This window comes from Bufo bufo, chromosome 8, assembly GCF_905171765.1.
Source record: "Bufo bufo chromosome 8, aBufBuf1.1, whole genome shotgun sequence".
In the NCBI taxonomy this organism is placed as follows: domain Eukaryota; kingdom Metazoa; phylum Chordata; class Amphibia; order Anura; family Bufonidae; genus Bufo; species Bufo bufo.
In genome coordinates, this window is record NC_053396.1 from 38,175,751 (window position 1) to 38,247,839 (window position 72,089).

The 72,089-nt window shown below is 44.1% G+C and overlaps 1 protein-coding gene across 1 annotated transcript; it reads left to right on the forward strand.

Moving 5' to 3' along the window:
- The first annotated feature begins 41,245 nt into the window (after positions 1 to 41,245).
- Positions 41,246 to 51,151, forward strand: LOC120978042 (tigger transposable element-derived protein 1-like). The gene is made up of 3 exons (XM_040406281.1): positions 41,246 to 41,318; positions 41,481 to 42,979; positions 50,915 to 51,151. Exons 1-3 carry the CDS (start codon positions 41,246 to 41,248, stop codon positions 51,149 to 51,151), a joined length of 1,809 nt encoding a protein of 602 aa, XP_040262215.1.
- The last annotated feature ends 20,938 nt before the right edge of the window (positions 51,152 to 72,089 follow it).

Sequence of the window (72,089 nt, forward strand, 5' to 3'; positions counted from 1 at the left end):
GACAGCAATAAGCCGGTTGTAGAGACAGAGTCTGAGCAGGGAGCGCGCCAGTGGCAGCGGCAGACTGAGCATGCGCTGCTCTTATTAGGAAAAGCAGCGCATGTGCAGTTAAAATAAAGCCATGGATGAGCTTTCTCTAAAGCTCCTCCATGTCGCGTGTAGCCATGGACGAACTGGCTGCACGCAGAATGGGGCTGAGGGGGCAGGGCTCATTATAAAAACATTAACATTTGGATTTTTTTTTATAAAGTATATTAGGAAATTCTTTTTTACCATACCTCCCACTATATAGTGGAAAGTACTTATATAGTGTCCAACCCCTTTAAGTTTTATTGCCCTAGTGCAGTAGATCCATGACTTGCACTAGAGACTGCGAAAAATAAGTTTTCCCATCTCAGACAATGGGGGCATATCGCTAGGATATAGCAACCCCATAGGATGGGGGAAGTCTTTAGCGTGGATTTTTCTGAAGGCATCCTAAACTAATACTGAATTGCATCGGAAACCGAATAAAGACATAGGAATAAAGACGTCATAGAGGCTCTGAACCTACTGATGGCAGGGTCAAAGGTAAGGCATTCACTGCACAGCTCTATGGAACATGGAGCCATTACAGAAATAATAGGCAATATATAATCTTGATTTGCATGTCGATGTACTTGGCTACAGCAGCCTTGTCTCATAGTAGGCAATTCTTTTGATTCCATTCATCACCCTAGCAATCTAATAATAAGAATTTCTCACTGAATTATTAACTCTCTGTTACATCCATCTAGACTTCATCTCCCAAATGTTTAATCCGGAGGCATCATCCTAGGGCCACTCCTCTATCTCCAGCCTTACCTCACAATCAGTGACCTAGCTGTGTCCTTGGGCACAGTGAACAGATGCAGCTCTGTGTGTGCGTGCTGCAGAGCAGTGGGAGATATACTCAGTGCTGCTCGTGCTAAGGATTTCTACGCAGTACGGCAGAAGACTGCTGTTTGAAGCGGCGGTGCTTGCACTGAAAAAACGCTACCTATAAAACAGAGAGACCAAGCAAATTTCTTCTGTAATGATTGCAGCAGTGACTGACTTACCTGATAATAAACATGTCCTCCTAAAATCAGAAATCCAGCCATAACTAAAAGTCATTGAGTCATCCTTTTCTATCAGATTGCTAAAGGTTCTATTTTGCTGTATCTTAGTTACAGTATATCTGTGTTGTGGAAAGCCTGGTGACAGCCAACATACAGTGGGGAAAATAACTGTTTGATACACTGGCGATTTTGCAAGTTTTCCCACCTACAAAGAAGAAGAGGTCTGTAATTTTTATCGTACACTTTAACTGTAAGAGACAGAATCTAAAAAAAAAATCCAGAAAATCAATTGTATGATTTTTAAATAATTCATTAGCATTTTATTGCATGAAATAAGTATTTGATACAATAGAAAAACAGAACTTAAAGGGGTTGCCTCATCATATACAATGGGGGCATATCGCTAGGATATGCCCCATTGTCTTAAGCCCCTTTCACACGAGCGAGTATTCCGCGTGGGTGCAATGCGTGATGCGAATACATTGCGCCCGCACTGAATCCAGACCCATTCATTTCAATGGGGCTGTGTACATGAGCGTTGGTTTTCACGCATCACTTGTGCGTTGCGTGAAAATCGCAGCATGTTCTATATGCTGCGTTTTTCATGTAACGCTGGCCCCATAGAAACAAGTGAGGATGCGATGTGTTTTTCACGGATGGTTGCTAAGAGATGTTGTTTGTATACCTTCAGTTTTTTATCACATGCGTGCAAATCGCATTGCACCCACTCGATAAAAACTGGGTGAGCAGGGGGACCTTGCATTCCCTGCAGGATTTTAATCCATGACGCCGGCAATCTTTGAGTCTGTAGTCCCAGCTCTCTTCAGGTCATTGACCAGGTCCTCCCATGTAGTTCTGGGCTGATTCCTGACCTTTCTCAGAATCATCCTTACCCCACAAGGTGAGGTCTTGCATGGAGCCCCAGACCGAGGAAGATTCACAGTCATCTTGTATTTCTTCCATTTTCTAATAATTGCGCCAACAGTTGTTGTCTTCTCACCAAGCTGCTTGCCTATTGTCCTTTAGCCCATCTCAGCCTTTTGCAGGTCTACAATTTTGCCCCTGGTGTCCTTAGACAGCTCTTTGGTCTTGGCCATGGTTGACAGGTTAGAGTGTGATTGATTGAGTGTGTGGACAGGTGTCTTTCATATAGGTAACAAGTTCAAACAGGTGAAATTAATACAGGTAATGAGTGCAGAGTAGAAGGGCTTATTAACCCCTTAGTCACCACCCATACGTGTTTTTACTGACGTAAACAAAGGGGGTTTTAGCTAAACGGCTGGCTTTAATCAATCATTACATGTACTTAAAATGGTGTATTAAAAACTATAACTTGTCCTGCAAAAAATAAGACCTCCTACAAGTACATTTATGAAAAAACAAAAAAGTTCTAGCTCTTGGAATGCAATTTTTAAAAAATGTGCTTGGTCACTAAGGGGTTAAAGAAAAACTAACAGGTCTATAAGAAATACTTATTTCATGCAATAAAATGCATTAATTATTTAAAACTCATACAATGTGATTTTCAGAATTTTTTCTTAGATTCTGTCTCTCACAGTTGAAGTGTACCTACGATAAAAATTACAGACTTCTCCATTCTTTGTAGGTGGGAAAACTGGCAAAGTCGCCAGTGTATCAAATACTTATTTTCCCCACTGTATCTGCTATTTACAGCTCTCATCGAGGCTGTCATTCAGCTTTCTTTATCTCTTTAACCACTTCCCGACTGCTCATTGACTATTAACATCCTTGGGCGGTGGGTTTATCTCTGAATGAACGTTCTGGAATGTCCATTCAGAGATCACAGCTGCACGCTAATCGTGCAGCTGCCGAGGGTGGGGCCCGCTGTCAGTGACATCAGGGCACCCCAGGGAGAAGGCAGGGACCATTCCTGGGTGTCCCTGCCTTCTAGGTTACTGTATACACAGCGCTCAACGAGCACTGTGTATACAGGTCAGGAAGCGCTATGCTGGTCATGTGACCGCCAAGGACGGGGGAGTGCAGGAGCTGTCGGGTCTTCCACAGACCTCGATTAACCCTGCACTGAGGCAGTATAGTGCTGTACAGTCTCTCTGGGGGGTGTATTTCCCCTGTAACTGGGGCTACTATGTCAGCCCCAGTTACAGGATAAATCAATAGTGAAAATAATGAAGTTAAAAGTCCCCCAGAGGTCTTGTATGACCTTATGGTAGACACAATTTAAAAAGAAAATCCCCCCCCCCCCCAAATCCGTTATTTAAAAAAAAAATTAAAAAAATTGAAGAAAAAAAATAAAATAGACATATTTGGTATCACCACGTCCACAATGACCGGCTCCATAATAATATCATATTATCTACCCCATCAGATGAACGCCGTAAAAAACATAAATAAATAAACATTGCGCCAAAACAGATTTTTTAGTGAGATCACCCCCCAAAAAACATAATGTTAATCAATCAAAAAGTCGTATGTAGACCAAAATAGTAGCAATAAAAACGTCACCTCGTCCCACAAAAAACAAGCCCTCACACAAGACTATAACCAGAAAAATGCCCAAAATATGGCTCTAAGAAAATAGCAACACAAAAAACATGATTTTTTTTCTAAAAATATTTTTATTGTGTAAAATATAAAAAATAAAAAAAGCTAGACATACTGTATTTGGTATCGTTGTGTCCATAGTGACCGGATCTATAAAAATCATATGATCTATCCCATCAAGTGACCGGTGAAAAAAAAAATATAGAAAAAGGACACCAAACTGTTTATTTTGTGGCTTCACCTCCCAAAAATGAGATAAAAAGCAACCAGAAAGTCAAATGTACCCCAAAATGGTGCCAATAAAAACTACAGTTTGTCTCACACAAAATAAACACTCACGCAGCTCATTCAACAAAGTTATTGCTATTAAATCCATGACAGAAAATTCCATGTTAGAAAATCCAGTGTCACGGATCAGCGGATGTGAACCCACTGTGCCACTGACTAGCAATACTCTGGAGGAGAGTAAACTAAGCAACTACCTGGATTTCACTAGGGCCTCTGATGGTTGAGGATAGGCTTGACCGTCGGAAGTTGCCAGGGGCTACTCCAGAGCGTAAACCAGTCAGTGGCAGCTGGTCCAGGCAGACCAGGAGGGACCTGCAAAGGTACCGACAGTACAGACGTGGTTAGACAGGCAGGGTCATTACCAGGAGCAACAAGACAGGAACAGGAGGAAGAGGCAGAGACGTAGTCAGAACAAGCAATGGGTCAGGGCAGGCGGCACAGGAACAAGGTCAGACAATCCGGGTTGGCAACAGGAGAGGCGATGCAAGCAGGCAGGGATCAGACGAGGTAGGAACGAAGTCCAGGAACGAAGTATGAAGTCAGGAACACGAGTGGTAGCAAGCTCTTTAGCACAAGATTAGGACCTTGACTCTGAGGCATCTGGGTAAAGGGCTGAGCCACTTAAATACCTGCAGGAGAGCCAGGGTAGGTTCACGCGATCACATGACATGACTCAGCCCCACCCAGAGAGTGATGTGCACTGCCACATCAGCGGCCGAGTACAAGCAGTGTCCAGGTTAAATGGAAGTTGTGGAGCGGAATCCACATAGGTAATACCAACCACACAGGCAGAGTCCAGAGCTGCAACAGAGGCTGGAAGCAGAGATCACAGATGAGCACGGCACCCGGGACCACGGTGATGAGTGAGGGAACAGCGCCACACAGAGGTCGCTGTTACATCCAGATGCCGCACCTTCCCTTCTGAGCCCTGATCCCCAAATAACAGTTTACAACCACAATTGGGGTGTTACTGTATTCAGGAGAAAGTGGGTAGCAAATTGGGGGGGGATATTCTCCTGTTATCTTTTGTGAAAAAGAAAGTTTGGGCCTAAAGCACCATATTCTTGTAAAAAAATAATGTAATTTTTCATTTTCACACCCAAGTATTAAAAATTCTATGAAACAGCTGTTGAGTGAAGTGCTCGCTACACTCCTTAAAAATTCCTTGGGTGGTGTAGTTTACAAAATGTGGTCACTTTTTGGGGGTTTTCACTGTGGGGTTACCTCAGGGCCTCTTCAAATGCAACATGGTGCCGAAAGACCATTCCAGAAAAATCTGCCCTCCAAAAACCATATGGCGCTCCTTGCCTTCTGTGCCCTGTCATGTGCCCAAACAGCGTTATACGACCACATATGGGGTGTTTCTGCAAATTGTAGAATCAGGGTAATAAATATTAAGGTTGGAAAATCTGCTAAAAAAGTGACATTTTGAAATTTCACCTCTATTTTGCTTTAATTCCTTCGGAATACCTGAAGGGTTAAAAACATTTCTAAAACCAGTTTTGAATAGTTTGAGGGGCGTAATTTCTAAAATGGGGTCATTTATGGGTTGGTTCTATTATATAAGCCCCACAAAGTGACTTCAGAACTGAACTGGTCCTTAAAAAGTGGGTTTTAAAAAATTGCTTCTAAAATTCGAAGCTTTCTAACGTCCTAAAAAAATAAAATGACATTTACAAAATGATGCCAACATAAAGTAGACATATGGGGAATGTTAAGCAATAAATATTTTATTAGGTATCACCTTCTGTTTTACAAGCAGAGAAATTTTAATTTTGAAAATTGTGAATTTTTGGTAAATTTGGGATTTTTTCATACATAAAAGATAAAATATATTGACTCAAATTTATGATCATGAAATACAATGTTTCACGAGAAAACAATCTCAGAATGGCTTAGATAAGTTAAAGCGTTCCAAAGTTATTACCACATAAAGTGACACGTCAGATTTTCAAAATTAGGCGTAGTCAGGAAGGGGGTAAATGGCTCGGTCTGGAAGTGGTTAAATGGCAAATTGTTTTTAGCATGTTAACTTTTGTTTAATTATATCTGTTTCAAGTGAGGCCACATTCAGATCTCCGGCATCCCGGACAGACTGCCGGAGTTCCCCAGATCCGGACGCTTTCTGGCAAAATGTTGGCTTTCGGCTGTACAAAAACCATTGCATTTGTCCGGCCGACAGCCAGCACTCATGGTGATAAGCAGCCAGATTCCCTGGGTGCGCGGCACTTTCTGGATATGCAGGATCCGGAGATCCCCGGCAGGATCCGGGATGCCGCAGATGTAAACATATCCTAAATTATATTGGCTGTCCAGGGTATAATTTTTACAAGAAGGAAAAATACGCCCAATACGCGTATCCAATACAATTCATCCAATGCGCCCTTACCTCCAGTCTGCAGATCAGATGGTCCACGCTAGTCTTTGTATACTTACTGGCAGCTCATCACCTGCTTTATCACAATGTGGCAATTATATCCAATCATTGACAGCGGTTAAGGTGTACATATAGACAAGACCAATAATTGGCTGCAACATCAAGACAGATCATCAATATCTGATTAGTGGGGGTCTGACTTCCGGCACATCACCTGTTTGAAGAGACTGCGGTGCTCCGGTGAACGATGCGGCCCCTTTATAGGGCAGCGACATCACGTTCATCGGTCACATGGCCTAGGTGCAGTTCAATCCCATTCAAGTAAATGGTCTGGGCTGCAATACGAAGCATAGCCACTATACAATGCATGGCGCTATGCTTGGTAAGCTGTGACCACTTGTATGATATGTTCCATATCGATTCCCATATAATCATGTTTTCTATATCTACCATGCTTTTTGCTACCCCTGGTCTTTCGCTTTCTACAGTGCGCTTATATTTAGCTTTCTGAACAATCATGTTTTTTTTGCCACAATAAGTATATAAATTATGTCTCACGGATCCTATGAATTTACATATATGTATTTACCAGCCTTTGGACACCACCTTACTTTGCTGCTAGAACTATATGAAATTATGCCCTTTTTTTGCTTGTAGATTATTTATTGTTAGATTATTATTTTGATACTTAACTTCATGCTCTGCCATCTGAAAACGATCCTATCAGAACAATTATTTTATTCTATATTATTCCAGATAACATGACCGCTGATGAAGGTCCATGTGTAATGGGGCGCCGAAGGCGCACTCGGTCTCCCATCAGCTGCAGACATGCTGCTTAGCTTCGTGAGCAAGGATCTGTGTTTGGCCTCGTTCCCAGGGCGGTCTTGCTAGCTGGGAGGCTCCCTGCTCCTAGGTCTGCCTTGAGCGCCGAGCTGATCACTCGGTGCTCGACTTGTTTATCTGTCGGTCATGTGACGCTGGCCACGTCACATGACCCCCACTCCCCACTATAAATACAGGAGGCCTGCTGGCTACAGGTTGCCTGTGATTTTCGTCCTATATGCTGTGTACTTTATTGTTATTAAGCTACCTCTGGAATTGAACCTCGATTCGCCTCTTGACACCTCTTCTGCCTGCTCCCTGTACCTTGACGCTACCTCTCGGATTTTGACCTCGGCTTGTTTACGGATTTGTCTTTGCCTCTTCCCTTGTTCTCACGTGACCTCCTGGACTGACCTCGGCTAGTTGACTCGCCTCGCCTTCCGTTTTTGTTCTACCTCTTGTCCACTTATTGTAACTTCTCAGTGGCTGTCCTTTTCCTTGCTGTCTCTTTCTCTCTGCTTGCATTTAGTAGGTTAGGGACTGTCGCCCAGTTGCGCTCCGTCACCTAGGGCGGGTGGTGCAAGTAGGCAGGGACAGGGGACCGGGTGGCAGCTCAGGGGGGTGCACCTCCGCTCTATCTTGATTCCCGTGACTCTACCTGTGACACCATGTGACCGAAACGTCCGGTCAGAAATATTCTGCTATTGATTGATATATACCAATGGGCAAATGGATGATGCAGATAATAAGAAATAAAGCTATACTTTAATTGCTAAATTTCAACCTGAGTGCCTCAATATTTTATTACTTGGATGACGGCCTAAACAGCCCTTGATTGGCACCAAGGACACATTCTTGAATTGAGTGCGGTTCCTCACTTTACTACAGATGCTTGGTAAGCTGTGAGGAGGCCACAGTATACACCGAAGGACTGTGGCCTTTGCAAACAGCTGATAAGTGGCTGTGCCAGGTGTCGGACCCCCAGCAATCAGATATCGATGGCCTATCCTGAGGATAGATCATCAGTATTCTTCTGGAAAACCCCTTTAAAGAAATGCAATCGTGATGTAAAAAAGTATGTGATGTAAAAAAGTCATATCTTTTATTACATGTTTTTCACAATTATTATTACAGCTTTTATTTAAACTTCAGCTGTGGCTTTTACAATTATATGTATAATAAGTCAGTGGGTATTTCTCACCTGCAAGAGTGGTAGCTAGACGTTCCTTCACCTGGGACAAAGATTCAGTTTGCAGCCCTAGCCCAGTATCTATATCCCTTGGCCAAAGCAGAATAGCAAACCCCTTCGCTACCCAAAGCATTGTTCCCACCAGTTTTAGGCTACTTTCACATATGCTGTAAAGGTATCCGGTAGAGAAACAGACTGCCGGCACGGACCATATGTGGCATAGCCTGATAGGACCGTGCACCACTTGACCTCATTAACTATAATGGGATATGGCAGGGATTCAGCCGTCATGAGCGCCAGGTTTCAGATGGACAAATACCAGTCTGTCTGAAACCCAGCGTTCATGCCGGAAACCGTCCGGATCCCCGCGGAATCCCATTATAGTAAATGACCTCCAGCAGTGAATGACAGTATCTGGCTAGGCTTGATCCAGCAAACTCCAGCAGGCTGTTCCTCTGCCAGATACCTTTACCGCAGATGTGAAACTAGCCTCATTCTTGCAACAAATCTTTTACCTGTCATCTTACGGTGCTCCTTTTAACCAGTTCAAGCCCAGTGATACATAGGGCTTTATTTTTAGTTCATGTTTATTTTAGTATTTTTTTTATTATCTTTAATAACCAGAAAAAAAAAATTTTAAAAAGAGAGAAAATAGTCTGTTTTCTACATTTTTGTATTTATTTTTCTTTTGTTAATAGCACTAAATGCAAATAAAATAATTTTCTACTTATGTCCCTTTACATAATGGTCAATATTATATGGGATGTATCAGTTATGGTCGCTGGAAACAGGGGCAGAAGCTGCAGTGCAGCATGTGCCCCCCATAAAGGACACTCAGACTCTAAGAAACAAGATTCTCTGACCTGATGAACACAAGATTGAACTTTTTGCCCTCAATTCTAAACATCATGTCTGGAGGCAACCAGGCACTGCACATCACCTGCTCAATACCATATCTACAGTGAAGCATGGTCATGGCAGCATTGTGCTATGGGATGTTTTTCAGTGGCAGGGACAGGGAGACTGGTCTTGGTTGGAGGAAAGGTAAATGGAGCAAAGTACAGAGATATTCTTAATGAAAACCTGATCCAGTGTGCTCTGGACCTCAGACTGAGCCGAAGGTTTACCTTCCAACAATACAATGACCTTAATCACACAGCCAAGACAACATAGGAGTGGCTTAGAGACAACTCTGCTTGAATGTCCTTGAGTAGCCCGGCCAGAGCCCTGACTTGAATCCAATCGAACATCTCAAGAGAGACCTGAAAATAGCTGTCCACTGATATCCTTATCCAACCTGACAGAGCTTGAGAGGATCTGCAGAGAAGAATGGCATAAAATCCCCAAATCCAGGTGTGCAAATCTTGTGGCATCATATCCAAAAAGACTGGAGTCTGAAATTATTGCCAAAGGTGCTTCAATTAAGTCCTGGGTCAAGTGGCTTACCTACATATGTCAATACAGGATTTCAGTTTTTCCTTTTTAATAAATTAGCAAATATTTCAAACGTTTCTGTTTTTGATTTGTCCTTATGGGGTACTGAGTACAGAATGATGGGCAAAAACTTGTGAAAAAAGTGAAAAGGTCTGAAGACTTTCCAAATGCATTGCATATACATGGTATTGATATACAGGCAACTTAACTTCATTCAAGTGAATGCTATAAATCTGCTATCCCCTGCGCAACGGCCCCTTCAAAAAGCTGATTGTGAGGGTGCCAAGAGTTGGACCGCTCCACTGTCTGATATTGATAGCCTGTCCTGAGGATAGGCCATCAATATGCTCATCATGGAAAAGCCCTTTAACCCCTTAGTGACCTGCCTGTTTTGGGCATTACTGACCAAGCGTTTTTCTTCCTTTTTTCATCGAAGCGTTCCAAGAGCTGCAACTTTTTTATTTTTCTGTCTATATAGCTTTATGAGGGCTTGTTTTTTGCAGGAAAAGTTATAGTTTTTAATAGTGCCGTTTTGGGGTACACATAACTTTCTGATTAACTTTTATTAATTCTTTCTGGGAGGAATATGGGAAAAACAGCAACACTGCCACTGCGTTTTTACAATATAAATTTTATGGCGTTCATTTTTGGGTATAAATAACATAATATCTTTATTCTCTGGGTCCATACAATTATGGTAATACCAAATACATATGGGTTTTTCTTATGTTTTTCTACTTTTTTACAATAAAACCCCTTTTTAAAAAAGTCCCATAACTTTTTTATTTTTCTTTCTATAGAGTTGTGTGAGGGCTTGATTTTTTGTGGGAAAATTTTATTTTTCATTGGTATCATTTTGGAGTAAATTACGCTTTTTGATCACTAAGAATAGATGATCAATTCTGTCTCTCTTTTTTTTTTTTTTTACGCCGTTCACCATAGGGGATAATTTACGTGGTATTTATGTAGCTAATCCGTGGATTTTCACAAGTCCCATTCAGTTGAATAGTACATTCACAAAACTTTCTATCAAGTTCAATGGGCTGTTCATGTAATGCTCTATAATGCCAGTTACTCCAGAGGGAGAAGCTCATTGTACTTTACTCGAGCTAATTAATAGATGTCTGTGATTTTGCTAACTATTTGACTGGTGAATCACAAGCTTCTGATAACATAGGAACAATGGCAGATCTCTTAACAAGCATCGTTCTCAGAGGTTCATATTTGAAAAGATCTTTTTATTATGTATATAAATGACGCCAACCCACATGGATAGTCAAGACAAACTGTACTAGAACTGGAATCTGTAAGTGCATGACATAAATGCAAATGCACTAGAGGCAAAAACAATTAAAGAATATGCTGCATAACCCTTTCATGAACCGGGGTGTCTTGTGCCTTCAGCAGTGGAAATGCTGCATTCTAGAAGTGATTTTTTATTTTATTTCTTAGTATACTTACATTTTTTCTTCTTTTTTTCAGTGGAACTAATAGGATTATCTTATTATTTAAAATTACGTTATCAGTCAATCTTATAACATTCAGAAACAGGAGAAAAATACATTTTTCTAATTTTTTATGTTCTATTTTAAAGGCAGTTCGTTCAATTAATATTTTTTACAGTCACAATGAATTATCCCATGTATAGCAAGGTGAAATGTGAGGTGAGGTGTATGACATCGTTATAACACCAAAAACAAAGTGGGTCATTTACTAATGTGTCTAAATTAGGCATATTTCAGGCGCAGAAAGCGGCACAACTAACTGTGACTTCGCCCCACTCACACCAGGTCTACAATTGTGGACGCGGCGCGGGCGGGGATGGGGAGGGATCGGCAGGCACATCTCATCCACTATTTTCTACGCCTGTTTTAGGCGTAGAAAATGTTATAAATGTAAGACAGCTAGGAAGCAATCTTACATCTTACATTTAGAACTGGTGCTGGATACCCCAAAGTTATGGAAAGGTCGGCGCCTCTTCATAACTTCGGCGGATCCACCACCAGTTTAGGGCTTCATTAAGCCCGGGCGTCTAAAACGTCGGTCTTAATAAATGTGCCCCAAAGTTTTGGTTTTAAACTGATCTCCCTCCCCTAGCTTTAGATACAGCATTGGTACAAATATTGTTTTTTTCAGGACCAGTGAAAGGTCCTCTTTAATGCTGGTTGTAGCTGTTCACTCTGCTGTCTGTCTTCTGAAGGATTTACTTGAGGCACAATAAAGTCAATCTCTCTGCAGAACATCTAGCGCGATCAGGAGCTCTGCAGTGTGCTTCCTCTTCTTTCAGCCTCTCAACAGGAACCAGCCCACTCATAACAAGAGGGGAGGAACAGGGTGCTAAGCCCAGTTCCTTGCCAACCTTTTCCACCATATCCTCACTGGCAGATACAGCCAAATATGAACAATATAAAATATATTACATAACGATACAAATGATATACAGTACAATAAAATTGCAGGTACCCCCAAGTCTGGGGCACTGCACACAGGGGCGGACTGGGAACTTAAAGTGGCCCTGGAAAAAATACTAAAAGTGGCCCCATTTTGTAGTTGGGTGCAAATTGATGGAAGGCAGGGCCAGCAATACCATATTGTGACACATTATGCCACCCCAACAGAGCCAAATACCACAGTACAAATACAGCAGCACAAATTACGTCCCCAGAAACTTCCACTGTCCAGCCATGAGGAGGGCCGAGGCAGCTCCCTGGGCATCGGCCAACTGGGAAATTTCCCTGTAAGGTCAATGGCCAATCCGCCCCTGACTGCACGTAGACCCTACTAGCTGATTGATGTAGCTTCTTATACTGGTGATACTATGCTTTGTAATAATTTCTAGTAACTTAGTAATGCTAATTTTTTCATAATCATACATAAACATGCTGTGTATAACTTACTGTATGATTAGTAAGGATAAAGAGATGTACATAAAGAGCATAGGGACCATTTATGGGACACCACAGGATTTACGTGCACTTGCACAGATTGTATGAGTGCTCTGTATTTGTGGACTACGCTGATGGAGAAAAAGAGCCTTTCGTCTGAATCTGAAGTCTAAATAAAATACAATAAAGAGGTTTCATAAAGCAGGAGCTCAGCCTGGAACTGAATATAATATGTCTTATCTGTGAAAATATTCCCAGCAAATAAAAACTATTTATGACCAGTTAAACCTGATTGTTATACCGCTCAGAGTATAAGGAGCGGCTGGTATGTGATTCAGACTCCTTACCCATATTTACCATGCGCTCACCTACATTACAACACGTTTAGGGACTTGTCACTTGTCATCTTGACCCACTGGGTGTGAACCCTAATTTATATGCATCTACTACTGTCATCTAGTCACCAAACCAGTTTTATACACGAACGGGCAGTAAAAACAAGTGTAAAAGCAGGGTATTGTCTCACTACGTTACTCATGTGTGAGAAATGTATTGAGATATACATGTTATGGTTCTCCACAGGCAGCGTGATGACATATTGTACGTGGACACATAACCACAACAGCCAAAAACTAGCCACCCCAATGGTGCGGTATACACCCTGACAGCGTCCCTGCTGCCAGCAACTGGGTGCCATGGTCATATGTCCATGGTCAGCACATCATAAACAAGATGGCATGGAATTTAAGTGGCATAGTAGGTATGTTTCAATTTATGTTGGCTTATTTTGGGGGTTGGAGACCCTCTGTAATAAAAGGCTGTCCTATATAAAATAATAAATGTACAATTCGTTTAATGCGGCAAGGACAGCACTGTTGCTAACTGATCCATGAATGCTATACAAAAAGATCTGATTCAGCTGTTTCCTGTCGGTTCAGGATATATCATATGTATATGTTGCCTTAGACAAATTGATTACACAAAGCTATATCCATGTGATAAACAATATGGATATAGCTATATATTATTTATAGAGATGTGCGAATTTCAGGTTATGAAATTCGTTCACGCTTCATTTACTGGTAAAAGGTGAATTGTGCTATGGATTCCGTTACCACGGACCATAACGCAATTCTATGACGGAATGCATTACGGAATGCCTTTAGAGGCGTTCCATTATTCGTTCCATCATAATAGAAGTCTATGGGCAGCAAAACGGATCCGTCCTGTTTCCGTTACGCAGGGGAGTCCTCTCCTGCATAACGGAAATGGGACGGATCCGTTTTGCAGCCCATAGACTTCTATTATGACAGAATGGATAACGGAATGCCTCTTAAGGTATTTGCAACATCCGACAGCGGCAAAAAAAATATTCGTGATGCCAGTTGCAGTGAAGCAACAACGGGACAAAGTACCTTTAAGAAATGGTGTTGGTGGTGGTACCCAGGTGTAGGAATGGCCGATTGGTATAGGGTGGCCTACAATGTCCCTTACTGTTTTGTATGTGTCATGGTGCTCCTACCTGGATACGCTAGACCCCAGGCGTTGTCTTCCGAAGCAGCAAATAAGGGGGGTAGTTAACTTGGGGATGAAGAAAAAATTGAGTCCAGACCTTGTGATGAAGTTCAATAACAGATTTACTTGGCATACACGCTTCTCCAAATGGGTTACAGACTTTGTCTTGGTTCCAGCAGGCTTTAGCGTTAGGTCCCGAGCTACTTGAGAAACCTTGGAGCGGTGCTCGGGCTCAGACATGTCTTCACGTAGGACATGTTGGCTAATCTCTCAATTTTAACACCAGTTTGAGGGCTTAGTAAGACCTTAGTTTGTTTTTGTTATATTATATATACAGTTTATCACATCCACACATTTGCTATCCTGTGTAGGACGTCCATTGTGGTACTTGTGGTCCGCTGCAGGCATCCTCCATTGTATGCATTTTTGCTGGGGATTGCCATTAGCAGCGGACCACAAGTGCAGGATCTGCCCCCCCCCCCCCGGTATAGATGCACCACTGCATATGGGGTTGAGCACTTCCTGCTTTTTAATACCACGCCAATTTGTAGTTTGTATTTTGAATTTTTTGGAGGTGTAGAAACTCCTAGTCTGAACGTGCCTTTATTTCCATCTACAGGCAGCATTCTGGTGCACATGTGAGGCCTGGGCTATATCAGCCAGTCTTGGGTGGGGCTCAGAGCTCTCTGCCTCTTCCCATTGTATGCATGGTCACATGCTGGAGGTTACTGGGAGATTGCTTTGAGTCAGACCTTGCGCTCCTGTAATTCGCCCACTGGCTCCTGGTATTGCCCACATGGCCCAGGTAGGTTTAGCGTTAGGTCCCGAGCTACTTGAGAAACCTTGGCGCGGTGCTCGGGCTCAGACATGTCCTCACGTAGGACATGTTGGCTAATCTCTCAATTTTAACACCAGTTTGAGGGCTTAGTGAGACCGCACAGTGCACCTGTATTTGTTTTTGTTATATTATATCTCCAGCAGGCTTTAGCATTAAAACTCTGGCAAGCAAACTCATCTCTGCTATGTACATCTGCTGCTCTCTGGCTCTGCTTTACTAACATGGTAGCTGTATAACTTAAGGGTACTTTCACACTTGCGTTTTTCTTTTCCAGCACTGAGTTCCATCAAAAGGGCTCAATGCCGAAAAAGAACTGATCAGTTATATCACCATGCATGCTGAATGGAGAGTAATCCGTTCAGGATGCATCAGGATGTCTTCAGTTCAGCCTTTTTGACTGATCAGGACAGAGATAAAACCGCAGCATGCTACGGTTTTATCTCCGGACCAAAAAACGGAAGACTTGCCTGAATGCCGGCATTTTTTCCATAGGAATATATTCAAAATACCAGAATGCCGGACCCGTGCTTCCAGTCTGCGCATGTGCAGACCAAAAAAAAGGTGAAAAAAATTAATGCCGGATGACAACAGAAAGACGGATCCGGCATTTCAATGCATTTTTCTGACTGATCAGGCATTTTTAAGACTGATCAGGATCCTGATCATTCTTACAAATGCCATCAGTTGGCATACGTTTTGCCGGATCTGGCAGGCAGTTCCGGCGACAGAACTGCTTGCCGGATCACTCTGCCGCAAGTGTGAAAGTAGCCTTAGCTTCCTCTGGATGCTTCAACTTCTCTTTGTATGGTCTGTCTCTTAATTATGCCAGGGAACTCTCCTCCTGGCTCCTGAGGCTCTAAGCTGTGGCCTCCACATCTAGCAGATCTGACGGTGATCTAGCTGGCTTGGCTTCGCCTTGGCACGTCCAGCAGAGACGTGCCCAGCACTTGCTTCCTTCCCCTAGCAGGGGGTAAGCTAGACTGCTCTAGAAACTGGTCCCCACCCTTCCTGCAGGAAGTGGGATTCGCCCACTCCTCCACAGAGGGGGTGTTAGAATGGAATGGAAATCTCCGTTCTATGTAACTGTAGCTCTGCCATATTTGCTGCTACCTGCTGGTGAACCTGGCACATTACATTTGAAAATAACAGTTGCAAAATAGGATATGCGCCATGTTTGGACCTGGAATAGATACACATGATGACATGAGGTTAACCAGTAAAGACAGTAGCGGGGTAGAGAAGTGGTAATGCCACTCTGGGGCGTTACACATTCCATCATAGAATTGCGTTATGGTCCTTGGTAACGGAATCCATAACGTGGTTCACCTTTTACCAGTAAACGAAGCGTGGACGAATTTCTAAATTCACTCATCTCTAATTATTTATTTTATGCACTTATATAGCGCTACTATATTCCGCAGCACTTTACAGACATTAGCATCAAGCTGTCCCCCAATCAGGTTCAACATATAAGTTCCCTATCAGTATGTCTTTGGAGATGTGGGAGGAAACCACACTCCAAAGACATACTGAGAACATACAAACTACATGCAGATGTTGTCCTTGGTCAGATTTGAACCCAGGACTCCAGCACTACAGGGCACCAGTGCTAACCACTGAGCCAGTGTATATAGACAGAGTTTTGGGACACCTACAGGAGCTTTTATGACATCCCATTCCGAATCCATAGACATTGGTCCCTTCTTTGCAGCTAAAACCACTTCCACTCTTCTGGGAAGGTTTTCAACAACATTTTGAAGCCTGTCTATGAGAATTCTCACCCATTCATATGGAACAGCATTTGTAAGGTCAGACACTGATGTTGGATGACAGGGCCTAGCTCACAATCTCTGTTATAGTTCATCCCAAAGGTGTTTGATAGTGTCAGGACTCTGTGCAGGCCAGTCAAGTTCTTCCACAGCAAACTCCCCCAACCATGCCTTTATGGATCTTGCTTTGTGCACAGTCATGCTGGAACAGAAAAGGGCCTTCCACAAACTTAACAGTTGGCACAGTACAGTCATGTAGCAACGCTACTCGGTAACTTTATGTGGTGGAGTTGCTGTGGCTCCGACAGCAAATGCCACTCACGGCTGATGGTGAAATTTCTAGGAGGGAAGAAATTTCACGAACCCACCTGTTGCATCTTATTACAGGACTATGCTGGAATTCAGCGAGCTCTTTAGAACAAGCCATTCTTTTACAAATGTTTGTAAAGCAGACTGTATGGCTAGGTGCTGGATTTTATACACCTGTGGCAATGGGGCTGAATGAAACACCTGAATTCAATGATTAAAAAAAGTGTTTTCTTGACATAGTGTATAGATAGATAGAAAGATGGATAATTTTCTATATTTCTGCATAAAATTGACCTAAAACTACATCACACTTTCACATAAGTCCTAAAAGTAGATAAAGATAACCAAAACAAACAAATGTGTCATAAATATTATTATGAGTCAAAATATTATAAAATTATTTATTTATGAAAATGATCACGTGTCTGTGAGAGGCAAAACTATGTAAACCTTTGAGATTAGAAGATAATTTAAAGGGGAATATATAATTAGGTGTGTTCTTTCAAAGAGATGGGTGACTTGTTTAGTTTAATGGACAGAGATCTACTTAAAGGGGTTCTGCAGTTTGTTTAAACTGATCATCAGCATCTGACCGGCGGGGGTCCGACACCTGGGACCCCCGCCAATCAGCTGTTTGAGAAGGCAGCGGTGCTCCAGCAGCCTTCTCACTAGTATCAACTGGCCTGGGCGCAGCTAAGCTCAGTTCACTTGAATGGAGCTTAGCCCCACCCAGGCCAGTTAATACTAGTCGTGATGTCACTGGGCCAGCGGTAAACAGTGAGAAGGCCGCAGCGCTGCTGCCTTCTCAAACAGCTGATTGGCGGGGGTCCCGGGTGTCCAGAGGATAGATCATCAGTTTAAACAAACTGCAGAACCCATTTAAGTCTAAGCTTCACAACACATGTTTGTGGAAATGTATCATTACATGAACAAAGGATATTTCTGAGGACCTCAGAAGTATAGTTGTTGATGCTCACCAGGATGGAAAATGTTACAAAACCATCTCTTAAGAGTTTGGACTCCATCAATCCACAGTCAGACACACTGTGTACAAATAAAGAAAACAATGCGCTGTAGATGGGTCAGACCAGAATAGAATGTTTTGGTTGAAATGGGAATTATATTATGAGATAGAAATATACTGCATTCCAGCATAAAAACCTCATCCCATCTGTAAAACATAGTGGTAGTATCATGGTTTGGGCCTGTTTGTGATTTTGACGCATCTGGGTGTCACGGATGGTGTACAGGAAACAAGACAATACAATATAAACAATGACTCACTGGATCCACAACTAAGGAACAAAAGGGAGACCCCTGCATGAGACCTGCCGCTCTCCCTTATTGCTCAGCCTATGCGACCACCCCAAAGGTGGATGGGCGCATATCCACGTACCTCGACTATCTTACACCTGAAGACCCTACAATAGTGAGGGGATATGACCACCTGCTCCTTACACAGACACGGAGGGAGTCAGGGTCACCTGGATCCAGAAAACAGAAAATCATAAATACATAAACAGCACTTATTTCGCAGAGGACTGGGGACTGTGGACTGAGAACTAGGAACAGCATGCACACACACTCCAGGAAGTAGTATAAGCCGCACACTACTGCATATTGGGGAGGAACTTAAAGGGAAGCAATCAGTCCAACTGCATGACAGCTGAGATAGACTAACGAGATGAGGAACTTAACCAAAACAAAGAAACTCAAGGAGGAGGATCTGGAAAGCTCCTGTCAGAGCTTCTCAACTGTCTGGTTGTGACACTGGGCCAGGATGGCTTGCCATCATTGATGGAAAAATGAATTCTGAATTTTACCAGCATACACCAGGAAAACATTAGGACATTTGTCCATGAGCTGAATCTCAGGAGAACATGAGTCATGCAGCAAGAGAATAACCCTAAGCACACAAGGCGTTCTACCAAAGGATTTTTAGCGAAAAATAAAGTTTTGGATTGGCCAAGTCTAATATTTTTGACTTTGATTTGTTTGATTTGGTTAGCTTCATCTACTTTTAGGAATTGTGTAAAAATCTGATGTAGTTTCAGGTCAAATTTATGCATATAAAGAAAATTCTCAAGGGTTCGCAAACTTTTCAGCACCACTATATGAATAAGTGATTTTATTGTAGATTAAAGGGATGTTAACTCTATGAAAATAGCATTTCCAGAAATAAAACAGCACTACTTTCTCAATTCCATAGTCCATAAGTGTTGGGTCCTAGCTCTTGAGTCCCTTATAAACAAGAGAAAAGTACTGCAGCACTCTGTGTCATATTTTGTTCTTTGTTGGGGAAAATTAGTATAACTTGTGACATAAAGCGAATTTCCAGTTAACTGGAGAACGAACACAGCACTTACCTTGTGCCCTCCTTTTCATCTTTTCACCTGCAGACCAACCAATTCCTGGGCTCCTCTTCTGCCAACCAAGATGACCACCCTGCTGACTGCCTTATACATACTGAGCATTTGGTAGTCCAAGACACTTCCTGCTGCCCTTGGAGTGGCAAGGAGTGCTTACGTGAACAGTGTTGGCCAATCCAAGATCAGGGAGTGTCTTGAGATACTGATGGACTGTGTGCACCAGATAGTCTAAAAAGCAGTGTGGCCTTCTTGGATGGCAGAAAAGAGCCCAATAATTAGTGGATCTGCAATTTAAAAAGATTAAAAGGTGGTCCCCATGTAAGTGTTTTGTTTGTTCACCCATTGATGTGATTTTCTGTGCTTAAAGGGAATGTGTCATCAGAAAATTACCTATTGTTTAAATCACGTTTTTCTCACTGAGTAGAACCACCACTGGACTCCAATGTCTAGAGAGAGCAGATATTTCAATCAATAGGTTACGAGTTATGAAGAATTTGTTCCATAGGCGTGCACACGGGGTGTGCCGGGTGTGCCTGGGCACACCCTAATAGTCACCTCCGTGCTCACTGCCCCCCGCTGATTCCCCTGTCTGTTATGCTGGCTTCCGCCGCCCGCCGCACTGTAATTTAATTTACAATACCTGGCTGTGGGCGGGCGGTGCCTAGTATTCACATAGGGGGTGGAGTCCTTGACCCAGCGGAGGCAGAGAGGGAGCCGTACGGTGCGTGCTGTGCGGCGCAGGCTGAGTTGACGTGACATGACGTAACGTCACGTCACGCTGCATCTGTGTGTACCTAGTGTGCCTGCAAGTTGGTGAGGTGAGGTGGGGGTGAGGGCTGAGGGCATATAAAAAAAGAACTATGTACCTTTGTAACTCCCTGTCCCACAGTGCTACGCCTCCTCTGTTGTCCCCTGTATTACCCTGATACCCCTCAGTTATATAATATATCTGAGGGGTATCAGGGTATATTATACAGGGGGTAATATAACTAGGGGTATCAGGGTACATGAGGGGTAAAATAACTGAGGAGGGCTAGGCTACTATCAGACATTATACAGGGGTAATATAACTTATCTTACCCCTTACCCCTGTATTATGTCCCTGATAGCCCTCCTCAGTTATATTACCCCTGTATAATGTACCCTGATACCCCTCAGTTATATAATATAACTGAGGGGTATCAGGTTAAATTATACAGGGCGGGGTAATATGACTAAGGGGTATCAGTGTATATTATTATACAGGGTAATATAACTAAGGGGTATCAAGGGACATTATTATACAGGGATAATATAACTAAGGGGTATCAGGGGACATTATTATACAGGGGTAACATAACTGAGGAGGGCTATCAGGGGACATTATACAGGGGTAATATAACTTATATCACCCCTGTATAATGTCCTTGATAGCCCTCCTCAGTTATATTACCCCTGTATAATGTACCCTGATACTCCTTGGTTATATTACCCCCTGTATAATATCCCCTGATAGCCCTCCTCAGTCATGTGTCATCCACAGATGCCCCCATAACAGTGTGTCACCCACAGATGCCCCCATAACAGTGTGTCACCCACAGATGCCCCCATAACAGTGTGTCACCCACAGATGCCCCCATAACAGTGTGTCACCCACAGATGCCCCCATAACAGTGTGTCACCCACAGATGCCCCCATAACAGTGTGTCACCCACAGATGCCCCCATAACAGTGTGTCACCCACAGATGCCCCCATAACAGTGTGTCACCCACAGATGCCCCCATAACAGTGTGTCACCCACAGATGCCCCCATAACAGTGTCACCCACAGATGCCCCCATAACAGTGTGTCACCCACAGATGCCCCATAACAGTGTGTCACCCACAGATGCCCCTATAACAGTGTGTCACCCACAGATGCCCCCATCACAGTGTGTCACCCACAGATGCCCCCATAACAGTGTGTCACCCACAGATGCCCCCATAACAGTGTGTCACCCACAGATGCCCCCATAACAGTGTGTCACCCACAGATGCCCCCATAACAGTGTGTCACCCACAGATGCCCCCATAACAGTGTCACCCACAGATGCCCCCATAACAGTGTGTCACCCACAGATGCCCCATAACAGTGTGTCACCCACAGATGCCCCTATAACAGTGTGTCACCCACAGATGCCCCCATCACAGTGTGTCACCCACAGATGCCCCCATAACAGTGTGTCACCCACAGATGCCCCCATAACAGTGTGTCACCCACAGATGCCCCCATAACAGTGTGTCACCCACAGATGCCCCCATAACACTGTGTCACCCACAGATCCCCATAACAGTGCACCTGCGCACTGAGGAGAGACTGAAAGCAGGAGAAGATCCGCGGAAGCAAGCAGAGGACGGCACAGCAGGCGACTGAATAGCTTCTTTTGTAAGTAAATTATTTTATTATAGTGCTGAAACTGCTAAACTCTAAAGAAAAGTTTTGGAGAGTGTTTATCTCTTTCTCAGGTCTGAAGCAATACCGAGGAAGAAAGGAAAACTCTTGAAAGCTTGTCTTTTAAGTATTAGGATAGTACAATAAAAAGGTATCCCTGCATACCTCAATACTCTCGTATTTTGTAATCTTATTTATATATACTTATTTCGTTTTTTTCAGTAGTATGATTAAGTGGTGAAAATTATTAGTGCCCACCCATTTTTGACTGTGGTATCTTCTGTGCCCCCCCCCCCCTATATATTGTTCCTAGGCGCAGAGGCGGAGTCATGCCAACGCTAGGGTGAGGCCCGGCCTGTGTGTATGTAATATATATATATATATATATATATATATATATATTGTATATTCACTCACCTAAAGAATTATTAGGAACACCTGTTCTATTTCTGATTGATGCAATTATCTAGTCAACCAATCACATGGCAGTTGCTTCGATGCATTTAGGGGTGTGGTCCTGGTCAAGACAATCTCCTGAACTCCAAACTGAATGTCAGAATGGGAAAGAAAGGTGATTTTAGCAATTTTGAGCGTGGCATGGTTGTTGGTGCCAGACGGGCCGGTCTGAGTATTTCACAATCTGCTCAGTTACTGGGATTTTCACGCACAACCAGTTCTAGGGTTTACAAAGAATGGTGTGAAAAGGGAAAAACATCCAGTATGCGGCAGTCCTGTGGGCAAAAATGGCTTGTGGATGCTAGAGGTCAGAGGAGAATGGGCCGACTGATTCAAGCTGATAGAAGAGCAACGTTGACTGAAATAACCACTCGTTACAACCGAGGTATGCAGCAAAGCATTTGTGAAGCCACAACACGCACAACCTTGAGGCGGATGGGCTACAACAGCAGAAGACCGCACCGGGTACCACTCATCTCCACTACAAATAGGAAAAAGAGGCTACAATTTGCACGAGCTCACCAAAATTGGACTGTTGAAGACTGGAAAAATGTTGCCTGGTCTGAGTCTCGATTTCTGTTGAGACATTTAAATGGTAGAGTCCGAATTTGGCGTAAACAGAATGAGAACATGTATCCATCCTCTGATGGCTACTTCCAGCAGGATAATGCACCATGTCACAAAGCTCGAATCATTTCAAATTGGTTTCTTGAACATGACAATGAGTTCACTGTACTAAAATGGCCCCCACAGTCACCAGATCTCAACCCAATAGAGCATCTTTGGGATGTGGTGGAACGGGAGCTTCGTGCCCTGGATGTGCATCCCTCAAATCTCCATCAACTGCAAGATGCTATCCTATCAATATGGGCCAACATTTCTAAAGAATGCTATCAGCACCTTGTTGAATCAATGCCACGTAGAATTAAGGCAGTTCTGAAGGCAAAAGGGGGTCCAACACCGTATTAGTATGGTGTTTCTAATAATTCTTTAGGTGAGTGTATATATACATACACATGTGCGCGGGGCGTGTGTGTATGTGCTTTAGGGTGCACACCCTAATGCAATAGGCTGCGCACGCCTATGATTTGTTCCCACATAACTATATATTAATATGCTCAGCTCCTGCTCTGGAATACTGTATGCTGTCTGTAGATCAGACATCACATTCAACATGACAGGTTCCCTTTAACCAGTAGAGGACCCGCGCTGTATCTGTACAGTTCTGGTGGATGTGACTTAAGGACCAGCGCCGTACATGTACGCCAGACTGAATGACCAGATGCAGGAGCTGCGCCCGCCCAATCTGCGGCACGGACCCGGCAGTCACTGACAGCCAGGCCCCTGCTGCATGCAGAGGGTTTGCGGAGGGAACAGATGCCCTCCGCTTACCCATTGGGTCCCCGCGCTGCTTTGACGGGGACCCGATGGCAGAGAAGGCAGCCCGATGCCTTCCATAGGCATCGGGGCATGCCTTCTATGGAAGCCTGTGAGATCCAGCCCCTTAGGCTGGGTCTCACAGGCAGGCTGTCAGCGTAAAAGCTGACAGGCAATGCATTACAATACAGGATGTATTGTAATGCATTGCAGAGGGGATCAGACCCCAGAAGTTAAAGGGAACCTGTCACCATGATTTTGCGCATAGAGCTGGGGACATGGGCTGCTAGATGGCCACTAGCACATCTGCAGTACCCAGGTCCCATAGCTCTCCGCGCTTTTATTGTGTTAAAAAACAGTTTTGAGTGATATGCTAATTACCTGATATGAGTCCTGTAGCCGGAGATGAGTCAAGCGTCAAGGGGCCCAGCACCGCCCCGCGTCCTCCGAATCTCCTCCTTGCCGGCTGACGTCACAGAGCTGGAGCGCCGAAATGTCGCGATGCGCGAGCTAGCGCATGCGCAGTGTCGGCATCATGTTCATTCCCTGTGCTGGCATCAGCACAGGGAACGAACTACGCATGAGCTAGCTCGCGCATCGCAAGATTTCGGCGCTCCAGCTCTGTGACGTCAGCCGGCAAGGAGGAGAATCGGAGGACGCGGGGCGGTGCTGGGCTCCTTGACGCTTGACTCATCTCCGGCTACAGGACTCATATCAGGTAATTTGCATATCACTCAAAACTGTTTTTTAACACAATAAAAGCGCGGAGAGCTATGGGACCTGGGTACTGCAGATGTGCTAGTGGCCATCTAGCAGCCCATGTCCCCAGCTCTATGCGCAAAATCATGGTGACAGGTTCCCTTTAAAGTCCCAGAGTGGGACAAAAATAAAAAGTAAAAAAAAACTGTTTTTCATAATAAAAATAAATAAAGTTTCAAGTAAAAAAAAAACCTTTCCCAAAATAAAACACATAAAATTGTTAAAAAAAATTAATGGAAAAACAGACATATTGGGTATTGCCGCATCCGTAACGACTGGCTCTATAAAAATATCACATGATCCACCCCCTCACCTGAACACCGTAGAAAGAAATAAAATAAAAACTGTGCTAAAACAACCATTTTTGTCACCTTACATCACAAAAACTGCAACACCAAGCAATCAAAAAGGTGCATGCCCCCCAAAATAGTACCAATCAAATCATCACCTCATCCCGCAAAAAATGAGACCCTACATAAAACAATTGGGCAAAAAAACTTAAAAAAACTATGGCTCTCAGAATATGGAGACACTAAAACATGTTTTTTTTTGTTTCAAAAATGCTTTTATTGTGCAATACTTAAATAAATAAAAAAAAGTACATATTGCCACGTCCATAACGACGTGCTGTATAAAAATATCACATGATGTAACCTTTCAGGTGAACACCGTATATTATGTAAGCCCCACCGTATATTATGTAAGCCCCACAGTGACTTCATAACTGAACTGGTCCTTAAAAAAGTGGCTTTTGGAAAATTTCAAAAAAAATGTCAAGATTTGCTTCTAAACCTCTAAGCCTTCTAACATCCCCAAAAAATAAAATGGCATTCACAAAATGATCAAAACATAAAGTAGACATATAGGAAATGTAAAGTAATTATTATATGAGGTATCACTATCTGTTTTAAAAGCAGAGAAATATAAATTTGGAAAGTTGCACATTTTTCCAATTTTTTTGGTAAATTTTAAATAAAATAAAAAATACAAATGAAAAATATTAACTGAAATTTACTGCTATCATGAAGTACAATGTGTCACGAGAAAATAATCTCAGAATGGCTTGGATAAGTAAAAGCGTTCCAAAGATATGGATCCAACATTAGATATAGGGGATATTAACCACCTCAGCCCCCCTAGCTTAAAGGGCTTCTGTCACCCCCACTAAACCGTTTTTTTTTTTTGTTTACTAATAATCCCTATACTGCGAGCTCTGCATACATAAGTTAAATAATCATTTTGGTTCAGTAGAATTTGATAAAAAGCTTTTTTTATAATATGTAAATTACCTTGCTACCAGCAAGTAGGGCGGCTACTTGCTGGTAGCAGCCGCATCCTCCGATCCTAATGACGCCCCCTCCGCATTGTGATTGACAGGAATCGTTCTCTGCTGGCCCTGCCTGTTTTCATTCAATATCTGGCGCCTGCGCTGGGTGTAGATGTGACGTCATCGGCGCAGGCGCCTTGAGGATGGAGCGGCCGAGCGAGTGGCCGCCTCTCAGTGCGCCTGCGCAGATTGAAGATAGGTACGGCCGCGGCGCAGGCGCCAGATATTGAATGAAAACCGGCAGGGCCAGCAGAGAACCGCAAAATGCGGAAAGCACATTGCCAGTGTCTGTGTTTTGCGGATCCGCGGTGTCCGTGTTTTGCGGATCCGCAAAACACATACGGACGTCTGAATGGAGCCTTACAGGGGGGTGATCAATGACAGGGGGGTGATCAGGGGTTAATAAGGGGTTAATAAGTGACAGGGGGGGTGTAGTGTAGTGGTGTTTGGTGCTACTTACAGAGCTGCCAGGACCAGGTAGCAGGTATATCAGACGCTGTTAACAAAACAGCGTGTGATATACCCTTCAGGGGTTAAAAAAATCGCATCTACAGCCTGCCAGCAAATGATCACCGCTGGCAGGCTGTAGATCAGTTTGTTTCCCTTCCGATCCTGTGAACGCAAGCTCCTGTGTGTGTGCGCGCGTTCACAGGAAATCTCGCGTCTCGCGAGATGACGCGCCGATGCGTCAAGGAGGAACAAACCGACCGCCCGCAGGACGCATCCCTGCGTTAGGCGGTCGGGAGATGGTTAAGACCAGTGTCTTAAAGGGATTCTGTCACCAGGTTTTACCCCTGTCAGTTAAAAATATGCTGATGTTCAGGGCGTCTTCACGATTCCTAATGTGGGCTTATAAATGTCATCTGTGGGCTTATTTAGCTAAAAAACAGCTTTTACTAACCTGTCAGTCAAACAAATAAGGTGCCCAAGGGGATGTTAATGGATGCAAGGTGCCGCCCGCACCCGCCGCCGTTCGTGCCCAGCGCCGCCTTTATAGACTTCTGCGCCGCCTCCTAATCCTCTGTGCCGCCTATCGCTCTCCCTCCCTCCCCCCTCCTTCTGCTGTAAGATCTCGCGCATACAGGGGTTGAGCGAAGTGCCGGCACATGCGCACTTCGCTGTAAGAAGCCAAATGGAGAAGTCCGCACCGGCGCATCAGGCAGAGCCCTGTGCGCAAGCGCGAGATCTTACAGCAGAAGGAGGGGGAGGGAGAGCAAGAGGCGGCATAGAGGATTAGGAGGCGGCGCAGAAGTCCGGAAAGGCAGCGAATTACCCCCCAAGTGTGTGTAGTAAAGTAAATGGAGATGTCACTCTATGTGGAAATAAATGTAAGACAGCTTCCTTACTAAAACAGGTGTAGAAAATGATGAATGAGACGGCCTGCCGACCCGTCCCCTTCCTCACCCACTTTTTTAGACCTGGTGTGAGTGGGGAAAAGTTGTAGATTGCAGCGCAAATAACCTTTGCACCGCAAACTGTGCCACAAATACGCCTAATATAGGTGTATTTCTGGATAGTAAATTACCTCATATACAGTCAGGTCCATAAATATTGGGACATTGACACAATTCTAACATTTTTGGCTCCATACACCACCACAATGGATTTGAAATGAAACAAAGATGTGCTTTAACTGCAGACTGTCAGCTTTAATTTAAGGGTATTTACATCCAAAACAGGTGAACGGTGTAGGAATTACAGCAGTTTTCATATGTGCCTCCCACTTGTTAAGGAACCAAAAGTAATGGGACAATTGGCTTCTCAGCTGTTCCATGGCCAGTTGTGTGTTATTCCCTCATTATCCCAATTACAATAAGCAGATAAAAGGTCCAGAGTTCATTTCAAGTGTGCTATTTGCATTTGGAATCTGTTGCTGTCAACTCTCAAGATGAGATCCAAAGAGCTGTCACTATCAGTGAAGCAAGCCATCATTAGGCTGAAAAAACAAAACAAACCCATCAGAGAGATAGCAAAAACATTAGGCGTGGCCAAAACAACTGTTTGGAACATTCTGAAAAAGAAGGAATGCATCGGTGAGCTCAGCAACACCAAAAGACCCGGGAAAATAACTGTGGTGGATGACCGAAGAATTCTTTCCCTGGTGAAGAAAACACCCTTCACAACATTTGGCCAGATCAAGAACACTCTCCAGGAGGTAGGTGTATGTGTGTCAAAGTCAACAATCAAGAGAAGACTTCACCAGAGTGAATACAGAGGGTTCACCACAAGATGTAAACCATTTGTGAGCCTCAAAAACAGGAAGGCCAGATTAGAGTTTGCCAAACAACATCTAAAAAAGCCTTCACAGTTCTAGAACAACATCCTATGGACAGATGAGACCAATATCAACTTGTACCAGAGTGATGGGAAGAGAAGAGTATGGAGAAGGAAAGTAACTGCTCATGATCCTAAGCATACCACCTCATCAGTGAAGCATGGTGGTGGTAGTGTCATGGCATGGGCATGTATGGCTGCCAATGGAACTGGTTCTCTTGTATTTATTGATGATGTGACTGCTGACAAAAGCAGCAGGATGAATTCTGAAGTGTTATGGGCAATATTATCTGCTCATATTCAGCCAAATGCTTCAGAACTCATTGGACGGTGCTTCACAGTGCAAATGGACAATGACCCAAAGCATACTGCAAAAGCAACCAAAGAGTTTTTTAAGGGAAAGAAGTGGAATGTTATGCAATGGCCAAGTCAATCACCTGACCTGAATCCGATTGAGCATGCATTTCACTTGCTGAAGACAAAACTGAAGGGAAAATGCCCCAAGAACAAACAGGAACTAAAGACAGTTGCAGTAGAGGCCTGGCAGAGCATCACCAGGGATGAAACCCAGCGTCTGGTGATGTCTATGCGTTCCAGACTTTAGGCTGTAATTGACTGCAAAGGATTTGAAATCGAGTATTAAAAAGTGAAATTTTGATGTATGATTATTATTTTGTCCCATTACTTTTGGTTCCTTAACAAGTGGGAGGCACATATGCAAACTGTTGTAATTCCTACACCGTTCACCCTCAAATTAAAGCTGTCAGTCTGCAGTTAAAACACATTTTGTTCATTTTATTTCAAATCCATTGTGGTGGTGTATAGAGCCATAAATGTTAGAATTGTGTCGATGTTTCAATATTTATGGACCTGACTGTATATAGTCTTGTCGGAAAAAGTCAGCTAAACTTGTAATTTATACATTTATATATCTGCTTTTTCTGAACTTAAGACCAGCCCCATGCACAACTATCAGTGACTAGTAGCTAAAGTGCATTTGGAAAGTAATACAGAGGATTGCAGATTCATAGCATTCACATGAATGAAATTAAGCTGAAATACCCTGTATAAAGAGTACAGACCAAAAGTTTGGACACACCTTCTCATTCAAAGAGTTTTCTTTAGTTTCATGACTATGAAAATTGTAGATTCACACTGAAGGCATCAAAACTATGAATTAACACATGTGGAATTATATACATAACAAACAAGTGTGAAACAACTGAAAATATGTCATATTCTAGGTTCTTCAAAGTAGCCACCTACTGCTTTGCACACTCTTGGCATTCTCTTGATGAGCTTCAAGAGGTAGTCCCCTGAAATGGTTTTCACTTCACAGGTGTGCCCTGCCAGGTTTAATAAGTGGGATTTCTTGCCTTATAAATGGGGTTGGGACCATCAGTTGCGTTGAGGAGAAGTCAGGTGGATACACAGCTGATAGTCCTACTGAATAGACTGTTAGAATTTGTATTATGGCAAGAAAAAAGCAGCTAAGTAAAGAAAAACGAGTGGCCATCATTACTTTAAGAAATGAAGGTCAGTCAGTCAGCCGAAAAATTGGGAAAACTTTGAAAGTAAGGGCTATTTGACCATGAAGGAGAGTGATGGGGTGCTGCGCCAGATGACCTGGCCTCCACAGTCACCGGACCTGAACCCAATCGAGATGGTTTGGGGTGAGCTGGACCGCAGAGTGAAGGCAAAAGGGCCAACAAGTGCTAAGCATCTCTGGGAACTCCTTCAGGGGACTACCTCTTGAAGCTCATCAAGAGAACGCCAAGAGTGTGCAAAGAGTGTGCAAAGCAGTAATCAAAGCAAAAGGTGGCTACTTTGAAGAACCTAGAATATGACATATTTTCAGTTGTTTCACACTTGTTTGTTAGGTATATAATTCCACATGTGTTAATTCATAGTTTTGATGCCTTCATAGTCATGAAAATAAAGAAAACTCTTTGAATGAGAAGGTGTGTCCAAACTTTTGGTCTGTACTGTACATCAGTATATACAATGCTTTTGGAAAGTCTTCTGACCCATTTACATGTTTCACATTTTGTCAAAAATTTTCCCCATCATTCTGCACTTAGCACACCAAAATGACAAACTGAAAAAAAAAATTGGAAATCTTTGCTAATTTATTGAAAATCAAAAACTAAAATCTTGTATTGACTAATATTCAGACCCTTTACTCAGGACTTAGCTGAAGCATGTTTGGCAGTGATTACAGCCCTCAGTCTTCTTGAATATGATGTCACGAGGTTCACACTCCTGGATTTGGGGATTTTCTGCCATTCTTCTCTGCAGATCCTCTGAAGTTCTGTCAGGTTGAATGGGGACTGTTGGTGGACAGACACTTTCAGGTCTCTCCAGAGATGTTCAATAGGGTTCAAGTCAGAGCTCTGGCTGAGTCACTCAAGGACATTCACAGAGTTGTCCTTAAGTCCCTCCTGTGTTGTCTTGGTTGTGTTATTAGAGTCATTGTCTTGTTGGAAGGTGAACTTACGGTCAAGTCTGAGGTCCAGAACACTCTGGATCAGGTTTTCATTAAGAATATATCTGTACTTTGCTCCATTCAGTTTTCACTCATCTCTGACCAATCTCCATGTCCCAGCCACTGAAAAACATCCCCATAACATGATGCTGCCAACACCATGCTTCACTGTAGAGATGGTATTGGCCAGTGCCTGGTTCAGTCCAAACATGACACTTAGAATTGAGGCCAAAAAGTTCAATCCTGGTTTCATCAGACTGAAGAATCTTGTTTCTCACAGTCTGAGAGTCCCTTAGTTGCCTTTTTTCAAACTTTCATGTGGCTTTAACTTAGGAGAAGCATCTCTATGGCCACTATGCCATAAATCCAAGATTTATGGAGTGCTGCAGTGATGGCTGACCTTCTGGAAGTTTCTCCCATCTGCACTGGGTGTGATGAGTAAATGGAAGATCTGAGGTTTGATGGCGGTTTGATCTGACGTCTGATGAGGGTCTGATCTGAGGCTGATGGGCGTCTGATCTGAGGCTGATGGGGGTCTGATCTGAGGCTGGTGGGGGTCTGATCTGAGGCTGGTGGGGGTCTGATCTGAAGCTGATGGGGGTCTTATCTGATACTAATGGGGATCTGATCTGAGGCTGATGGAGGCTGGGGCGTCTGATCTGGTCTGATGGAGCGAGGGGGTCTGATTTTGAGGTTTGATCTGAGGCTGATGGGGGCCTGATCTGAGGCTGGTGGGGGTCTGATCTGAAGCTGATGGGGGTCTTATCTGAGACTGATGGAGGCTGGGGCATCTGATCTGGTCTGATGAAGAATGGGGGTCTGCTCTGAGGTCTGATAAAAATAAAAATAAATCTTATTTTCCTCCTCCAAATCCTAGGTGCATCTTATAGTCTGGTGCTTCTTATAGTCCGAAAAATATGGTAAAGTAATTGCTTGGGGTAAGGCAAGAGAAGTCTTGGAGATAGAAGTGAGAGGATCGGATTATAGTGAAAGTTGCCGCAAATCATTGGCACAGTTCAGAGAATGGGTAAGTCCTCCATGCTGAGAAATACAGGCTGATACTTATCCATCATGGAATATCATCAGGGGGGCATCTGATTGGCTCCAATTTTATTCTACAGCAGGACAATGACCCAAAATATAACCAATATCATTAGGAATATTCAAGGAAAATCCAATGCACAGTAGTACTGACATTAAGACTGTGTCAGAATCACCAGCATTTAAATATACAAATCATAGATGATGAATGGACTGCCAACAAAACGTAACTTTTAATAACTACATAAAATGATAACCCATCGAAAACAATGAAACACAAAAAAGTAGTAACGTCAAGAAGTGTCAACTCATCAGATATAGTCAGAGATGACACCAAACTAAATATCATACAGTGCGCAGTATCTAGTTAAAACAAAATTGCAGTATTCAGAATGCACAATGGTAGGGGAAAAAAACTTTCTGTTCTTACCACCTGTTCAGTTGCTGTTCTGTGCTGTTATCTGGATGTCTCCCCTAAAGCCTGAGAAGAGGACAGAGGCAGGTATTCAACAGGCATGTCCTAATATATCCCTGTATTGCCCTACCAGGTGGCCTCTCTGTCCTTGCTACCTACCACACAGTACCCGCCCTGATAAGAACAATCCTGTCTGGAACCTGCCCCTTACCCACACACCTGGTTGCGCCCTTATCTGTATGCCCCGACATGCCATGTTTTACCAATACAGCAGGGAGTTATGGTGTAAGTGAGCTAGTTAGGTAATCAACGGCTCCTAAGTATGGGTACAAGCGTATACTACAGCATAACGGCAGGTTGCTAAGACAATGCTGTAATGGCAGACATGGCAAAGGTATATAACCTGCATTTGGCTAGCTGAGTACTAAAACTCTGATGATTAAAAAACAATTTTTCCAACACAATTTACACCGTTCAAATATTATGCTAATATAGGCATTGTTCTGCGCTCATGCAGAAGTAACTCTGATTAGAGGGTAGATCAGTTGTATAAAAAATCTAATTTCCTGAAAAGCTGTAGAGAAAAATACAATGGAAAGGTTTGTAATTGTCTTTTTGGACCCAATCCTGATTATGGCTCACAAATATTATGCAAAATGGTGACTAATATACTGCCATGTGAAAGTTGTTCTTTGGCTGGGGATCCACAGAGTTGTCCATGCTATGCAGGTAATATCTCCACACAAGAGCAACTCTGATGTTTCTCTACGTGAGAATTTTTCTGATTTTAACAAAGTTGTTGGCAACTTTTCTTGGCATACAGAAACACTAAAGTTGCCCACAAGTATGATGATTTGATCAGGTCATCATGAATCGCCATTCTAAATTAGGGAATGTTAACTTATATAACATGGTTATATAATGCATCACCTATTATTAGATACGTAAATTATTTTAGCTACACATAATTGTTAATTGCTTATGAAGGTAAAGGTGTCTATGCAAAAATGCAGCAAATCTCAGATAAGAAAAATCACAAAAATAAAGTGGCGTAAATGGGAGGAAATGCTCAAAACCCCCAAACACTGTAGCGTGTTTATAACCGGGGAGCAATTCCTTCGCATGTTATCAGTTTCTAGCGGCAATCCCCAACAAAAAATGCATACAGTGGAGAATGTCGGCAGCGGACCACATGCACCACAAAGGCATCCCACACAAGATGGAATAGTGTGTGGATGAAAATATATAAATACATAAATCACAGCAAAAGGTGCACCACAATGATATGTAACTGACAACACTGGCTAACCCCTCAGGCTGATGTTAAAAACTGAGAATTTAGCCAATGTAGTCCAGTCAGGAACACAACGGAGCCCTTTTGCACCACCGTCAAGGTATCTCAGTGTGGCATGGGTCCTACCACTAGACTACCTATAGTGTGTGAACACGGTCGGAGAGGTGCTAAGATACAACTTACAGCCAAGCTCCCACATACCTCCATAGTGAAATCACTTAGGTAGTGGGAGAAGGGATAGGTATACGTGGGCCATATCACTCTTCCAGGTAGTAATTAGTTTCCTCCTCCCTCTCATGATCACAATTAAGATTATGCACTAATTATGGATGGATGCGATACAGTTGGATCCAATTATGTAGTCTTTGGGATATTGTATGTATTCTATCATACTATGTATTTGATTCACTATAAGCACTTGTCACTTTACTTTTTATGACGATTATGGATTCTTTTTTATACATTTTGATATATTTTACACATGTTTGTTCTAATTACTAATTATGTTGATGTATTGATTGTTCTGATTGACACACCTTTATATATATGCTGCTCACTTTGTACCAATGCTTGAGAAAGGCTCATGTATGACCCGAAACGTCGCTCTTTGCCACTTTATGGGTGAATAAAAACATACTGTTTCATTGAAGATCTATTTGGAGTGCAGTCCGATTTTTGTTCTATATGTGTATATATATATAAAACTAGTTAGCACTAACTGATTTCTTTTTTTACACAAAAATCGCAGCGCTGGGCAGGGACACCTGTGTCTGGTGTCCCCTTCCTGACCTAGGAGGAGACATCAGCCCCCTCCCACCTCTAGCCGAGCCCCCCTGCAGCTCCATTCATTGCCGGCGCTGCGATGGGCTGGTCTTCACTAGCCAGCCAATCGCTGCGATCGGGGCTGCAGGGGGGCGGAAAAACTCCTCCTCACCTTCATCTAAGATGGCTGACTGCCGATTAGTGCAGTCAGCTTACTCCGTTCACCGCGCGATTCGCCATGGTGACCGGAGTTATCCATGACGTACTATTACGTCACGATGCGGTAAGTCACCGACTTTCATGACGTACTAGTACGTCATGTGTCGGGAAGGGGTTAATCACACAGGAGGACAAGTTATTTCACAACACTGAGCTAAAGAGCTGCCTCATCCTCCTCTCTGCTCTACTTGTCAGGGATTATTATCATGAATACAGCTGATAAGATCTTCAGCTGAATCTCTGTGGGAATGGAGTTCATCACGAGACATGAAGTAAAGAGAGGATGGACAGGAAAGACTGTGGTACTGTAGGGCTGTGGAAATGGAGCCTGCATACAAGTGCTTCTGCTCATTATCCTCCCCCACCTCCTCTTTGTACTTCACGTCTCCTCATGAATCTACATTCTTACAGAGATTCAGCTAAAGATCTTATCAGCTGTATTCAGGATCATAGTCTCGGACAAGTAGAGCAGAGAGGAGGATGAGGCAGCTCTTTATCTCAGTGTTGTGAAGTAACGTGTCCTGCTTTGTGATTAAAACAGCTTTTGTGTGCGGCCATTTTATTTCTCCTAAGGATTGCTCCCCAGACAAATCGAGTTATTATATCTAATGAAAGCTATTTGGGAATATATTTATAATAAAGTAATATTTAAGTATTTTAATTTTCTTAATTCCTAAATAACCCATGTAAGTGAGGGAGACCGCTACATTTACACACTGCCATCTCCTTCACTGTATGAGGACCAGGGATCACTATTCACTATTGTGATCCCTTGTCCTCATACAGATTCATGGTTTCTGAACAGCAAATCCCTGTTTAGACCACAAAAACTACTGCACAGAAACTATGATTGGTGGTGTCTGCATGAACGACAGGATCACCCGATGAACAACGGCACATTTACATTGCCAGATTGTCGGGAGCGACCGTTCACAGGAATGGTCATTTCACATAACCTGCCCGATTCTTGCGCCATCTAAATCCACTTTAATGTAAGTTTTTAATTTTTTTTATTGATAAATAGGAAATGTACTGCTTGCATCCAAATATTTAGTGCTTGTCTGAGATTTAAATCACTGCAAAAGGTGCACCACAATGATATGCAACTGACAACACTGGCTAATCCCTCAGGCTGATGTTAAAAACTGAGACTTTAGCCAATGTATTCCAGTCAGGAACACAACAGAGCCCTTTTGCACCACCATTTTTGTTCTATACAAGAGGGTAAGCACCTGTTGCCATACTTGGACATTGCACCCCCCTTTTTTCCTCCTTTTTTTTGGGGTGGTGCTGCCGGTTGTTTTTTCTATTATATACACATATAAATATATATATAAGTAAATTTTAGTTAGTACTAGTTTCGATTTTTTAACCCACACACGTGCCATCTGCGTGCGTCGGTCCTGCACCTGCTGAGCGCCGGTCAGTACTGTCAATTACTGACTGCGTCTGCTCAGGTATAGTGCCTTATTTTTTTTTATATATATATTTTTTTTTTTCTACATTTTTATCTAATTCTTTCACTTTTTTTCTTTATCATCAATTTTATTTTAATTAATTCATTACAAGTCCCCTCACGTGTTAAATCACTACATACACCCCCCTGACACTTTTCACTTTACATACACCAATAAAATTAAAAATGTCCAATTCTTCCCAGAGCATGTACTCCGCTGAAGATGCATACGCCATCCTTGCCTCTGAAACGGAGTCTGCAAGTAAAGGAGCAGAGGATGCCACATTCCTCTACTCCTCAACTCCTTCATCATCATCGTCACCCGGTGATGAGGGACCCTCAAGGAGACGCGCCAGGAGAGATGAAGTAGCCCCCCCAGTGATCCCCTATGGTCCACACCACCTGAGGATTATGAGCCCCAAATTCCAGAGTTTGTGGGAAACTCTGGAATCCAGATTGACTGCACGGGCTTCACAGAAATAGATTTTTTCAAAATCTATTTCTCTGACGATCGATCTCATAAATTTGATTGTGACCCAAACAAATTTGTACGCCCAGCAGTTTATTTCTCAAAACCCAACATCCTCATATGCTAGACCCCTAGGTTGGACCCCTTTAATATGGGCCTTGTAAAAAAAACTGAAATGAGAAAATATTGGAGTTCAGATGTCTTGTACCACACTCCAATTTACAATATGGCCATGTCCCGCTCAAGATTTGAATCCATTTTGAAATTCCTACATTACAATGATAATGCACAGTGCCCCCCCCCCCCAAAAAAAAAATGACCCAAATTTTGACCGTCTATTCAAAATAAGACCCCTTCTGAGAGGGCTCCCTAGATCCCTGGTAGGGCAACTACTCCGAAAAGGTGACAGTAAGGCTCTCCTCCATGAGAACATGCTGGCGGTTAAGTACAAGGACAAGAGGGATGTCCTTGTACTAACCACCATTCACACAAACACCAATTCTCCTGTCCAAGTGCGAGGTAACACTACCCCTGTCAAAAAGCCAGACTGCATCCTTTATTACAACAGGCACATGGGAGGGGTTGATCTGTCCGATCAAGTTCTGAAGCCCTACAGTGCCATGCATAAAACTAAGGTGTGGTACAAAAAGCTTGCCGTATACATTGTACAGATGGCAATGTACAATGCATACATTTTACATAGAACTGCAGGCCACACAGGAACTTTCCTTCAGTTCCAAGAGGCAGTAATCAAGGCCCTAATTTTCTAAAGTCAGGAAGGGGAGGGCCCGAGTACTTCAGGAGGTCATGCTGCCTGTGTTGTACCAGGACAACATTTCCCTGGTGAAGTCCCACAAACAGCAAAGAGGGGAAAGACCCAAAAAAGATGTTGGGTTTGTTACAAAAGGGAAATACGAAAGGACACCATTTATCAGTGCGACACAGGCCCTGATAAACCTGGCCTCTGCATGAAAGAATGCTTCCGAACCTACCAGTCATCCATGGATTTTTTTATTTCATCCTTTATGCTCCCTGTAATATTTCCATATCTCTGATTTAAACAAAACAATAGCTGATCTTAGGGAGACCAGCTACAGAAAACACTGTGGAGCCTCATTTAAGAGTCTCAACACAGCAATCCAAAGTGCAAAGCTCCCTGGGAAACAGTAATATGCAAAATTCCTGTGGAGCCCCAGTTATGGGTCTTCAACACAGTGAAAGCCAGATATCCCTCAAAGGAAGGAAAACCAAGCAAAGGGGTGTCCCCATTACAGAGATCACCAAATCCACCATATTAAGTGGCCCCTATGTCAAGATCCCGCTCTTTTACAAGCTTTAAGGATGTGACGGGGAAGACCTAAGCCAGTTATCCATCCACAGACAGCTGTTTCGGGGTGTTGCCCCTCATTAGTGGGGAGTAGGACTCTGGCTAACTGGGATTTGGTGATCTCTGTAATGGGGAAACCCCTTTGCTTGGTTTTCCTTCCTTTAAGGGATATCTGGCTTTCACTGTGTTGAAGACCCATAACTGGGGCTCCACAGGAATTTTGCATATAACTGTTTCCCAGGGAGCTTTGCACTTTGGATTGCTGTGTTGAGACTCTTAAATGAGGCTCCAGAGTGTTTTCTGTAGCTGGTCTCCCTAAGATCAACTATTGTTTTGTTTGAGTAGTCTCCAATGCATTGCTCCCGGTTAGCCAGAATCCTACTCCACACTGATGAGGGGCAACACCCCGAAACAGCTGGCTGTGGATGGATAACTGGCTTAGGTCTTCCCCGTCACATCCTTAAAGCTTGTAAAAGAGCGGGATCTTGACATAGGGGCCACTTAATATGGTGGATTTGGTGATCTCTGTAATGGGGACACCCCTTTGCTCGATTTTCCTTCCTTTGAGGGATATCTGGCTTTCACTGTGTTGAAGACCCATAACTGGGGCTCCACAGTTATTTTGCATATCTCTGATTTAGTCCACCTCACTTGCATACCCACTTTCCAACAACCACTACATAATCTTTTCTGTGAGACACCTGTTTGGTAAAAAGTACCCTTTCCACTACTTAAAATGTCCGTACAGGGGTGCTCTTTCCAAAATGGGGTCACTTCTTTGGGTTTTTCATTTCTGGGGACCTCTGGAAATTTTTTAAATGCGACATGGCAGCTAAAATTCATGTCTGCCAATTCAGGCCTGCAAATTGTACTTTGCCTGTAGCGGCCTGCTGTGCACCAATACAGCAGACTACGAGCACATATGGGGTGTTTGCAAAATGGGGAGAAAATGGGGAACATATACTGGGGTGCATTTTCTCCTTTAACCCCTTGTGAAAGTGAAAAATTGGGATCTGCTAGTACTTTTTCATTTTTACAAATGTATGCTTTGAAATCCTCTCTCTAGTATTTCTGCCTTCTGTGAGACACCTGTTTGGTAAAAAGTACCCTTACCACCACTTTAAATGTCCGTACGGGGGTGCTTTTTCCAAAATGGGGTCACTTCTTGTTTTTTTTTTATTTCTGGGGACCACTGGAAATTTTTTAAATGCGACATGGCAGCTAAAATCCATGTCTGCCAATTCATGCCTGCAAAAACCATATTTTGCACTTTGCCTGTAGCGGCCTGCTGTGCGCCAATACAGCAGGCTACGAGCACATATGGGGTGTTTGCAAAATGGGGAGAAAATGAGGAACATATACTGGGGTGCATTTTCTCCTTTAACCCCTTGTGAAAGTGAAAAATTGGGGTCTGCTAGTACTTTTTCATTTTTACAAATGTGTGCTTTGAAATCCTCTCTCTAGTATTTCTGCCTTCTGTGAGACACCTGTTTGGTAAAAAGTAGCCTTTCCACCACTTAAAATGTCCGTACAGGGGTGCTCTTTCCAAAATGGGGTCACTTCTTTGGGTTTTTCATTTCTGGGGACCTCTGGAATTTTTTTAAATGCGACATGGCAGCTAAAATCCATGTCTGCCAATTCAGGCCTGCAAATTGTACTTTGCCTGTAGCGGCCTGCTGTGCGCAAATACAGCAGGCTACGAGCACATATGGGTGTTTGCAAAATGGGGAGAAAATGGGGAACATATACTAGGGTGCAGTTTCTCCTTTAACCCCTTGTGAAAGTGAAAAATTGGGGTCTGCTAGTAATTTTTACAAATGTGTGCTATGAAATGCTTGTCTCAAGTACTTCGGCCTTCTGTGAGATACCTGTTTGGTAAAAAGTACCCTTTCCACCACTTACGGGGGTGCTCTTTCCAAAATGGGGTCACTTTTTGGGATTTTTCATTTCTGGGGACCTCTGGAAATATTTTAAATGTGACATGGCAGCTAAAATCCATGTCTGCCAATTCAGGTCAGCAAAATCCATATTTAGCTTTTTGACTCTAGAACCCTGCCATGCGTCTATACATCATTTTATGAGCACATATTGGGTGTTGGCGTATTCGGGGGGAAATGGGGAACAAAATGTGGAATGCATTTTGTCCTGCTACCCCTTGTGAAAGTGAAAAATTTGGGTGTAAAGCTACTTTTATTTTATTTTCACAGCCAAGCGTTTCCTAATTCTGTGAAATGCCCGGTGGGTCTAAGTGCTCACTACACACCTTGAAATATTCCCTGAGGGGTGTAGTTTCTGGAATGGGGTCACTTTTTGGGGATTCCCACTCTAGGGGTACCTCAGGGTGTCTTTATATGCGACATAGTTCCCAAAAGCCAATCCTCCAAAAGCCCTATGGCGCTACTTCCCTTTTGGACCCTGCCATGCACCCATACATCATTTTATGAGCACATATTGGGTGTTGGCATATTCGGGGGGAAATGGGGAACAAAATGTGGGGTGCATTTTGTCCTGTTACTCATTGTAAAATTGAAAAATGTGGGTGTAAAGCAACCTTTTAAGGAAAAAATTGTAATTTTTCATTTTCACAGCCAAGCGTTTCCTAATTCTGTGAAACTCTCGATGGGTCAAAGTGCTCAATACACATCTTGGAATATTCCTTGAGGGGTGTTGTTTCAAGAATGGGGTCACTTTTTGGGGGTTTCCACTCTAGGGTTACCTCAGGGTGTACTCAATTGCAAGATGGCGCCTGTGAATTATTCCGGTGAAATCTGCCTTCCAGAAACCATTTGGTGCTCCTTTCCTTCTGATCCCTGTGGTACGCCCATATAGCAGTATATAAGCACATATTGGGTATTGCTGTAATCAGGAGAAAATGTCCTGTTACCCCTTGTGAAAGTGAAAAATGTGGGTGTAAAGCAACTTTTTATGAAAAAAACTGTAATTTTTCATTTTCATAGCCAAGCGTTTCCTAATTCTGTAAAACGCCAGATGGGTCAAAGTGCTCACTACACACCTTGAAATATTCCTTGAGGGGTGTAGTTTCCAGAAGGGGGTGATTTTTTGGGGGTTTCCACTGTAGGGCCACCTTAGAGTGTCTTCACATGCGACATAGCTCCCAATTACCATTCCAGCTAAACCCTGCTGTGCGCCCATACATCAGTTTTTGAGCACACATGGGGTGTTTCTGTAAACCCCAGATTCAGGGTAATAGATTTTGAGTTTTGTTTGGCTGTTAACCCTTGCTTTGCTACTGGAACAAATGGATTAAAATAAAAAATCTGCCAAAAAAGTGAAATTCTGAAATGTCATCTCTATTTGCCATTCACTCTTGTGGAACACCTAAAGGGTTAACAAAGTTTGTAAAATCAGTTTTAAATACCTTGAGGGGTGTAGTTTCTAAAATGGGGTGATTTATGGGTGATTTCTAATATGTAAGCCCCAGAAAGTGACTTCATAACTGAACTGATCCTGAAAAATTTGGGTTTTGGACAAGTGATACCTCGGTTCACGAACGCTTCTGTTCACGAACAACTCGGTTCACGAACAGAAAAGTTCATAAAAATATGCTCCGGTTCACGAACTCCGCCTCGGTTCACGAACAGGAGCCGCGGCCATTTTAATGCTATTTCCAGGCTTCCTGTAGGAAGACCGTGGAGAGAAGAAGAGACACAGAAAGAAGTACTGTGAGTACTCTGCAAACATTTTAAGTGATTTTTTTATTTTTGGTGTGCTTTTTAGCACATACAGTACTGTACAGTTCACTGGACACCCAATATGGCTCCCAAGAAGCATAGTGGAAAGAAGAAAGTGCGGAGCAGCAATGAAGGTGACAAGAACAGCAATGCAGGTGACAATGTGCAAAGTGGAAATGCAAGTGACAATGTGCAAAGTGAAAATGCAAGTGACAATGTGCAAAGTGGAAATGCAAGTGACAATGTGCAAAGTGGAAATGCAAGTGACAATGTGCAAAGTGGAAATGCAAGTGACAATGTGCAAAGTGGAAATGCAGGTGACAAGAATGTGCAGCGCAAGCATGGTGGCAAAAAGAAAGTGCAGAGCAGTAGTAAAGGTGACAGCAAGGTTGTGAAGAAAATTACCATTGAGCTGAAGAAGGAAATTATAGAAAAGCATGACCGTGGTATTCGTGTGACTGATCTGGCTTCGGAGTACAAGATGGCAAAGTCAACAATCTCGACTATTCTGAAAAACAAAGCCGCCATCAAAGGAGCTGATGTTGCAAAAGGAGTAACAATGTTAACCAAGCAGAGGACGCAAGTGCTGGAAGAGGTGGAAAAACTTTTGTTGGTGTGGTTGAATGAGAAACAGCTGGCAGGTGATAGCGTTAGTGAAGCTATGATCTGTGAGAAAGCCAGGAAATTGCACAGTGATTTACTGCAAAGAAGCCCCTCTACAAGTGCAGTAAGTGACGAATTTAAAGCCAGTAGGGGGTGGTTTGAAAAATTCCGCAGGAGAAGTGGCCTCCTTAGTGTGATTAGACATGGTGAGGCTTCCAGTTCTGACAAGGCCGCAGCAGAAGCCTACAAGTTAGACTTTGCGGAATTCATGAAGACAGAAGGATACGTCCCTCAACAAGTGTTCAACTGTGATGAAACATGGCTCTTCTGGAAAAAAATGCCGAACAGAACCTATATCACGCAGGAGGAAAAGGCACTACCAGGGCACAAGCCCATGAAGGACAGATTGACCCTTTTGCTGTGTGCCAACGCAAGCGCCGATCTGAAAATTAAACCACTACTGGTGTACCATTCTCAGACCCCTCGTGCATTTAGGGAACAAAATGTGAACAAGGCCAGACTGCCCGTCATGTGGAGAGCCAATGCCAAAGCTTGGGTCACAAGGCAATTGTTTATGGAATGGCTGCACGAGGTGTTTGCACTGACCGTCAGAAAATATCTTTCTGATAACCAGCTGCCTGAAAGGTGCCTTCTTCTGATGGACAATGCCCCGGCACACCCTCCAGCCTTGGTGGATGATATGGATGCTGAGTATGACGTCATCAAGGTAAAGTTCCTCCCCCCCAACACAACACCACTTCTGCAGCCCATGGACCAGCAAGTCATCTGCAACTTCAAGAAGCTGTACACAAAGGCGCTCTTCACTAGGTGTTTTAATGTCACTGAAGAGACGTCCTTGACTTTGAAAGACTTCTGGAAGAAACATTTCAATGTTGTCCACTGCATTAACCTCATTGACAAAGCCTGGGAAGAGGTCACTCCCCGAACCCTAAATTCAGCCTGGAGGAAACTGTGGCCAGAATGTGTCGCTGAACGTGAACATGACTTTGAAGGGTCTGATGCAGAGGTAGTGGAGGAAATTGTGTCCATGGGCAAGAGTATGGGTCTGGACGTTGATGGTGCTGATGTGGAAGAGCTTGTTGAGGAACATAGGGAGGAGCTGACCACGGAAGAACTTTCTGAACTCCACAGTGAGCAGCAGAAGGCACTTCTTGAGGAGCATTCCACTGAGGAAGAGGAAGAAAGGGAGGAGGTTAGCAGTGATGCCATAAAATCCATTATGCAAAAATGGAATGAGTGCCATGATTTTTTTTGAAAAGCACCACCCCAACATAACTGTCGTGAACAGAGTGCTAAATCTCATGAATGATAATGTGGTCTCTCATTTCCGGAGGGTTATGCAGCGCAGGAAGAGACAAGTGACATTGGACAGATTTTTCAGAAAAACTGAGCCTGCAGCTAGGAGACAAAGGAGAGAGGAAACCCCTGAAGGAGATCCCCCTGATGTCCTTATGGAGGGGGACTCTCCCTCCAAACAATAACTGCCTCCCACCTGCCTTCCTCCATGCCAGAAGTCATCTCAAGCAAGGTTAGTGTCCTCTCTTTATACACTGCTCAAAAAAATAAAGGGAACACAAAATTTACACATCCTAGATCTGAGTTAATTAAATATTCTTCTGAAATACTTTGTTCTTTACATAGTTGAATGTGCTGACAACAAAATCACACAAAAAAAAAAAATGGAAATCAAATTTTTTAACCCATGGAGGTCTGGATTTGGAGTCACCCTCAAAATTAAAGTGGAAAAACACACTACAGGCTGATCCAACTTTGATGTAATGTCCTTAAAACAAGTCAAAATGAGGCTCAGTAGTGTGTGGCCTCCACGTGCCTGTATGACCTCCCTACAACGCCTGTGCATGCTCCTGATGAGGTGGCGGACGGTCTCCTGAGGGATCTCCTCCCAGACCTGGACTAAAGCATCTGCCAACTCCTGGACAGTCTGTGGTGCAACGTGACGTTGGTGGATAGAGCGAGACATGATGTCCCAGATGTGCTCAATTGGATTCAGGTCTGGGGAATGGGCAGGCCAGTCCATAGCATCAATGCCTTCATCTTGCAAGAACTGCTGACACACTCCAGCCACATGAGGTCTAGCATTGTCTTGCATTAGGAGGAACCCAGGGCCAACCGCACCAGCATATGGTCTCACATGGGGTCTGAGGATCTCATCTCGGTACCTAATGGCAGTCAGGCTACCTCTGACGAGCACATGGAGGGCTGTGCGGCCCTCCAAAGAAATGCCACCCCACACCATTACTGACCCAATGCCAAAACGGTCATGCTGGCATTGCTGGAGGATGTTGCAGGCAGCAGAACGTTCTCCACTGCGTCTCCAGACTCTGTCACGTCTGTCACATTTGCTCAGTGTGAACCTGCTTATATCTGTGAAGAGCACAGGGCGCCAGTGGCGAATTTGCCAATCTTGGTGTTCTCTGGCAAATGCCAAATGTCCTGCACGGTGTTGGGCTGTAAGCACAACCCCCACCTGTGGACGTCGGGCCCTCATATCACCCTCATGGAGTCTGTTTCTGACCGTTTGAGCAGACACATGCACATTTGTGGCCTGCTGGAGGTCATTTTGCAGGGCTCTGGCAGTGCTCCTCCTGTTCCTCCTTGCACAAAGGCGGAGGTAGCGGTCCTGCTGCTGGGTTGTTGCCCTCCTACGGCCTCCTCCACGTCTCCTGATCTACTGGCCTGTCTCCTGGTAGCGCCTCCATGGTATGGACACTACGCTGACAGACACAGCAAACCTTCTTGCCACAGCTCGCATTGATGTGCCATCCTGGATAAGCTGCACTACCTGAGCCACTTGTGTGGGTTGTAGACTCCGTCTCATGCTACCACTAGAGTGAAAGCACCGCCAGCATTCAAAAGTGACCAAAACATCAGCCAGGAAGCATAGGAACTGAGAAGTGGTCTGTGATCACCACCTGCAGAACCATTCCTTTATTGGGGGTGTCTTGCTAATTGCCTATAATTTCCACCTGTTGTCTATCTCATTTGCACAACAGCATGTGAAATTGATTGTCACTTAGTGTTGCTTCCTAAGTGGACAGTTTGATTTCACAGAAGTGTGATTGACTTGGAGTTACATTGTGTTGTTTAAGTGTTCCCTTTATTTTTTTGAGCAGTGTACATTACTATACTGTACTAATGTGTATTGTAATTTGTTTCATATTTTTGTGCTTCAAAAACCCCCAAAAAAAGGTCAGCACGGATTAACCGGATTTACATTGAACCCTATGGGAAAATGTGCCTCGGTTCGCGACCAGAGTCAGTTCACGAATTAAGTTCGTGAACCGAGGTATCACTGTGTATTGTTAAAAATTTTAAGATATGCTTCTAAACTTCTAAGCCTTCTAACGTCCCAAAATTATAAAATGTAATTTTCAAAATGATCCAAACATGAAGTAGACATATGGGGAATGTAAAGTAATTACTATTTTTGGAGGTATTACTATCTATTATAAAAGTAGAGAGATTGAAATTTGGAAATTTGCTAATTGTTCAAAATTTTTGGTAAATTTGAAATTTTTTTATAAATAAAAAATAATATTTTTGACTCCATTTCACCAGTGTCATGAAGTACGATATGTGACGAGAAAACAATCTTAGAATGGCCTGTATAAGTAAAAGCGTTTTAAAGTTATTACCACATAAAGTCACACATGTCAGATTTTCAAAAAATGGCCTGGACAGGAAGGTAAAAACAGGCCCGGGGTTGAAGGGGTTAAGACAGGTTTTGTGTGTACTAATAGGACGGAGACCATTTTATTTCTCCTAATGATTGTTCCTAAGACAAAATGAGCCATTGTAACTAATAAAAGGTATTAGTAAAGTAATATTTAAATATTTTCATTTTCTTAATTCCCAGAGAACCCCTTTAACGAGCAGCTGACTGTCGGGAAGGAACGCTTCCATCCCGATAATCTGCTGCAGAATCGTCCTAAATCCATCTTAACATGTAACAATGTGTAAAAGAAATATATACAATGAGCACATGTAGTACTATTCCTACTGGACTAGCATGAGATAACCTTGCATTGTACTGCACGTTCCTTTAGAGCCTCCTGAGGTTACTACGTTTCCATTGTCTCATGTTATGACACTGGAGGGGGAGTTGAAGTGGAAGCCCCAACACTGACCTTGATAGTAGCCAACCATGTAAGAAAGGGTGTCACTTTTGGTAATACAACACATACTGTAATTTGATACATGCCAGGATGTGCTACATTCCAGGGGCCCTCTGAAACATTAGGATCTCAATAACTTTGATAAGGCTTCAGAGGAGGCAAAGCAAGCACAGAGCACAATGAAGATAATTGTTAATGTCAATTTCATTTAGTACCAATGTCAACAGGCAATGCTCCTAAATAAAAATGAAAAGAAATATCCCTTAGTAGGTGTAATTGAAAGTATAATATATAATTGGAGAACATTCTCTAGTGCGTAGAAATGCGTTGGAGGAAATTTTTGTAGATTTTTTCTTTCATTTGAGCAGTATTGTGCCATTGCCAATTAAGTACATAATATTGTCTTCTGTTGCAGTCAGCACAAATTATATAACCTCCAAAATAGATATGGTAGGTAATCCATTGTCAGATTACTGTTGCTGTGAGTAGCATGCAAAGTAATTATCCTGAATAGTAGGTATAGAATTGGGATGACAATATGACAGCTTTATTGTTTTCTTGACAGGTCTAGATAAAAATGGTCACAGAGCATTGCACTTATCAGTGTAATATGTAATGTTCTAAGTAAGTCACTAATTCCACTTCCCTCTTTGGCCACAGTGATGGTCTGACTGACAAAATTAGGCTTGATTCACACTTGTGTCTTCCGACCCAGCAAGCTGTTCCAGCGGTAACCCAGCCAAAATCCGGAAAATATGGCGAGACACGGCCAGACAAATACTTCTACATGCAGTGAATGAATACAAGCCCTAATACACACAGGAAGTTGGCGTCTGTGTGCACAAGACAGCAGAGGCCATGAACTGCCATTGTAACAGTAGCCCCCGGCAAAGAAAGAAGTGGGGGATAGTCAGCACATCCCAGTGCACAGGTGCACATCGCCATGGCTGAAAGCACAAAAGCAAAAACAAACACAATGCAACAGCATTCTGCAAGTACAAATAAAGTAAATACAATAGTGCGATACTCACTATAGAAAATGTAATAATGCTAAGTTGTAAATGTGAGATTCTTGGCAAATACATTTTGTACTAAATTATTTGTGCCTGTCCGTCACCCGCGAGGCAATCTCTTTAGGACAAGAATCTACTCTAAATACTACCTCCGCTGGTACCAAACTGGCCTCCATTAAATTCAGGGAATATAGGATCCACATGCATGCAGAGTCCACATTATATTATACCTCCTTTGGTGCCACAGTGGCCTTCATTAATTTCAGGCAATGCAGGTTGAACATTCATGATGAGCCCACTCTGTATTTTACCTCTCTGGTGCCAAATAGCCTCCAATAAATGCAGGGAGAGCAGACTATAGTTTTATACTTAAACTGTACCCCTCTACTTTACACCTTCTCTTCTTTGGTCTGGATACTTGCAAAAATTTCTTCAGGAGGGCAGGGGCATCAAAATTCTCCAAAAGCTCATAGGATCGCTCTTCTGGTCCAAAGCATTTAGAACTGATGGGAGATACAACAGGAGTGGGACATCTGGATTATGGGTTGCGAATGACTAGCTGTCATGTTCCGGGGGCCCAGGGCAGACATCCGGGAAGTCTTGCAAACAGGACACAGGCAAAACAGACCAGGGACCAACAGGGACCAACAGAATACTTTATTACACATGTAATAAGAAACATGACAGTAACATATGCATGTTAGGCAATACCACAGAAAACCATAGAACCAAGTGCACAGGCAGACCAGAGGCCAAACCCAGGAGGGGAAAGAGCCAGTGAACCCCATTCTTAACAGAGCCCCTGGTGGTGGGGATGATCTGGGCCGAGGGCTCACTGGTCGCACTTCCAGGAAGGTTCTGGTACACTTGGCTCCCACCTGCAAAGAACCACGCTGGTGCAAGCACCTGTGGAACAGACAACAGAACTGAGACCCACGCAAACACAGGACATGGAACAGACAACGAGACAAACAGGAACCAGCACAGAAGCAGGTGTCTGGACCCCAAGCGGAATGGAAGCATGGTGGTCTCAGGCAGAGCTGCACACAGACTAGAGATCCTCCCTCCGGAGAACCCAGGAGACTTCTCACGAAGGCAGGACAAACACAGGAACAGAAGCAGTAAGGCACTGCAGGACAGACATGGAACAAAAGCAGTTTATCACTGCCAGGCTGGACATAGGACAGGATAAGAAGCAGTTTAGCACTGCCAGGTTATCAGACACAGTTAGAGCACTGCTAGACTAGACATGGAACAGAGTGGATCCAGACAGAGAACAGGTACAGAATAACAGGCAAGGCATGGACAAGGATAACAACATAAACATCACCACAGAACAGGTACAGAAGATCAGACAAGGCAACAACAATGCTTTACCAGGCGACACCACACAAAAGGGCAGATGGCAAAAAAAACTGGGTCAGCAGCAAGGGCTACACCCAGCAAGGCACAGGAACAGACTGACCCCAAGCCCCACAGCTCACAGGTAGAAATAGCTGCATAGAGGGCACCTAATAAGCCACACCCAGGAACAGACCAGGGTAAGTTAACCCCACCAGAACCAAACAAGGAGGGGAGCCTGCATGAACAGAAAAGTGCACACACAGGCTGCAGTACTAAATGTTGCCCCTGGCAAACAGCAAACACAGAGTGACCCTCAGCCAGTACGCCAGAACGCAAACAACCCGTGACGCAAACACAAATGCATCCATAATCATGACTTGTTCCCACACAAGGCTGCAGCCAGTACGCATCACAGAATCAGCATACATGGGAACACCCACAGCCAGTACACAAAGTGCATGCAGCCATCCTGCACGGCACCAGTAACAGGAACCACAGAGATATGGACATGGGAGCCACAAACACAGGCCACAGTTCCTACACAAAACAGCAGCCAGCACGCAGCCCCAAGCAACTAGCATACACAGGTGACAGCCTGCAGCCAGTACACGAGAGAGCCTGCAGCCAGCCTAGACAGCAACAGAGACAAGAGCTGTACAGAGATGGAGACAAGGGGAGTACACACATTCACAGGCATGGTTCACACAAGACACCGCAGCCAGCATGTATCCCCAAGCAACCAGCATACACAGGAGTCAGCCTGCAGCCAGTATGCAAGAGAACATGCAGCCAGCCTACACGGCCACAACTGTCACAATGAACCGTACCGTGACACTAGCACAGCAAATTTTTTCATACAACATACAGTCAGTTCCATACATATTGGGACATCGACACAATTCTAACATTTTTGGCTCTATTCACCACCACAATGTATTTGAAATGAAACGAACAAGATGTGCTTTAACTGCAGACTGTCAGCTTTAATTTGAGGGTATTTATATTCAAATCAGGTGAATGGTGTAGGAATTACAACAGTTTGCATATGTGCCTCCCACTTGTTAAGGGACCAAAAGTAATGGGACAATTGGCTTCTCAGCTGTTCCATGGCCAGGTGTGTGTTGTTCCCTCATTATCCCAATTACAATCAGCAGATAAAAGGTCCACTGCTCATTTCCAGTGTGCTATTTGCATTTGGAATCCGTTGCTGTCAACTCTCAAGATGAGATCCAAAGAGCTGTCACTATTAGTGAAGCAAGCCATCATTAGGCTGAAAAAACAAAACAAACCCATCAGAGAGATAGCAAAAACATTAGGCCTGGCCAAAACAACTGTTTGGAACATTCCTCAAAACAAAGGAACGCACCGGTGAGCTCAGCAACACCAAAAAACCCAGAAGAATACGGAAAACAACTGTGGTGGATGACCGAAGAATTCTTTCCCTGGTGAAGAAAACACCCTTCACAACAGTTGGCCAGATCAAGAACACTCTCCAGGAGGTAGGTGTATGTGTGTCAAAGTCAACAATCAAGAGAAAACTTCACCAGAGTGAATACAGAGGGTTCACCACAAGATGTAAACCATTGGTGAGCCTCAAAAACAGGAAGGCCAGATTAGAGTTTGCCAAACGACATCTAAAAAAGCCTTCACAGTTCTAGAACAACATCCTATGGACAGATGAGACCAATATCAACTTGTACCAGAGTGATGGGAAGAGAAGAGTATGGAGAAGGAAAGTAACTGCTCATGATCCTAAGCATACCACCTCATCAGTGAAGCATGGTGGTGGTAGTGTCATGGCATGGGCATGTATGGCTGCCAATGGAACTGGTTCTCTTGTATTTATTGATGATGTGACTGCTGACAAAAGCAGCAGGATGAATTCTGAAGTGTTATGGGCAATATTATCTGCTCATATTCAGCCAAATGCTTCAGAACTCATTGGACGGTGCTTCACAGTGCAAATGGACAATGACCCAAAGCATACTGCAAAAGCAACCAAAGAGTTTTTTAAGGGAAAGAAGTGGAATGTTATGCAATGGCCAAGTCAATCACCTGACCTGAATCCGATTGAGCATGCATTTCACTTACTGAAGACAAAACTGAAGGGAAAATGCCCCAAGAACAAGCAGGAACTGAAGACAGTTGCAGTAGAGGCCTGGCAGAGCATCACCAGGGATGAAACCCAGCGTCTGGTGATGTCTATGCGTTCCAGACTTCAGGCTGTAATTGACTGCAAAGGATTTGCAACCAAGTATTAAAAAGTGAAAGTTTGATTTATGATTATTATTATGTCCCATTATTTTTGGTCCCTTAACAAGTGGGAGGCACATATGCAAACTGTTGTAATTCCTACACCGTTCACCTGTTTTGGATGTAAATACCCTCAAATTAAAGCTGACAGTCTGCAGTTAAAGCACATCTTGTTCATTTTATTTAAAATCCATTATGGTGGTGTATAGAGCCAAAAATGTTAGAATTGTGTTGATGTGCCAATATTTATGGACCTGACTGTATGTAGTCTCGACGACATACTCACATACCCAACTACAAAAAAATTACTGGCAGAAGAGTTAACTACTGGTACTTCTGGGTTAACTTCTTTGACATATTCAGACTTGGCTTGGGTTTCAGGTACAGACAGAGGGTAAACTCGACCCTGGGGTGGAGTGGAACCAAGGAGAACAGGACAACAGGTATATGCAGAAGACAGATCTTGAAGATGTTGGGATACAGGCGAATCCCGTACAGGTTACACAGCGGTCAGGCATCGGAAGTGACAGGCAGAACCTCAACAAAGAATTCGCCCACCGTTCCAGTCGAGAACCGGACTGTGAACACAGAGCCAAGGCAGTCCCAGCAGAAGTGTAAAGGTAGAAGGTACAGGCAGAACATACAGGGAAATTTTAAGTGGAGCATGCCCACTTTAAGCTTCAAAGACACAGTGATGTAATGGATGGTCTCAGGGGGAGGTTTTTCATTGATTCAGATCCCCGCCAACAGCTTTTTAAGGCACTAGATGTTTGTAAGGTACTGGTTCACCAAGGCCTGATGCGCAAAGCTTCCTGCCGAACCGGAGTCTTAGGCCTCTTTCACACTTGCGTTGTCCGGATCCGGCGTGTACTCCACTTGCCGGAATTACACTCCGGATCCGGAAAAACGCAAGTGTACTGAAAGCATTTGAAGACGGAACCGTCTTCCAAATGCGTTCAGTGTTACTATGGCACCCAGGACGCTATTAAAGTCCTGGTTGCCAATGTAGGAGCGGGGAGCGGGGGAGCGGTATACTTACAGTCCGTGCGGCTCCCGGGGCGCTCCAGAATGACGTCAGAGCGCCCCATGCGCATGGATGACGTGATCCATGTGATCACATGATCCATGCGCTTGGGGCGCCCTGACGTCACTCTGGAGCGCCCGGGGAGCCGCACGGACGGTAAGTATACTGCTCCCCCGCTCCCCGCTACACTTTACCATGGCTGCCAGGACTTTAGCGTCCCGGCAGCCATGGTAACCACTCTGAAAAAGCTAAATGTCGGCTCCGGCAATGCGCCGAAACGACGTTTAGCTTAAGGCCGGATCCGGATCAATGCCTTTCAATGGGCATTAATTCCGGATCCGGCCTTGCGGCAAGTGTTCCGGATTTTTGGCCGGAGCAAAAAGCGCAGCATGCTGCGGTATTTTCTCCGGCCAAAAAACGTTCCGTTCCGGAACTGAAGACATCCTGATGCATCCTGAACGGATTTCACTCCATTCAGAATGCATGGGGATAATCCTGATCAGGATTCTTCCGGCATAGAGCCCCGACGACGGAACTCTATGCCGGAAGACAAGAACGCAAGTGTGAAAGAGTTTTTTTTTGTTTAATAATAACCCCTACACTGCGATCTCTGCATACATAAGTAAAATAATAATTTTCGTTCAGTAGAATTTGTTAAAAATCGATTTTTATAATATGTAAATTACCTTGCTACCAGCAAGTAGGGCGGCTACTTGCTGGTAGCAGCCGCATCCTCTGATCGTAATGACGCCCCCTCCGCATTGTGATTGACAGGGCCAGGGAACGGAATAGTTCTCTGCTGGCCCTGCCTGTTTTCATTCAATATCTGGCGCCTGCGCCGCGGCCGTACCTATCTTCAATCTGCGCAGGTGCACTGAGAGGCGGCCACTCACTCGGCGCTCCATCCTCAATGCGCCTGTGCCGATGACGTCACATCTACACCCGGTGCAGGCGCATTGAGGAGCGAGCGGCCGAGTAAGTGGCCGCCTCTCAGTGCGCCTGCGCAGATTGAAGATAGGTACGGCCGCGGCGCAGGCGCCAGATATTGAATGAAAACAGGCAGGGCCAGCAGAGAACTATTCCGTTCCCTGGCCCTGTCAATCACAATGCGGAGGGGGCGTCATTACGATCGGAGGATGCGGCTGCTACCAGCAAGTAGCCGCCCTACTTGCTGGTAGCCAGGTAATTTACATATTATAAAAATAGCGTTTTATCAAATTCTACTGAACGAAAATTATTATTTTACTTATGTATGCCGAGATCGCAGTGTAGGGATTATTATTAAACAAAAAAAAAAAACGGTTTAGTGGGCTGACAGAAGCCCTTTAAAAGCAGTGTCGGACTGGGGTACTTAGGGACCACCAGTGTAACTAATTCTGAGGGCCCACGTTAGGGCTCCTGCACACAAACTTATTTTTTTCCATGTCTGTACCGTTCACTTCACTTCAATGGGGCCGCAAAAAGAAAAATGACTCTGTGTGCATTCCGTGTCTGTATGTCCACATGACCGTTCTGCAAAATGATAGAACATGTCCTATTATTGTCGGCCTTACAGACAAGGATAGGACTATTCTATTAGAGGCCGGCTGTTCTGTCCCACATAATGTGGAATGCACACACACGGTATCCATGTTTTGCGGATCCGCAGTGTTCATGAGCACTTACAGTGATAACAGAAATATTAAAGATGAAGTATGATGGCAGACATTCACAGCAAACTGCACAAACATACATGTGGCAGAATTTACACATATATGGATATGCTGCACTTAAGTCAGTCAGAAACAAGACACATGCAGCGCGCACCAATTACTCATTGGACACGTGGCACACAAGACACTTATACATGGCTCACATGCCACTGATGAATATGTCACATACTGCACATACACTACTGATACATAGATCATATATAGCACACACCAATCACACATAGGAAACACGCAATGCACACACCAAGACATTTATGCCTAACCCTATTAAGTGTAGCACACTTAAAGGGTTTAAAGGGGCTGTCTCACATAAGCAATTGGCATTTATCATGTAGAGAACGTTTATACAAGGCACTCACTAATGTATTGTGATTGGCCATATTGACTCTTTTCCATCACATTATACACAGCACATATCCATTGTTTTGACCACTCTGCAATCCAGCAGCGGTGGCCGTGCTTGCACACTATAGGTAAAGGTGTTGGCCTATGAGCACTTCCAGCATTTCCCTATAGTGTGTAAGCACAGCCACAACTGATGGATTACACGGTGGTAATAACCACGGAAACGTGCTATGTATAATGTGATGGAAAGGAGGCAATATGGACAATCACAATACATTAGTAAGTGCCTTGTATTAACTGCATGATAAATGCCATTTACTGAAGTGAGACAAAACTTTTAACCCTGTGAGATTGAGAAACATCTCCTTTTACATGAACACTGTTTAAGTTAAATCTAGGACTGTTATTCTGTTGTTTGCCCACACAGCTTAACAGATTGCAAGTATTTAAATATTCATAGGAGGAGGAGACTGATTTACACAGTCTGAAGAAGAAGCAGGAAGCAGAGGAGCAGCAGACATCTTAGAAGGAGCCACACAGAATAGGACGGTGTGCGAATTGAATCTGCTGGCATCCAATGTCTGGGCTTCCTACAGTGGCCGGATCTGCAGCAGAGTGAGTCCCAGAGCCCGTCCGGAGGAAAGGGATCGTTTCCACGAAGGCTGTAGGGCCACATGTGTGCTGAAGAGACTTGCTGCTGTCCATGTTAAGAACATCATCGGATGAAAAGCATACCGGGGTTAGTAAAATCGTGCACGCACCACATTGTAGAATTGGCGCCTGAAATACCATAGACTGAGACTAGACCTGCTGTTAGTTAGCTAGTTAGTTAGTTAGTTAGTTAGGGTCTATATGTGTGGAAGGCCATAAAGATTGTTGACTATTCACCACAAGGACTCACCAGTTCAATTTATAGTTCTCACCAGAGATCAGGAAAGAACTTTACCTTTACTCCAGTCAGTCCAGCGTTTTGATTGGGAGTAATACCAGGCATGTGCCACCGAATCATTTATGGGAAAGGGTGGGTGAAATACTGTACAGACTGATAAGATTGTAAGCCCTTGTGCTGTACCGCAGGAGGCCCGTACCTCGCACCTCAAGTATTGTTCCTGCCTTTAGGGTAATAATAGGTATGCGAGGCAGTGGTAGTTGTCCCCGCAATAGGTAAATTACCGTAATTGCTTTTGTTCTGTCATCCATATTAGGGCGCCATGCTGTGCAGCACAAGGGTCTCGGCCTCCGGGCTGAGTGTATATAACCTCATTTTATGTTTATTGCATTTGGGATTGTATTTAATACCCTGTTACAGTAAAAAGCCTGTTTTACAAAAGCTGGTGTCAGAGTTGTTTTCCTCGTTCGTGACTTCGCTGTATCCTGGGGAGCCCACCCCGGTACATGGCTTACAACCCCTTTTAGCATAAATGTCTGGCATGAAATTTACCAAATCTTAAAGAGGACCTTTCACCGATTATTACACTATGAACTAACTATACAGACATGTAGAGCGGCGCCCGGGGATCTCACTGCACTTACTATTATCCCTGGGCGCCGCTCCGTTCTCCTGCTATGCCCTCCGGTATCTCCGGTCACTAAGTTATGGTAGGCAGAGTCTGCCCTTGTTCTTCTGTAGCGCTGGCCAATCGCATTGCAGAGCTCACAGCCTGGGAGAAAATAACCTCCCAGGCTGTGAGCTCTGCGCTGCGATTGGCCAGCGCTAGAGCAGAACAAAGGCAGACTCCGCCTACCATAACTTAGTGACTGGAATCTCCGCCTACTATAACTTAGTGAGCGGAGATACCGGAGGGCATAGCGGGAGAACGGAGCGGCGCCCAGGGATAATAGTAAGTGCAGTGAGATCCCCGGGCGCCGCTCTACATGTCTGTATAGTTAGTTCATAGTGTAATAATCAGTGAAAGGTCCTCTTTAACCTTCTCAAATTGCACATAATCTGCAGTATATTTAAAAGGGTTGTCCTACCATAATGACCTATTGCCTATCTACAGGATAGGTGATAAATATCAGATTGCTGGGGTCTGACTGCTGGAACACCCACTGATCATGAAAAAAGGGGTCCTGAGACATTCAATTACATAACTGCCAATCTATGTACACAAGAGTCTTAAGACCACATTCTCTTGATCATGGAGGTCCCAGCAGTCAGACCCCCATCAATCAGACACTTATCACCTGTCGTGTCATAGCTGTTGGACCTTTTCATATCCCCTATCCTTAACAACTTCACATCCGGGCCATTTCCTCCTTCCTGACAGAGCCTAATTTTGCTAATCTGACATGTGTCACGTTATGTGGTAATAACTTTGGAACGATTTTACTTATCCAAGCCATTCTGAGATTGTTTTCTTGTGACACATTGTACTTCATGACAGTGGTAAATTTGAGTTTATATATTACCTTTATTTATAAAATAATCTAAAATTTACCAAAAATTTGGAAAAATTCACAATTTTCTAAATTTCGATTTCTCTGCTTTAAAAACAGAAAGTAAAACCTCATAAAATATTTATTACTTAACATTCCCCATAACATTCCCCGTGTTTTTTTTTCACGCATCAGTTCAGCGTAGCTTGAAAAACGCAGCATGTCTACTTTATGTTGGCATCATTTTGGAAATGTCATTTTATTTTTTTAGGACGTAAGAAGGCTTAGAATTTTTGAAGCAATTCTTAAAACTTTTAAGAAAATTTCCAAAACCCACTTTTTAAGGACCAATTCAGGTCTGAAGTCACTTTGTGGGGCTTACATAGTGGAAACCCTCCATAAATGACCCTATTGTAGAAACTACACTCCTCAAGTTGCTCAAAACTGATTTTACTAACTTTGGTAACCCTTTAGGTGTTCCACAAGAATTAAAGGAAAATGGAGATGACATTTCTAAATTTCACTTTTTTGGCAGATTTTCCATTTTAATCTTTAACACATCGAGGGTTAACAGCCAAATAAAACACAATATTTATTACCCTGACTCTGCAGTTTACAGAAACACCCCACATGTGGTTGTAAACTGATGTAAGGGAACACGGCAGGGAGCAGAAGAAAAGGAGTGCCGTATGGTTTTTGGAAGGCAGATTGATCTGAACTGGTTTTTAGATGCCATGTCCCATTTGAAGCCCCCCTGATGCACCCTTACAGTATGAACTCCCAAAAAGTGACCCCATTTTGGAAACTAGGGGATAAAGTGACAATTTTTTTTGGTACTATTTTGGGGTACATACCATTTTTAATTGCTCTATATTACATTTTTTGTGAGGCAAAGTAACCAAAAAATGGGACTTTTTTTTTCTTTATTTTTTACAACATTCATCTGACAGGGTAGATTGTGTACTATTTTTATAGACCAAGTAGTTACGGATGCAATGATATCAAATGTCTACTTTGTTTGTTTGTTTCAGTTTTATAATAAAGCATTTTTGTAAAAATAATTATGTTTTTGTGTCTCCATTTTCTGAACGCCATATTTTTTTTATTGTTCTGCAGATTGTCTGGTGCAGGGGCTCGTTTTTTTGCAGGAAGAGTTGATGTTTTTATTAGTACCATTTTTGGGTACATATGATTTTTTGATCATTCATTATTTCACTTTATCGGGCAAGGTGACCAAATTTTTTTTGTTTTAGCACAGTTTTTATTTATTTATTTTTGCAGCGTTCATCTGAGGGGTTAGGTCATGTGACATTTTTATAGAGCAGATCGTTACGGACGTGGCAATACCTAATATGTATACTTTTCCTTATTTATTTAAGTTTTACACAATAATAGCATTTTTGAAACAAAAAAATGATGTTTTAGTGTCTCCATAGTCTGAAAGCCATAGCTTTTGTAGTTTTTGACCGATTGTCTTAGTTAGGGTCTCATTTCTTGCAGGATGAGGTGACTGTTTGATTGCTGCTATTTTGGGGGACATACGCCTTTTTGATCGCTTGGTGTTGCACTTTATGTGATGTTAGGTGACAAAAAATTTTGGGGCTGTTTTTATTTTTACGCTGTTCACCTGAGAGGTTAGGTCATGTGATATTTTTCTAGAGCTGGTTGTTACGGATGTGGCGATAGCTAAAATGTGTACTTTTTTATTTATTTCACTTTAACACAATAATAGCATTTTCGGGAAAAAAAATTATGTTTTAATGTCTCCATGTTCTGAGAGCCATAGTTTTTTATTTTTTGAGCGATTTTCTTATGTAGGGGCTAATTTTTTGTGGGATGAGGTGACGGTTTTATTGGTACCATTTTGTGGGACATACGCCTTTTTGATCACTTGGAGTTTCACTTTTTGTGATGCAAGGTGACAAAAATGGCTTTTTTTGACACAGTTTTTACTTTATTTTTTTTTATGGTGTTTGTCGGACGGGGTGAATCATGTGATATATTTATAGAGCCAGTCGTTATGGATGCGGCAATATCAAATATGTCTATTTTATAAAAAAATATATATATTTAATAAGAAAAAAAAGGCCCCTTTAGAACCCCCACTTCCCCATAGTGCCTCCAAATAATGCCCCTATAGTGCCACCAGATGCTCCATAGTGTCGTTCTCCCCTATAGTGCCCCCCATAATGTGTAAAAAAAAAAGCCCCTTTAGAGCCCCCATAGTGCTCCTCTCCCCCATGGTGCCCCCCAAATAATGCCCCTATAGTGCCACCAGATGCCCCCTAGTGCCGTTCTCCCCTATAGTGCCCCCCATAATGTGTAAAAAAAAAAAAAGCCCCTTTAGAGCCCCCATAGTGCTCTTCTCCCCCATGGTGCCCCCCCCCATAATGTGCCAGTAAGAAGTGCCACCCAAAAAAAAAGTACCACCAGATGCCCCATAGTGCCGTTCTCCCCTTTAGTGCCCCCATAGTGCCAGCTCCCCCCCTCCAAAAAAACTAAACAAAAAAAAAATACACTGATACTTACCTCCATCAGCAGCGATGCGATGCAGGCTCTTCCGGCCTGTGTCTCTGCTGTGTGCTGCCCTGCTCAGGCGGCGTGATGATGATGTCATCGCGCCGCCTGAGCCGGCCTCTGATAGGCTGCAGGCATTAGTGGACACACCTCTCCCTCCCCTGCCGCAGCACAGCACCTGTATCGCTGTCCCAAGGACGGCGATACAGATGGATTAGATATGGAGATGAGCGCTTCCACAATGGAAGCGCTCATCTCCTAGTACTCCTACTGCCCCCCCGGCCCCCCCACCGCCGCCGCAATTACATCCAGGGCCGCGCCGCCTGTGGTGATCGGCGGTTCAGCCCTGAAGGATTAAAAAAAAAAAAATTGGCTGGTTGTTCTAGGGGGTCCGCTGGACCCCCCCTGTAGGTGCGCCACTGTCTGCACCCTCCTCACTCTCTGCTGTGTGTACCCCCAAAGAAACCACCACCACCATAGCCCCTCCACTCGAGTCAGAGGAATTATATTCCCATCAATTCCCAGACCTTACCAATGCGCAGCCATTCTTGGCATCGGATGAGAAAGAGGAGGTGGTAACTGCCGCCGCCACCCAGCGGTCTGACGACTTTACCCAGATCAGCCCAAGGAGGGTGGTCCCCGCTGTTGCTGCCTACTTCGAGATCTCTAATGTCAGTGGTGGTGAAGGTGACGATGATAACGTGTCGATAGACGTCACGTGGGTGCCCACAAGAGAGGAAGAGGAGGGGAGTTTAGAGGGAGAGATGGAGCAGCAGATAGGGAGGAGAAGCAGGCAAAACTCGCAGTGCACAGGAGGCAAAAAGCAGACTGCAAATGTATCTGGAGCGATCCATCCACTATGCACGGTCACATCTTGCGCTCCCAGGACACCGGTACATGGCTTCGCAGTGTGGGCTTTTCTCACTTATCAGCTGCTGATAATAGTGTTGCCATCTGCAGCCTGTGCTGTCAATGCATAAGTCGCGGTAAGCCCAACACTCACCTAGGGATGACCGCCTTAAGAAGGCACCTGGCCTCCCATCACCGAGCCCAGTGGGAGCAACGCCGTCAGAACCCAAAAAGTCACACTCCTGGTGCTCCACGCCCTGCCTCTTCTCCTTCTCTTTCTCCTCTCTCCTCCCATTTGTCCTCCACTCCACCTTCCACCGTGCCGTTGTCGCGTTCATCTGGCACAAGGCAGGCTTCCGTGGCCCAAATGTTCGCGCATAAGAAAATGATGACGCCGGATTATCCCCTTGCCCAACGGCTGACCGCTGGCTTGTCGGAACTGCTAGCCCGCCAACTACTGCCATATAAATTGGTGAATTCGGAGACCTTTAGAAAATTTGTGGCCATTGGTACACCGCAATGGAAGGTCCCAGGAAGGAAATATTTCTCCCAGAAGGGCATCCCAGCGCTATATGGCCACGTTCAGCAGCAAGTATATGTATCTCTGGCACACAGTGTCGGTGCCAAGATACATCTGACCACAGACACGTGGTCTAGCAAACATGGGCAGGGAAGGTACATAACTTTTACTGCCCACTAGGTGAACCTTCTGACGGCCATCAAACATGTAACCCGTGGCACCCGTGTAGATTTGGTGTTACCGCCACGGATTGCTTGCAGGCCTGCCTTTCCTTCTCCTCCTCCTACTCCATCCTCCGTCTCCTACTCGGCTGCCTCCTCCTTTTCCACTGCTACCGCCTCTTCCGCTGCACCCCCCAAGCTCCCCAGAACCTTTTTGACGTGCCAGGTGAGACGTTGCCATGCTGTGCTGCGCTGTTGTGCCTGGAAGCCAAGAGCCACACCAGTCCTGCACTGCTTTCAGCTCTGCGGTCACAGGACGATCAGTGGCTAACCCCGCTCAATTTGACAGTTGGTAAAGTGGTGTGCGACAATGGTGCCAATCTGCTGACTGCGCTGAAACAGGACAAAATGACACAAGTGCCGTGCATGGCACATGTCCTGAACTTAGTCGTGCAGCGATTTGTTGCCAAATACCCCGGGGTCCAGGACATCTTGCGGCAGGCCAGGAAAATCTCGGGCCATTTTAGAAGATCTTACACGGCCATGGCTCGCCTTGCTGACGTTCAGCGGCGACACCACTTGCCCGTCAGACGTCTGATTTGTGACTGCCCGACGCGCTGGAACTCCGCCTTGTATATGCTTGATAGGCTTCTCCAGCAGAAACGTGCCGTTAACGACTACCTGTACGAACTCTGCGGCAGGACAGGTTCTGGGGAGCTTGTTGTTTTTCAATGCGCCAGTGGCTACTCAACGCATGCAGACTTCTGAGGCCATATGATGAGATCACCAAACTGGTCAGTCGCAGCCAGGGCGCCATCAGTGACATCGTACCTTACACCTTCTTTCTGGAGCATGCATTGCGTCGTGTCATTGATCAAGCCGTGAGGAGCAGGAAGATGAGGAAGTCGCAATGCTGGATGAATTCCCAGGGGGGCTACTCCATCTGAGACAAGTCAGCAGGAGTCTGAAGAGGGATCAGAGGAGGATGGTGCCTGGGGGAGGAGGAGCAAGAAGAGCAGGCTTTAAACTTTTCTGGGATCCCTGGTGTTGTCCGTGAAAGGGGGGAGGAGACCAAGGACGACATTCACCTGGGCGATGAGCAGGAGCCAGGCTGCTCCACCGCTTCCAATTTAGTGAAAATGGGGGCCTTCATGCTCCAGTGTTTGAAGAGGGACCCCCGTATAAAAAGCATAAAGGGAAAGGACCAGTACTGGGTGGCAACGTACTTAGACCCCAGGTACAAACACAAAATGGCGGACATGTTACCAGCATCACAGAGGACTGTCAGAATGCAGCATTTCCAGGCCTTTCTGCAAGAGATGCTGCATTCTGCTGTTGCGAGCGCTGGCAGAGGAATTTCCACCCACAGGGAAACAGGTGTGAGTACCAATCCTACCGCGCCTGCAACAAGAGGGCGGTTTTAAGAAGTGTTGGTCACTTCGGATATGAGATCATTCTTGCAGCCAACCCATTCACAGCCTCTCTCCGGATCCAGCCTCAGGGAACGCCTAGACCGACAGGTGTCCGACTATATCGGGTTAATGGCCGATGTGGACGCTCTGAGAAGCGAGGAACCCCTGGACTACTAGGTGTGCAGGCTTGACCTGTGGCCAGAGCTGGCACAATTTGCCATGGAACTCTTGGCTTGCCCCTCATCGAGTGTCCTGTCTGAAAGGACGTTCAGCGCAGCAGGGGGGATCGTGACCAATAAGCGCACTCGCCTAGCTTATGACAGTGTGAACTACTGTCACGAGTTGGAGGTCCCAGGAGAGACCACCGCGTCGTCAAGCAATAAACGGAAATCAGGTACAGACACATAAGAGTTTATTGCACAAACAGAAACATGAAAGGCAGCACAGAGAAAACATGAGCTCTATGTACCGTCAGCACAGTGGGGGAAAACCCCCACTGCGCCACTGTCTAGTAATACTCCAGAGGGGCGTAACTAAGCAACTCCTGGTTTTCACTAGAGCCCTAGATGGTAGGGTTAGACTTAGCCGCAGGAAGTTGCCAGGGTCCACTCTGGAGCGTGACCTAGACAGTGACAGCAGGAGCGAATGGACAACAGGTACCAGAAGGTACCGACGGCACATAGGCATACATAACATACAGGCAAATACAAAACAGAGCAACTAATGATACAAGCAGGAGTTCACGCAAGGGAGCAGGAGTGGCAATAAGCAGAGAAGGACTTGCTCCACCAGTAGTAAACTGCATGGCCTTGTCATGCCACTCTGCTGCAAAGGCTTGCTGAACACAGACATATGAATACAAAACAGGGCAACTAATAATACAAACAGGAGTTCACGCAAGGGAGCAGGAGTGGCAATGAGCAGAGAAGGACTTGCTCCACCAGTAGTAAACTGCATGGCCTTGTCATGCCACTCTGCTGCAAAGGCTTGCTGAACACAGACATCAGAATAAACACAAAGTAACTAAAACATAACTGGCAGAACAGAAAGACAGGAAAGAGGACAGGAAAAAGGACGCAAATGAACAAGTAGGGAAACCCACAGAGCACAGACAGACAGACACGGATCCCATGGGTCAGCAGCATGGGAGAGAGAGTACAAATCAGGAGCAGGACAGGACAAGACACACCAGGAGAGCTGAACCAGAACTGAGGAAACCTCAGCCTTATATACAGGTTCCATGGGTGCAGCAGAGAGACCACACCCATGGAGCAGACAGAGGATTAACTCCTAATAGGAATACAGGGGAGTTAACCCATAAAGAACCACAAAACACACAGAAACAGAACTTCAGCGAGGAGCGCCGAACAAGCAAGAACGGAAGGTCACAGCCAGAGATAGTGGCTGTGACACTCCCACCCCTCAAAGCCCCCCCCCCTCTCCTCCCAAACAGAAAGGGGAAGAAGTGGGGCAACAAACCAAACAGAACCAGACAAGGGGACAGAAATCAAAGGGGTGACGAGGTACATGGGCAGGAACACATACGACGACCGCAACCAGCCCAACCCCTGAAAACCAGCCTACACGGATGGTCCGCAGCCAGTACGCCAGGGGAAGATAGCCAGCCAACACGGCATACACCTCAAGTGAACCGCACCAAGAAGTTACCTCCCCCTCCACTCTCCCTCCGGAGAATGACATGTCTGCCAAGAACTAATTGGTCAAACATGCTGACACCCCCTTCCGGAGGAGTGGGACCAGGAACAGGAACCAGACAGGAATACAAAGAAAATCTGAATCAAAGGGGTACTGAGGTACACAAGCAGAACACATAAGACGACCGCAGCCAGCACGCAGCCTCTAGCAACCAGCCTACACAGTAAACGCAGCCAGTACGCCAAGAGGAATGCAGCCAGCCTACACGGCCACAAAAGTCATGGTGAACTGCGGTGTGCTAACACCTCCCCCTCCACTCTCACTCCGGAGAATGGCATGTCTGCCAAGAACTGATTGGTCAGACATGCTGACACCCCCTTCCGGAGGCCCAGCACCAGAAGCAGATGCCTGCACCGATAACGGAAAACACGGCCGTAGGCAGAACTGCAAGCTAAAAAACTACACCGGACGTCGCCCCTGGCAACCAGCATACACGGAAAACACCGCAGCCAGTACACCAAGGCAACCAAATCCGATACCTAAAGGCAGCATACAGAGGGAAATATGAGCTCTATGTACCGTCAGCACAGTGGGAGAAAACCCCCACTGCGCCACTGTCTAGTAATACTCCAGAGGGGCGTAACTAAGCAACTCCTGGTTTTCACTAGAGCCCTAGATGGTAGGGTTAGACTTAGCCGCAGGAAGTTGCCAGGGTCCACTCTGGAGCGTGACCTAGACAGTGACAGCAGGAGCGAATGGACAACAGGTACCAGAAGGTACCGACAGCACATAGGCATACATAACATACAGGCAAATACAAAACAGAGCAACTAATGATACAAGCAGGAGTTCACGCAAGGGAGCAGGAGTGGCAATAAGCAGAGAAGGACTTGCTCCACCAGTAGTAAACTGCATGGCCTTGTCATGCCACTCTGCTGCAAAGGCTTGCTGAACACAGACATATGAATACAAAACAGGGCAACTAATAATACAAACAGGAGTTCACGCAAGGGAGCAGGAGTGGCAATGAGCAGAGAAGGACTTGCTCCACCAGTAGTAAACTGCATGGCCTTGTCATGCCACTCTGCTGCAAAGGCTTGCTGAACACAGACATCAGAATAAACACAAAGTAACTAAAACATAACTGGCAGAACAGAAAGACAGGAAAGAGGACAGGAAAAAGGACGCAAATGAACAAGTAGGGAAACCCACAGAGCACAGACAGACAGACACGGATCCCATGGGTCAGCAGCATGGGAGAGAGAGTACAAATCAGGAGCAGGACAGGACAAGACACACCAGGAGAGCTGAACCAGAACTGAAGAAACCTCAGCCTTATATACAGGTTCCATGGGTGCAGCAGAGAGACCACACCCATGGAGCAGACAGAGGATTAACTCCTAATAGGAATACAGGGGAGTTAACCCATAAAGAACCACAAAACACACAGAAACAGAACTTCAGCGAGGAGCGCCGAACAAGCAAGAACGGAAGGTCACAGCCAGAGACAGTGGCTGTGACAACTACCTCACATTTCTAAAAATGAATGAGGCATGGATCTCTGAGGAATTCAACACCTGTGACAACCACGTTTAATTGAATTTCGTCATGACAGCCCACAAATATCCGCCACCACCCAAAACAAATAATGGTCCCTGTCTTAGGTAAATACAGCGGCATAAAAGGCCTTTTCTGTCCGGTGAATGCCTAATGTTTGGGACCTCAGAGGAATTCAACACCTGTGACAACCACGTGTTATCGAATTTCCACTATTATCATTTGGGGTTTTTTCAAGAGAGGGATTTCGTTAGCCATGTTTTTAATCCAATATTATATTTTTGGTTCTTTTAAACATATGTATTTGACATAGAAACATAGAAACATAGAATGTGTCGGCAGATAAGAACCATTTGGCCCATCTAGTCTGCCCAATATACTGATTACTATGGATAGCCCCTGGCCCTATCTTATATGAAGGATAGCCTTATGCCTATCCCATGCATGCTTAAACCCCTTCACTGTATTTGCAGCTACCACTTCTGCAGGAAGGCTATTCCATGCATCCACTACTCTCTCAGTAAAGTAATACTTCCTTATATTACTTTTAAACCTTTGCCCCTCTAATTTAAAACTGTGTCCTCTTGTGGTAGTTTTTCTTCTTTTAAATATGCTCTCCTCCTTTACCGAGTTGATTCCCTTTATGTATTTAAAAGTTTCTATCATATCCCCTCTGTCTCTTCTTTCTTCCAGGCTATACATATTAAGGTCCTTTAACCTTTCCTGGTAAGTTTTATCCTGCAATCCATGTACTAGTTTAGTAGCTCTTCTCTGAACTCTCTCTAGAGTATCTATATCCTTCTGGAGATATGGCCTCCAGTACTGCGCACAATACTCCAAGTGAGGTCTCACCAGTGTTCTGTACAGCGGCATAAGCACTTCACTCTTTCTACTGCTTATACCTCTCCCTATACATCCAAGCATTCTGCTGGCATTTCGTGCTGCTCTATTACATTGTCTTCCCACCTTTAAGTCTTCTGAAATAATTACTCCTAAATCCCTTTCCTCAGATACTGAGGTCAGGACTGTGTCAAATATTCTATATTCTGCCCTTGGGTTTTTACGCCCCAGGTGCATTATCTTGCACTTATCCACATTAAATTTCAGTTTCCAGAGTTCTGACCATTCTTCTAGTTTTCCTAAATCCTTTTCCATTTGGCGTTTCCCTCCAGGAACATCAACCCTGTTACATATCTTTGTGTCATCAGCAAAAAGACAAACCTTACCATCGAGGCCTTTTGCAATATCACTTATGAAGATATTAAACAAAATCGGTCCCAGTACAGATCCCTGTGGAACCCCACTGGTAACATGACCTTGTTTTGAATGTTCTCCATTGACTACAACCCTCTGTTGTCTGTCACTCAGCCACTGCCTAATCCACTCAACAATATGGGAGTCCATGCTCAATGACTGCAGTTTATTGATAAGTCTTCTATGTGGGACAGTGTCAAAAGCCTTACTAAAATCTAGATATGCGATGTCTACTGCACCTCCACCGTCTATTATTTTATTCACCCAGTCAAAAAAATCTATAAGATTTGTTTGACATGATCTCCCTGAAGTAAACCCATGTTGTTTTTCATCTTGCAATCCATGGGATTTTAGATGTTCCACAATCCTATCCTTTAATAGGGTTTCCATTAATTTGCCTACTATTGATGTCAGACTCACTGGTCTATAGTTGCTCGATTCCTCCCTACTACCTTTCTTGTGAATGGGCACGACATTTCCCAATTTCCAATCTTCCGGGACGACTCCTGTTACTAATGATTGGTTAAATAAATCTGTTAACGGTTTTGCCAGCTCACCACTAAGCTCTTTTAATAATTTTGGGTGTATCTCATCAGGCCCCTGTGACTTATTTGTCTTCACCTTAGACAGCAAACTTAGAACATCTTCCTCTGTAAAGATACATGCATCAAACGATTTATTAGTCATTCTTTCTAGTGGAGGTCCTTCTCCTTTTTCTTTTGTAAAAACTGAACAGAAGTATTCATTAAGGCAGTCGGCTAGCCCTTTATTCTCTTCTACATACCTTCCGTCCTTTGTTTTTAATTTAGTTATTCCTTGTTTTAATTTCCTTTTTTCATTTATATATCTGAAGAATGTCTTATCCCCTTTTTTCATAGACTGAGCTAGTTTTTCTTCTGCCTGTGCTTTAGAAGTTCTTATAACTTGCTTGGCCTCTCTCTGCCTAATCTTGTAGATTTCCTTATCTTCATTGCTCTGGGTTTTTTTATAATTACAAAATGCTAGCTTTTTATTTTTAATGATTTGGGCCACTTCTGCTGAGTACCACAGTGGTCTCCTCCTTTTTTTGCTTTTACTGACAAGTCTAATGCAATTTTCTGTTGCCTTCAATAATGCACCTTTTAAGTAGTCCCATTTCTCCTGGACTCCATGTAATCCGTTCCAGTCTGATAAGGACTCATTTATGACTAATTTCATTTTTGAAAAGTCTGTTTTTCTAAAATCTAAAACTTTTGTTTTTGTGTGGTGGGACTCTTTCACAGTTCTTATATTAAACCACACTGACTGGTGATCACTAGATCCCAAGGTTTTGCCTACAATGACATCATATACCGAATCCCCATTTGTGAATACCAAATCCAAAATGGCCTCCCTCCGGGTTGGCTCCTCAACCACTTGTTGTAGAGATAACCCCAGTAGGGAATTTAGAATATCTGTACTCCTGGTAGAACTTGCTATTTTGGTTTTCCAGTTTATATCTGGAAGATTGAAATCTCCCATAATGATAACTTCTCCTTTCATTGTCATTTTAGCTATTTCTTCAACTAGTAGATCATCTAGTTCTTTAACTTGACCAGGTGGTCTATATATCACACCTACACGAGTTACTGCATGGTTAGCAAACTGCAACGTAACCCAAACTGACTCTATGTTGGCCTCACCAACTTGTATTAGGTTAGATTTAATGCTATCTTTCACATACAGGTCCACTCCTCCTCCTTTCTTGCCTTCTCTGTCTCTTCTGTATAAAGAGTACCCTGGTATGGTTATGTCCCAGTCATTTCTTTCATTAAACCATGTCTCCGTAACAGACACTAAATCTACATTCTCAGATGCCATTATTGACCTAAGTTCATTGATTTTTTTACCTAAACTGCAAGCATTTGTAGACAGGACTCTGAGCTTATCATTTCTTAACCTCTGTGCTTCTGACCTGTTCTGGAATTGTTTCGGGGGGCAATTGGACTCTTTTATTTTCACTCTTTTGCCCCCCCTTCCTAGTTTAAATACTCTTTCGCAAATTCTTGGAGTTGTTCACTAAGTACATTTGTTCCTTTGAGAGAAAGATGCAAACCATCTTTTTTGTACAGTTCCTTTCTATTCCAAGTAGAGCTATCATGAGAAACAAAGCCAAATCCTTGCTCTTGACACCATTTACCAAGCCATATGTTGAACTCCTTTATGCGCCTCTGCCTATCATTCTGAACATTATGCACAGGCAGAACTTCAGAAAATGAAATGGTGGATGCAAAATCCTGTACGTCATTACCAAGTGTGATAAAAGATTTTTTCACCTCTGACACTTCATTGCAAGCCAGGTCATTTGTCCCTAGATGGACAAGAACATCCACGTCCCCTTCCTGCTTTGCTTGCTTAACAATATTAATAATACGTCTTCTATCTCTTCTAGCAGTAGCCCCAGGGAGACATCTCACAAAACCATTTTCTTTAAGCTCCACACTTCTTATGATTGAATCACCCAGCAACAGCTGCTTCCTTTGAGACTTCACTTTATCTTTTTTGTTGCATACATTAGACATAGGAGTCGATGGTTTCTCACCCTCTGTGCTTGAGTCCATATCCATGTTGTCCTTACATTCTGAGAGTGCTGCAAATGAATTATGGAGAACCACCGACTGTGGGACATGTCTTCTATCCACCACTCTAAGACTTCCAGAACCTACAGTAACCCATCTGCCATTTCTGGGGGTCCTCTGTGGCAGTGGCATTGCAGCAGTCCTAGCTGGAGTTTGTTTAACAGAAAATTTAAATATTTCAGCTTTCAAAAATGCAATTTCCTGCTGCAGTAAGGAGAACTGTCTACAGATCTGACAGCATCCGAATCTCCAAAGAGTGGAACATGAAATAAATGCACAACAATTCCTGCACTGAACCAAGTCTGCCATTTTAAAGAGGAGGGAAAAAAAATAAAAAATAAAATAAAAAAATGTGTAACTTTAAATCAAACAAATCAAACAAATCTTACCTTTTTTTTTTTTTGTATTGTTTCCACCTTCCAGCCTACCTCCTGACTATCTCCTGCAATATCTCTTTACTAGTACTTAATGTAGTACTTGAAGCTAGTACTTGCAGCTAATGAATTAGGCCAGCTAATGAGTCTGTCTCTATATATACACACACTCCTTCCCAAACTCCTCCCCCACATCTGTTTGTATTGGCCTGCAGTAAAATTGATATACAATGACCATCTAATATACCTCCAGCCACATAATCACTTGATGTTTTCTGTCAGGTGAATGCCTAATTTTTGGGGCCTGTACTCCCGTGGCCTAAAAGAAAAATTTTCTAGGCTCCAGCAGGCCGCATTTTTGACAGTTTCCCTTTAAGACGCATAAAAATGGCCCCTGATTAAAATACATATTTTTTGTGGGAATTTTTGCCATTGATCCCCCTCTGGTATGTCACTGTCCATGTTGTGGGACGATTTGTGCACTTCTTGTAAGTATTTGGTGGCTGCAATAATGACCTGAAGGTTTTTCAGGTTCGCCTGCCATTAAAGTGAATGGGGCCTGCTGCGAACTTGCAGTTCGCGAACATTTGATAGCGCTCGCACAATCGCGCTCGCGAATCGTCCCGGCCGATGTTCGTCCATTACTAGTCACTAGCTTCTCTAATTACAAGTGTGAAGGTGTTTTTCAAGTTCTGCTTTTCTGTGTACCAGACCCTGCTTTTGGAATTATCTGATTTTGCTTGTTTGCCGCCTGCCTCTGACCTTGGACTTCGTTTACGGACCTTGCTTGTTTGCTGCCTGCCTCTGACTTCGGACTTCGTTTACGGACCTTGCTTGATCGCTGCCTGCCCTGAACCCGGACTTCCTGACCGCGTACTTGCACTCGGTGCTTGCACTCTTATCTGTGTTTCCCTAGTCAGCTGCCACTGACTTGGGGACTGCTCTGGAGTGGCACCTGGCAACTACCCTAATGGCCCAAGCCTATCCTCAGAGGCTCTAGTGAAGACCAGGTAGTTGCTTAGTCACAAAGAAAAAAAACACAATGCACGCCCCTCCAGTCCAGAGTATAGCCAGTCAGTGGTGCAGTGGGTCCACACCCGCTTGCATAACAATGGAGAAGAAGAATGAGAAGGAATAAGACATCTTTGGAAAGATTCTCTCATGGAATTGGCATGTTCCTGAATCTAAGATCAATGCAGGTAGCAAGAGATTAAACTATCCAATGTAGCTGGGACATCATGACCCACCAGTTCATCCTTAATATAAGGTAACAGGCCATCCCAGAATGCTGCCACTAAAGGTTCATTGTCCCAGGGCACCTTAGAGGACAGGGTACTGAATTGTATGGCATATTGTGCGACAGGCAAATTGCCCGGGCAAAGCTGCAAAAAGGAGGAGGCGGCAGAAGAGGTACATCCGGGCTCTTTAAATACTCTGCAGAAGGTGGGTAGAAACTCATTCAGATTACTAGTCACAGAATCACCTCTCATGAATAATGGATTAGCCCAGAGAAGGCCTTGCCAAACAGGAGATAAATCACAAAGGCTACTGCACCTTGGTCCAGTCAGAAGAAAACTGATGTGATTGTGGTTCAAAAGGAATAGTACACTGGTTAAGGAAGCCATGACATAGCTTTGGATCTCCATCATAACGTGGGAGTAGCAAGAGACAAACCAGACCCTCTGGAAGGCAAGTCTTGACACTGAAAAGCATTCAGGCAGGTGGACATATTGTGCATAATATCCAGCAGTCACTCAACTCCTGCCATACCTCAGGTAAGGTCATCTGAGGTAGGTCAGTGGGATCCTTGGCCTGTGAAAACTGTTACGAACAATGGTTGTGGAACCACCGTACCAACCAAACGGTTTGACCTTGGGCTAGAGCTAAAGGTGTTATCCTGACGGCCCCCTAGTATTCATCCTTTAACATCTATATAGGGATCTGGACTTCGTTACAAGGGAGCTACCTCTTTGAATAGTTCTGGTGTGGTTGGCTGCCAATCCATGGGGATCAGAGACACAGTTGCACGCCACCTAGGGAATAGGCAAGCAAGCAGTGCTCTGAGCTACCAGAGTCCGTTCAAATTCGTGAAACAATCCAAAGTTCAGAGCAAAGGCTCAGGATCCAGAAATCAGAAAAGTTAAATACACAGGCACAGAAACAGCTTACAGTTCTTTGCAAGTTACAACCAGCTAGGCGCAGTGATGGGTAACCTCCGGCACTCCAGCTGTGGTGAAACTACGATTCCCAGCATTCTCCATTCATTTCTATGGAGTTTTGAGAACAGCCAAGCAAGGGTACATCTTGGGAGTTGTAGTTTTACCACAGCTGGAGTGCCAGAGGTTAGCCATCACAGAGCTAGTGGGACCCAGCAAAATGTGTAGAGACCCATTGCTCAGGAAAGGACTTAGGGCTCTTTCACACGAGCGGATCCCGTGCGGGTAATCCGCTGCGTGAAAGAGAGCAAAGCCCCGTTCCGGACAGCAGAGACACGGAGCATTAACATGATTGATAATGCTCCGTGCCTCTCTGTGACCTTTTTGCTACAAAATCACAGTGAAAACTTTATCTCACTGTGATTTTGTAGGAAAAAGATCACAGAGAGGCACGGAGCATTATCAATCATGTTAATGCTCCGTGTCTCTGCTGTCCGGAGCGGGGCTTGGCTCTCTTACGACATCCGCTCGTGTGAAAGAGCCCTTTTGGATATGGCTAGTTATATACAGGAGTCGCTGATTAGCAATTGGACACAGCCATGCAGCAGCTCACAGAGCAGTAGAAGATTAACCCTATCAGTGCTGCAGACAGAGGTGCAATGAATTTAAGCCCTAATTCACACACAGGAAGCTGGAATCTGTGTGCACAGGACAGCGGCAGCCCTGAACCACCACTGTACCATATATATTCTAGTCAGACTTCATATAGACAGCATAAACCATTTATTATGCCATTGGTGTCTATATACAGCTAGCACAGAGCAATTTTATCCACAAAGCAATGCCACATAGCAAGTTCTTCTGAACCAGTAATTAGTGATTATACAGGACTAGTGCCAACAGTAGTGCCCCATGAAGAATTTGAATGCGTTATTATTACAAATATTAGTGTTATGATATGAGCCAGATTCACTAACTAATTATATCTAAAGCAACCTGCTATCATTCCGACAGCAGGCATTGGCTATCAAAGAGAACCTGAG

Coding starts and splice junctions, on each gene's coding strand:
- LOC120978042 (XM_040406281.1), top strand. CDS start 41,246: ATGGCTCCCAAGAAGCATAGTGGAAAGAAGAAAGTGCGGAGCAGCAAT. Junction 41,319..41,480: donor TGACAAGAACAGCAATGCAG/GTGACAATGTGC, acceptor GTGGAAATGCAG/GTGACAAGAATGTGCAGCGC. Junction 42,980..50,914: donor AAGAGGAAGAAAGGGAGGAG/GTTAGCAGTGAT, acceptor CTTGGGTTTCAG/GTACAGACAGAGGGTAAACT.